This window comes from Thalassophryne amazonica, chromosome 19 (assembly GCF_902500255.1).
Source record: "Thalassophryne amazonica chromosome 19, fThaAma1.1, whole genome shotgun sequence".
NCBI lineage: Eukaryota > Metazoa > Chordata > Actinopteri > Batrachoidiformes > Batrachoididae > Thalassophryne > Thalassophryne amazonica.
This window is the reverse complement of record NC_047121.1, coordinates 34,672,366-34,732,365: the sequence shown is the minus strand read 5'-3', so window position 1 is coordinate 34,732,365 and position 60,000 is coordinate 34,672,366. Positions and strand designations below refer to the sequence as shown.

At 41.6% G+C, this 60,000-nt stretch overlaps 2 protein-coding genes across 4 annotated transcripts in view; both read left to right on the top strand.

Annotated features, from left to right (window-relative positions):
* Nucleotides 1-8,360, top strand: part of fuca2 (alpha-L-fucosidase 2) — a 19,743-nt gene extending 11,383 nt beyond the window's left edge. The window contains exons 5-7 of the mRNA XM_034195421.1: nt 3,447-3,637; nt 3,745-3,853; nt 6,179-8,360. Coding sequence (XP_034051312.1) covers nt 3,447-3,637; nt 3,745-3,853; nt 6,179-6,316 — 438 coding nt within the window. The 3' untranslated portion in view covers nt 6,317-8,360. The remainder of the gene's footprint in view (nt 1-3,446; nt 3,638-3,744; nt 3,854-6,178) is intronic.
* An 11,764-nt stretch (nt 8,361-20,124) lies between these two features.
* On the top strand, nt 20,125-59,681 carry hivep2b (HIVEP zinc finger 2b). Of its 3 annotated transcripts, XM_034159929.1 has the most exons (8): nt 20,125-20,136; nt 37,397-37,485; nt 42,913-46,832; nt 49,037-49,194; nt 50,998-51,173; nt 53,049-53,147; nt 53,240-54,003; nt 57,079-57,480. In XM_034159929.1, the coding sequence occupies exons 3-8, from the start codon at nt 42,987-42,989 to the stop codon at nt 57,478-57,480; spliced, it is 5,445 nt and encodes a 1,814-aa protein (XP_034015820.1). In that variant the 5' UTR covers nt 20,125-20,136; nt 37,397-37,485; nt 42,913-42,986. The 3 variants fall into 3 exon arrangements, with proteins under 3 accessions (XP_034015820.1, XP_034015822.1, XP_034015821.1); XM_034159931.1 differs by lacking the exon at nt 20,125-20,136 and having other exon boundaries at nt 37,168-37,485; nt 53,243-54,003; nt 57,079-59,681; XM_034159930.1 differs by lacking the exon at nt 20,125-20,136 and having other exon boundaries at nt 37,168-37,485; nt 57,079-59,681.
* Nucleotides 59,682-60,000: the final 319 nt, after the last annotated feature.

The following is a 60,000-nucleotide window of genomic DNA, read 5'->3' as shown; positions in this document are numbered from 1 at the left end:
AGAGGAATGGTCTATTTGAAGAGGTTCAGTCAGGTTTTAGAATTCATCATAGTACAGAAACAGCATTAGTGAAGGTTACAAATGATCTTCTTATGGCTTCGGACAGTGGACTTATCTCTGTGCTTGTTCTGTTGGACCTCAGTGCTGCTTTTGATACTGTTGACCATAAAATTTTATTACAGAGATTAGAGCATGTCATAGGTATTAAGGGCACTGCGCTGCGGTGGTTTGAATCATATTTGTCTAATAGATTACAGTTTGTTCATGTAAATGGGGAATCTTCTTCACAGACTAAAGTTAATTATGGAGTTCCACAAGGTTCTGTGCTAGGACCAATTTTATTCACTTTATACATGCTTCCCTTAGGCAGTATTATTAGACGGTATTGCTTAAATTTCATTGTTACGCAGATGATACCCAGCTTTATCTATCCATGAAACCAGAGGACACACACCAATTAGCTAAACTGCAGGATTGTCTTACAGACATAAAGACATGGATGACCTCTAATTTCCTGCTTTTAAACTCAGATAAAACTGAAGTTATTGTACTTGGCCCCACAAATCTTAGAAGCATGGTCTCTAACCAGATCTTTACTCTGGATGGCATTTCCCTGACCTCTAGTAATACTGTGAGAAATCTTGGAGTCATTTTTGATCAGGATATGTCATTCAAAGCGCATATTAAACAAATATGTAGGACTGCCTTTTTGCATTTACGCAATATCTCTAATATCAGAAAGGTCTTGTCTCAGAGTGATGCTGAAAAACTAATTCATGCATTTATTTCCTCTAGGCTGGACTATTGTAATTCATTATTATCAGGTTGTCCTAAAAGTTCCCTAAAAAGCCTTCAGTTAATTCAAAATGCTGCAGCTAGAGTACTGACGGGGACTAGCAGGAGAGAGCATATCTCACCCGTGTTGGCCTCTCTTCATTGGCTTCCTGTTAATTCTAGAATAGAATTTAAAATTCTTCTTCTTACTTATAAGGTTTTGAATAATCAGGTCCCATCTTATCTTAGGGACCTCGTAGTACCATATTACCCCATTAGAGCGCCTCGCTCTCAGACTGCAGGCTTACTTGTAGTTCCTAGGGTTTGTAAGAGTAGAATGGGAGGCAGAGCCTTCAGCTTTCAGGCTCCTCTCCTGTGGAACCAGCTCCCAATTCAGATCAGGGAGACAGATACCCTCTCTACTTTTAAGATTAGGCTTAAAACTTTCCTTTTCGCTAAGGCTTATAGTTAGGGCTGGATCAGGTGACCCTGGACTATCCCTTGGTTATGCTGCTTTAGACGTAGACTGTGGGGGGGTTCCCATGATGCAGTGTTTCTTTCTCTTTTTGCTCTGTATGCATCACTCCGCATTTAATCATTAGTGATCGATCTCTGCCCCCTTCCACAGCATGTCTTTTTCCTGGTTCTTTCCCTCAGCCCCAACCAGTCTCAGCAGAAGACTGCCCCTCCCTGAGCCTGGTTCTGCTGGAGGTTTCTTCCTGTTAAAAGGGAGTTTTTCCTTCCCACTGTAGCCAAGTGCTTGCTCACAGGGGGTCGTTTGACCGTTGGGGTTTTTCATAATTATTGTATGGCCTTGCCTTACAATATAAAGCGCCTTGGGGCAACTGTTTGTTGTGATTTGGCGCTATATAAAAAAAAGTTGATTGATTGATTGATCATGCTAATATTAAAATTGATGCGGTAATGGTTTATTAATACTACAACCCCTGGCAAAAATTATGGAATCACTGGCCTCGGAGGATGTTCATTCAGTTGTTTAATTTTGTAGAAAAAAAGCAGATCACAGACATGACACAAAACTAAAGTCATTTCAAATGGCAACTTTCTGGCTTTAAGAAACACTATAAGAAATCAGGAAAAAAAATTGTGGCAGTCAGTAACGGTTACTTTTTTAGACCAAGCAGAGGGAAAAAAATATGGACTCACTCAATTCTAAGGAAAAAATTATGGAATCACCCTGTAACTTTTCATCCCCAAAACTAACACCTGCATCAAATCAGATCTGCTCGTTAGTCTGCATCTAAAAAGGAGTGATCACACCTTGGAGAGCTGTTACACCAAGTGGACTGACATGAATCATGGCTCCAACACGAGAGATGTCAATTGAAACAAAGGAGAGGATTATCAAACTCTTAAAAGAGGGTAAATCATCATGCAATGTTGCAAAAGATGTTGGTTGTTCACAGTCAGCTGTGTCTAAACTCTGGACCAAATACAAACAACATGGGAAGGTTGTTAAAGGCAAACATACTGGTTGACCAAGAAAGATATCAAAGCGTCAAGACAGAAAACTTAAAGCAATATGTCTCAAAAATCAAAAATGCACAACAAAACAAATGAGGAACGAATGGGAGGAAACTGGAGTCAACGTCTGTGACCGAACTGTAAGAAACCGCCTAAAGGAAATGGGATTTACATACAGAAAAGCTAAACGAAAGCCATCATTAACACCTAAACAGAAAAAAACAAGGTTACAGTGGGCTAAGGAAAAGCAATCGTGGACTGTGGATGACTGGATGAAAGTCATATTCAGTGATGAATCTCGAATCTGCATTGGGCAAGGTGATGATGCTGGAACTTTTGTTTGGTGCCGTTCCAGTGAGATTTGTAAAGATGACTGCCTGAAGAGAACATGTAAATTTCCACAGTCATTAATGATATGGGGCTCCATGTCAGGTAAAGGCACTGGGGAGATGGCTGTCATTACATCATCAATAAATGCACAAGTTTACGTTGATATTTTGGACACTTTTCTTATCCCATCAATTGAAACGATGTTTGGGGATGATGAAATCATTTTTCAAGATGATAATGCATCTTGCCATAGAGCAAAAACTGTGAAAACATTCCTTGCAAAAAGACACATAGGGTCAATGTCATGGCCTGCAAATAGTCTGGATCTTAATCCAATTGAAAATCTTTGGTGGAAGTTGAAGAAAATGGTCCATGACAAGGCTCCAACCTGCAAAGCTGATCTGGCAACAGCAATCAGAGAAAGTTGGAGCCAGATTGATGAAGAGTACTGTTTGTCACTCATTCAGTCCATGCCTCAGAGACTGCAAGCTGTTATAAAAGCCAGTGGTGGTGCAACAAAATACTAGTGATGTGTTGGAGCGTTCTTTTGTTTTTCATGATTCCATAATTTTTTCCTCAGAATTGAGTGATTCCATATTTTTTTTCCTCTGCTTGGTCTAAAAAAGTAACCGTTACTGACTGCCACAATTTTTTTTCCTGATTTCTTATAGTGTTTCTTAAAACCAGAAAGTTGCCATTTGAAATGACTTTAGTTTTGTGTCATGTCTGTGATCTGCTTTTTTTCTACAAAATTAAACAACTGAATGAACATCCTCCGAGGCCAGTGATTCCATAATTTTTGCCAGGGGTTGTAATTATGTACTCATTGCACCTTTGACCCTGACTGGATGTTTCAGACGTTGGTGGAGACGGTGTCTTGTGGAGGAAACCTGCTCATGAATGTCGGCCCCACACGTGATGGAAAGATAGTCCCAATCTTTGAGGAGCGTTTGAGGCAGATGGGCCAGTGGCTGAAGGTCAATGGCGAGGCCATCTACAACACTACAGCATGGCGGGCTCAAAAGGACAGTGTCACTCCCAAAATCTGGTACCATCTCATTTGTTTGTGACTTCTATTAGTTTGCATTCATTTCCATCACCAAACTGCTGAGCCTTTCCCAAAACATGACTCTGTCTACTGTGTATCTTCTGTAGGTATACTGCTAGACCTCAAGAAAAGTCCATCTTTGCCATTTTACTTGAGTGGCCCAAAAATGGAACTGTGATTCTGCATGAACCAGTGGTCAGCCAAGAAAAGACTCAGGTAAACATCACTTAGGGCCTCTTCACACATAGTGTGAAGTTTGGACGGCGTTTGGACGAAAATGGCAAAACACCACAAAACGGTTCAAAATTAGTGCACCACGAACCATCACGCCGACGGGCAGGCGTGCACGAACCCGGTGCGAGAGTTCATGCACGCGCCGGTGTATTCCGGGCAGGAACACACAGTGCCAGCTGCGGCACATCGCGCCACTTATGTGGAGGAAATATAAAAAACCAGCCGGTACCTGTGGGGCCACATCGTGCCGCTCATATGAAAAAAAAAAAAAGCAAAAAAAAAAAACACGACCCACTGGATGCGAACTCGTGCTGTCCAAAAGCTCTGTTTGCCAGTCAGAGACTTTACCACTGAGCTACAGAGCTGCTTTGAAAGCTGCGGGAATCTGTCTCATATCGGGAAGGATATGGAAGTATTACAAAATCAAATCAATTTTATTTATATAGCGCCAAATCACAACAAACAGTTGCCCCAAGGCACTTTATATTGTAAGGCAAAAGCCATACAATAATTACAGAAAAACCCCAACGGTCAAACGACCCCCTATGAGCAAGCACTTGGCGACAGTGGGAAGGAAAAACTCCCTTTTAACAGGAAGGAACCTCCAGCAGAACCAGGCTCAGGGAGGGGCAGTCTTCTGCTGGGACTGGTTGGGGCTGAGGGGAGATAATCACGAAAAAGACATGCAGTGGAAGAGAGCAGAGCTCAATCACCAATGATTAAAAGCAGAGTGGTGCATACAGAGCAAAAAGAGGTGAATAAAAAGAAACACTGGGTGCGTCATGGGAAACCCCCCAGCAGTCTAAGTCTATAGCAGCATAATTAAGGGATGGTTCAGGGTCACCCGATCCAGCTAAAAAAATGTAAATCACACACCATATAAAAACACCGCATTTATCAAGCGAGCAATACAAATATGATCTGTCTGTTCCTCTGTAAATGACCCATGGTCACAGACATACAGTCATGAAATGACGTGAATGAGAAGCAGTTCGCTCTTCTCATTCATGTCCACATCTACTGGCGCGTCTCCAGTGGGCTGCGTGCGCGTGTCTTGTGGACGATGCGCCGCAGGACACCACGTCATGTGGAACAGAACTCATGTGGGTGACGTGACAGTCAGATCGCCTGCTGCATGTTCTGATCTGACGGTCTGTTTAAGCCTGGGAACAGCCTGTCCATGGTGGCTACGTGGTTAGTGTTGTTGCTTCACAGCAGGAAGATCATGAGGTTGCTTCTGGTCCTTTCTGTGTGGAGTTTGTATTTTCTCCTCGTGTCTGTGTGGGTTTCCTCCGGGCAGTCTGGTTTTCTCCCACTATCAAAAACATGCTTATTTAGGGTTTGCTCCTTCTCTGCCTGTGACCAAAGCAGCATCTCTACATCTGGAGATGTTCACCGGACTGTGGCTACCCCATATCTATGTACATCAAAGGCCCATCTTCTTCTTCTTTAGACAAGGAAGGGATGGAAGGCCTAGGCAGCTCTGTTGCCATCTTCCTGGTGAAAGTCACTGAGCTAGTCCAAAAAGCGTGAGATTGATAGACGGATCGGCGCTGCATCTGAGGTCCTGCGGACATGCTACTGTTCTGTTGTGGTGAAGAAATAGCAAAGCCAGATATATATATATATATATATATATATATATATATATATATATATATATATATATATATATATATGTATGTATGTATGTATGTATGTTGTGAGAAGGAATGGAAACATTACAAAGTGGTAAATGGTTTAGCATCCCAACTTTTTTTTTTAATGTGTTGCAGGTCTTAAATGCATATATATACTAACAAATGCAATGATGTTGACTGGGGGGGGGGGGGGGGGGGATGAAATATCTTGGTATTTAGTAAATGTAAGGATCACTGTGTTTAGTTGTTGTTGTTGGTTTATTTTTTATTTTTTTAAATTTGCATTTTCCGTACCGTCCCAACTTATTTTTGATTTGGGGTTGTAAAACACACAACTGGTTGAAATAAAGGTATTTGTTGCTGATAAGACATTACTTCTTCATAGTCTATCTACAGAACTTGCAAACAACCTGCATTATCACATTATACTTACAGATTTCAACTAGTTATTGAGCAACGGTCCACCTATCAGCAAGGAAAGCAATGATAGGCTAGACTTTAATGAAAGGCTCAATATGCTGGCGGGTTTGTGTAGCACCACTCGAATTTCCAATAATTATCTTTGCATCTTGGAAAAAATAATACATTTCTTTACTGGTTCTTCGTAGAACACTTACCTGTTTCCCCCTCTCATGTGAACTTTGTTCATTGTTTTTTTCTATAAAAGGTGTCGCTCCTCGGTTACGGGCCTGTGAAGTGGCAGTCTGTAAATCCTACCGGATTGCAGGTTGTTCTGTCATCGCTGTCCTTCAGCCAGATGCCGTGTCAGTGGGCCTGGACCCTGAAGCTGACCGGCGCCGCTTAATGGGGAATCCAGAATGGAGGAAGAGATGAAGCAGAAAGCTGTGTGAACAACCTGATCCATCTCCTGTTGGCACCTGAACGTCTGAGGAGGTGGTTCAAGTGGGTGTAACAAATGCTTAAATTATTTTATTATTAAAGGGATTTTTAACAACAACAAGAAAAGTGTAATCTTGCAGGGAATCAAATATTTGCACATCACAGTTTTGGTATTGAGTCGCTTTTTAATCATTTTGTGTCCGGTGGATTTTGGGGTTTGTAAATGTTGTAAACTTGCATTAAGTCTGATTGTACTTAGTTTATAATCAATGTATGCTGTTTTTAAAGTACACACAGCAGTTTTACATACTTTTTACTATTAAAATTGTCATTCTGGTTACAACCAAATGAAATACAGACAAATAACTAAGACTGTATGACAAAACAATATGTATCTTTCAGATGTTAAAAATGTTTTTTTGGTATAGGCTATGCTGGGCACAGTGTTTAGCCTAGGTGGAGTTTTGTAACTATTTTTAACAATATTGCTCTATACATGTTAGCCTGCTCGTCAAACACAGATGATGCTAATGTCTAAGAGGAACATTTTATATGCACAAATTTATCTCCTGAGGTCAAGAAAATGTGACAGTTGTATTAAAATGAGAGCAATAAGGTATATCTCTATATTTATTATTTTGTCTACCAAATGACAGTGGCATTTAGATTTATTTCCCCACCTCATCAGGTCTTTGTGATGCCATAAAACAACAATGTTGACAATAAAAGGGAAAAACTGAGGTATGGCTGGGCCACAAACAAAATGTTTTCAGTGTCACATTTGATATGGTGGATGTTATTGGATAGTACTGACTTTTATTTTATTGTTTAATTTCTGATCAGGAACTCTTGTGGCTGATGTCAGCCTTGTTGGTCACAATGTGTTTTCTTCAGTAATATGTGAATCCTCTATTGTTAATCAAGGCATTCCTCAGGTGTCAATCCTTGGCCTACTGTTGTTTTAGTCAGCCAGTGTCTTTCACTATGAGATTGATCATGTTTTGGTGACTGTATGATTCAGCATAGTGATGCAGTTAAAAACGTGAGTGTGATGTTTGATCACCTTCTTTATCAAAGAGGTGACAAGGATTGCCATTTTTTAATTTGCAAAAGCTTGCAAAGATTAGACGACTTTAGTTTACAACTGAGTTTGTAATGTGTTTTGGACTTGCACTTAAAATACCAGAAGTCTTCAAAAAATTGAGAATGCAGCTGCTCGAATGTTGGCTGGGCCTATGTAATAAATTTGACCAGATTACCGCGACGTTACGTCTCTTCACACAAGAACAGAATATAAGGTTCTGCTGTTTACATTTTAAATACTGAATGCTTGTGCGCCCTCTTATCCATGTTGGTGTAGTCATATATCAGGTGCCTTGTGACCTCAGGGTTCCACCCTGCTGTGTATTCCTAAATTTAAAAAGAAGGCAGCAGGTGGTGGAGCATTTGCATATTGTGCCCCAATTTTGTGAAACCACAGGCAGAAGACAGGCAATCAAGTTCTGTGTCCACTTCCACGCCCAGATCCAAAATATACTTATTTTTTACTTTTTCTAATCATTGAATGTGTGTGGTTCAAAATTTTTGTTTTAAAATTTTAATTGTTTATCTGTTGTGATTGTTTTATGTGTGTGAATTTGTAGTGATTTTTACTTTTTTGGCATCTACCATAGTGTAAAGTGCTTTGATGTCTATGAAAGCACAGCACTTGATGAACAGTTGCTGTTATTGATATTATCATTATTAGAACTCATTAAGGAATCTCAAAATCCACCAACTACTTTGAGATAATCTGCCCTTAACCAAATGGAATCATGAAAAAAGTGCAAACGGTTGATGTTCCGTTCGAACCAGAGGTTTAACTGGATATTAAATGTTCAATTCAGGATTTCTGAATGAATCGGTTTTTAGTATATTTGTTGTTTTGTGTATGGAGTCTTTTGTACTGATCGGGATTCTTTGTTAAATATCTGCAAAAATGTTTTAATAAAGTCAAGGAATTGAACAAATATTTAAAAATCTATTGTTTTCTATGTAAGTAAAATAGCAATTTTTGGACTATGAGGCCGATTTCAGAAAGCAGGTTCAACAAACTGAGTGCAAAAGCAAATTTTGGGGTACTAGTGCAGCAGATAACTGAAACAGTCCTTCAAATGGTGACACAAGTACCAAATTCGGCACAAATACTCAGACATTACTCTTTTGAAAAAAACCAACTGGCCACTTGACTTTTCAATAGTTGACCAGGTAGGGGTCAATCGAGGAATTACACATGGATCAAAAAAATAAATAAATAAATACACCAGTCATATTGAAAAAAATACCACATTATTTGCCTGATCATAAAGATTCCAAAAAGATATAGTTTGGACTGTCTATTACTGAATATTATGGAGGTATGTGGTAAAACATTAAGAATGGTGACAAAGGTCAATTTCAGTTTGAACAAGGGTCAAAAGTTAGAGTTATTCCAATTTTGGTAAAAAGTGATACAAATTATTGGTTGAACACATAGGGTTTAAAAAAAAGAATAGTTCTGATAGCGTTGAATTATTATGCCAACACTGTTTGTCCTTTACTTCTGCAAAGTACAGGTCAAACAGTGTTGGCGTCCATTGGATTCTCTGACATGTGGCATATGTTACCCTGTAACGTGATAACTAAGCGTGACACATGGTGCAAACTAATCCTTTTTAAAACCCTATTAACCAATAATTTACACCACTTATTACCAAAACTGAAGCAACTTTAAGTTTTGATTCCTGTACAAACTGAAATGAACTGTGTCACCATTCTTGCTGTTTTTACCCCATAACTCCATAACATTCAGTCATAGTCCAGACTATACCTTCTTGGAATTTTTATGTTCAGACAAATGTGGTATAGTTTTCAATATGATTGGAACATTTTTAAATTTTGACCCCTGTGTAATTCATCAATTGTAATACTAGGCTGCCTACTGAAAATTCAAGTGGCCAGTCTGTTTTTCAAAAGAGTGATGTCTAAGGAGTACTTGTACCAACTTTGGTGCATCACCAAGTCACACATTCAGTTGCATAACAATGAGTCATCTGAAGCGGTTTTCATTTACTATTTCACGATTGAAGTAAATGCATTTCATGCCGTGTTTTGTGTATTTTTAAATCGTGAATCTGACATTTTAAAACAACCCAAAGTGAATATATAAGGTAATAACCTCCATTTACATGTGTTTAAAATTCTTAGCAGGTTGTGGCCAAGTCATTAGTGTACTTGGTTTCAGTGTGGAAGGTTCCTGGTTCAAACCCGCCACATTTCTCCATATAATGTGGAGTTGTGTCCATCCTGTCTGCCAGTTCAACATAAAGCTCTACCTCCAATCTGCTGTGGCAACCCCTAGTGGAAAAACAAGGGAGCACCTGCAGGGACTTAGTTTATGTGTGTTTAAAATTAGAATCTTAATTTCCCCATAAAAGACTTTTCAATTTTGTGACTTGAGTTCATCCTTGATCTCAAAAATGTGGGTGTATTAGTAAGATGGATGTGTTGATACTTCGTGTTGTAAAGTGGTTGACCTATATTTTACTCACACATCAAGTCAAACTGCATTGTTCAGTCATGTTGCTGTTCATCATGTGAGCTTCAGCCACTTCCCGTCATATGATGTCCAAACAGCTGAACATGACAGTGTCATAAATATGCTCTGTTGTGAAATAATTGTCATGCAACCTTGCAAAAGCTGCACTGTCTGTACCAAAAGCTGCAGCGAGCCAGTGGTATGTGTCATGCCATTAAATGGAGTGTCCACACCAGCAATAATAAAACAGTCTGTTTTAAGGACAGGATGTTCTAACACCCACAGTTCAATCTGAACAAGCAGTTTTGAAGAGGTGGACAAATGTACAGACCCAGAATGTTGCAAATCACAAGTTTTTATTTCCAAAGTTAAAAAAAAAATGTTCATTCACAAGTCCATTAAAACAGAGAGTCTTGTAAAGTGCTCAACTAAGGGGCTGAATGTTATTTGAGGGAGAAGAAAATGGAGGAGGTAGGGTCTGCCTGCTGTGCAGCAGGTAACCACGGCCCAATGTCCCGGGGTTTTCCTCCTCCTGGGCGATGCCCGGAAGCTCCGTTCAGCACCTGACCTTGGGTGAACACAGCAAAACGGAGAATGAGATGCTGCTTATTCCTGCTCCTTATAAAAGGTGTGTTCTCAGGACTAATTGTGCTCACCTGTGTGGCTCCAGAAACACACCCGCTGCAAACCCCACGAACACTGCAAACAACTGCAAACACTCCTTTTGTATTGCACTAGATTTTTTTTTTAATTGTTTGCTTATTTATTTAATGATTTGTTTGTATGTTTGGGCAGCAAGGAAGCTTCTGGTTTGACCTCACTGTCATTGCATGCCTGATTTCCACAGACAGCATGAGATCCATTTTTAGCATTAGCCTTGTCTGGGTATCACTTGACATTTTGTTCTGATATATTGAAATGTTGCACCTGTCATATAACCAGGTATTATGATCCACGAGCCAACTGTTTCCAAATCGAGGTCAAGACCGGCAGGCAGCGTCTTGTACTTCAGTAACTAGCAGCATTCATAATAGGGGCTTTTAAAATAATTCAAGCAATAGTTGAACATGTTACCCAATACCAGGGTTTTCACCAAGACTTTTTCACAACATGGGGGGAACTTAGCGGGGCATAGCCGTGTGACGAACGTTACAGGTACAACTATTGTAGGAGGGTCCAGGGGCATCCCCCCAAGAAAACCCTTTGAAACACGCATTTTGAGGGCCACTTTGTGTTGCTAACTGGGACATTAAATAACGTGCGACATGTTCTTTATGGCCCCTTCACACAAAACACAACGTTGGGCAAAAGAAGCAGAAACGAAGAAAATCTGCAAACAAAAAACGAAATGGGGAACTGCGAAACATTACATCTGCTGTCAGGAGGGACACACGGTCTAACAGGCGTGCACGATACAGCGGCGACGGTTTTGTGCATGCCCAATTGCCCATGAGCATACGCGAAACAGTGCGAGCACCTGGAACACATGGCACCACATCGCGCCGCTGTTGTGGAGGAAAAAAAAAAACACACACCAAAAACAAAAAAACACCTCAATTTCTAATATTTGATCCCTCATCGAGCGGACAATACAAGTATGATCCTTCTGTTCCTCTGTATGTGACCCATGGTCACAGGCGTACAGTCATGAAAGCAGTGCACTCTTATGTCCACATCTGCTGGCCCAGTGTGTCCAGCTGGCCCAGCGTGTCCAGCACGTCATGTGGACCAGAGCTGACGTGACACAGCCAGCCGATGTGTGGCTGCTCCAGCCCGTTGCAAAGGCGATATATGTTTTTCAGTATTTCTACGTGAGGACAGCAAGCATACACACGCACCTTATGGTGGACAGTTGTAAGGTCATGTCCTTCATAACACAGTACATATTCTCCAGCTGTGACTTGTGTGTCCAGAGATCTCAACAGCAGCAGCTGTTTGCGGCAACGCCCACCTTTTTGATCAGCGCACAGAGCAAAGGGTCACTCTCTGTTTCTGTTTATTTTATCTATTTGTTATGTAATTATGTATGTTGTTATTTTTGTATTTATTTATATGCTTGTCTTGACTGTGTTCTGGTTTTTTAGTTTAACACGTCATGTGCATTGAGCCGTCATTTCCAGCTGTCAGTGAGTGCCTGGTCGGTGATCAGCTGAGAGGTGCCTTGCCGTGCTGTGTGCGCTCAGACATGGCTGGCCGGGCCCCATGTGCTCTTGTCTGTACATACTTATCAGCATGTCATGCAAGTGTGCCCCCACTCAACACACATGTGGCGTGCAGGGGGGAGGTGGGGAGCACGGCACACACGCAGACCACATGTGTTGAGGGGGCAGACATTGCTTGACATATGTGTTGCTTTGTTAGGGCACACTCGTGGGGCACTTACACAATTTTCACAGACAGCTTGAATGTGGTCATCTGCACTCTACTCTTGTGCTGGGAGCACAGATAGCCCCGCCTTTTCTAAGTGTCCAGCGAGAGGCATTGATGTTCTTGTGTGGCACCTGGAATTTGGCCGACACCTGCCTAGAGGGGGGTCGAACGGGTACTCTGTGTCTTTCAGCCACTGGGGTGTGCGAATGGTTGTGGTGACAGCTGTACAGAGCATTTGCGGTGGCTCCAATTTTTCACGAGTGGCATGCAATTCCTCCTTCTTGCGCCAGTCGGCATCACTTGTGTTATGTGTGAAGGGGCCTTTAAGAAAGAAAAATAAAACAAACAACAAAAAAAACAAAACAGAAAAGCCCCTCTATGCTGGTTAAATCACTGCATAGGGGATCCAAATCACAGCATAGAGGCCCCCTATGCTCAACTGTGAAAAACCCTGAATACTTATATTGTTCAAAAGTTGATCACATCATCTCTTCCATATCAAGTAAATAAGATGCTCGCATTCTTAGTTTTGGAATGATCATATCTGAGAGAAAGTGGATTTACTGGCTTGCTCACTCACATGACAGCATACAATCACAAAGAGGCATTGGCACACCTAGATCCACAGCAATCCCTCTGTCTGTGTTCTTGTCAAAGTAGTCTGTCTGGAGTTTTATAGTTGCAACTCAAGCTGAATTACCACTGACATGCAGTTCCTGTTTTAAGATGGAAATCTGATTAAATCTGACCAACCAGACAACAAGTGTAACAACACCATCGACTGAAGTCTGGACTAACTCACAAATTTGAATTTCCAGTTTCAGAGCAGGTGACACTCATGTATGAGTTAAATTAATCTTGAGTGAAGCGCACGCACGAGGAAATAAAAGCCTTAATAATAAAAACACAGAAAGCATGATTCACCATGGCAACAGGAGAAAAATCTCAATTCAGCTATGCAGAATATCAGTATATCTATCAATTTCAATTTATTTTCATTTCTATAGCACCAAATCACAACAAAGTTGCCTCAAGGCACTTAACACAAGTAAGGTCTAACCTTACCAACCCCAAGAGCAAGTACACAGGCGACAGTGGTAAGGAAAAACTCCCTCTGATGATGTGAGGAAGAAACCTCAAACAGACCAGACTCAAAGGGGTGACCCTCTGCTTGGGCTGTGCTTCAGACACAATTGACAAAACAATTTACAAAACGAATATACAGGAAATTTTGCTGGTGCACAGGACAGGAGGTTTGCAGAAACAGACACCACACCCATCTCTGGATGGAGCCGCACCTCAAACAGAGAAAAAAACAATCAGGCATCGGAAAGACAACAAATACAGTATAATTTGTTAGCAGTAAGCAACAAGAAAAACAGAAGAAATATTAAGGTGACTGCCGGCCACTAGCCCTAAGCTTCAGTAAAAGACCCAGAATTTAGATAAAGTTGAGGCCGCGGCCCGCTCCGTTTCCTAATAAAATGAATTTAAAAGGGTAAAAAGCGTAATAACATACTATGCCAAATATAAGTGCATCTTAGGTCTGGACTTGAAAGTCTCTACAGAATCTGACTGTTTTATTGATGCAGGGAGATCATTCCACAAAACAGGGGCACGATAACAGAGAGCTCTGTGACCCGCAGACTTTTTAATCACCCTAGGGACACACAGTAGTCCTGCACCCTGAGAACGCAGAGCCCAGGCTGGTACGGAGGGTTTAATTAGGTCAGCTAGGTAGGGAGGTGCCAGTAGGTGAACAATGTTTTGGTTAGTAGCAGAACCTTAAAATCTGATCTCACAGGGACATGAAGCCAGTGAAGAGATGCCAAAATGGGTGTAATGTGGTCAAACTTTCTGCTTCCTGTCAAACGTCTGGCAGCAGCATTTTGAACCAATTGGAGACCCCTAATGCTGGACTGCAGTAAACCAGAAAATAGAACATTGCAGTAATCCAATCTAGAAGAGACAAACACATGGATCAGGGTCTCAGCATCAGCCACAGACAGGATGGTATGAACCTTCGCAAAGTGTAGGTACACGGACCCACAACAGGGGGCGCAAATGAACGGACAATGGATGAGGTCAAATAACAACACTTTACTGTTGTGAATGTGCACAACAAATACAATCAGATTACAACAATAGACAAAAGCCAAATCACAAAAGGTGTCGTGTGGGCAGGCTCGAAGATAGGAGACGTCTGTCCAAAGCAGAACCGGAACCACACGATTTCCTCCGCCACCAGACCCCGGGAATACTGGAGCCGCCAAGTCCCGAACTCCCAGCTGGCCACTGCCTCCGCGTGTCGGACCTGGTACTGCTGGCGAGGAACAAAAGAACAATTAAATGTGGGTGCGTCTGCACCCAGGAATCCGTACGGCAGGAAAACTACCTCCACCACTCGTTGGAAAAGGAGTCAGCTAAACAACTCACAAAAGTCACAAAAGATCACTGTTAACCAGTCAGCTGAGCACGTTACCTTCCAGGTAGAACGATATCTTGGCAAAGAGGTGGAGGCGTCGTCCTGCTGATATTCCCCTGCTGATCAGATGATGGGTAACAGCTGTTGCAGGTGATGCGTGACAGCTGTCACCCTGGCTGCTCCTGTGAGGCGACTGCGCCCTCTCGTGCCTGAAGCCCGCACTTCAGGCAGGGCGCCCTCTGGTGGTGGGCCAGCAGTACCTCCTCTTCTGGCGGCCCACACAACATTTACATACAGAAAAGCTAAACGAAAGGCATCATTAACACCTAAACAGAAAAAAACAAGGTTACAGTGGGCTAAGGAAAAGCAATTGTGGACTGTGGATGACTGGATGAAAGTCATATTCGGTGATGAATCTCGAATCTGTATTGGGCAAGGTGATGATGCTGGAACTTTTGTTTGGTGCCGTTCCAATGAGATTTATAAAGATGACTGCCTGAAGAGAACATGTAAATTTCCACAGTCATTGATGATATGGGGCTGCATGTCAGGTAAAGGCACTGGGGAGATGGCTGTCATTACATCATCAATAAATGCACAAGTTTATGTTGATATTTTGGACAATTGAAAGGATGTTTGGGCATTTTTCAAGATGATAATGCATCTTGCCATAGAGCAAAAACTGCAAAAACATTCCTTGCAAAAAGACACATAGGGTCAATGTCAATGAGCAGATCTGATATGATGCAGGTGTTAATTTGGGGGATGAAAATTTACAGGGTGATTCCATAATTTTTTCCTCAGAATTGAGTGATTCCATATTTTTTTCCTCTGCTTGGTCTAAAAAAGTAACCGTTACTGACTGCCACAATCTTTTTTTCTTGATTTCTTATAGTGTTTCTTAAAGCCAGAAAGTTGCCATTTGAAATGACTTTAGTTTTGTGTAATGTCTGTGATCTGCTTTTTTTCTACAAAATTAAACAACTGAATGAACATCCTCTGAGGCCGGTGATTCCATAATTTTTGCCAGGGGTTGTAATACTGATTGGGAATACCTGATTATAAACAATACACACATAGAAAGAGTATACCAAAATTAATTTCTTGGAGTGATCATAGACAGCAAAATCAGATGGAAACCTCATGTAAGCCATGTCAGATCAAAACTGGCAAAATGCACTGCAGGACAATAAAGCCTTACCCATACTCTACTGTTCATTATTCTTCCATATCTGTCTTCCTGTGTGGAAGTATGGGGAAACTGCTACAAAAGCACCCTGCAGCCACAGAAAAGAGCAATATGTATTATAATAATAAATAAAGTGGAAATTTGTCAAATCTAATGCCTTGAAGTTTATGGATTTGGTCAAATTTAAAACATCACAAATCATGTACAAAGCCAGAAACAATTTACTGCCGAAAAATATACAGAACCTATTTATGGAAAGCGAAGGTGGCTATAATTTGAGAGGAGAATTGAACTTCAAAAAGAATATAAATCGAACTCATAAGAAAAGGATGTGCATATCAATCTGTGGGCTGGATTTGTGGAACAGTTTGGAGCTGAAACAGAGCACCAATATAAACCATTTTAAAAGAAAAAAAAAATCTATCTTATGTAGTTACAGTGTTCACTGAAGTATTCAAAATGGTAAAAGAAACTGAAGTGTACCAGTAGCGGTGATTCATTGTGATTGTTTTCATATTACTGTTTGTAGTCTGATAGAAATCTTTTGTTTTTAATATTGACACAGTATAAATGGGTTAGGGCATTTACAAGCTAGATGGCTTCAGCCTTGACCTTTTTCACTCAGCTGAATGTTTTTTTTCAGTATATTCAGTATTTTCCTTTTTTGTTTGATTTTATCTATTCATTCATTCTGTTATTGCACAAGTTTGCTGATTGAAATAAATAAAATAAATCAAACTTATAAAACGGATCTGTTTGACAGCATCAGTGAACTCTATGGTGGTGACTAATCAACATCAAAATCTTCTTTTTTTTTTAACCTACAAAAATGTCGTACTTATTTGAGTTGAGTGATCTTGGTGTAACACTATAGGTATTCAGTCAGACCGGATTTAATTTTTCCTGTTCCAAAAACAATATGACAATCTCAGTGGCATAAACTGGCATTTGACCAGGTTGACTGCACATATTAAAAATAACAACACAATATATGCAACGCTAAACACCTTTTAATAGGCCTACATGCAGCGGTTTCAAGGGAACACTTTCAAAACAGGTACTGGATGGAAACCATTAGTACTAAATGTTGTAAAATTCATTCTAATTTGGTGCATAAGTAAAATGAAACATAATAAATACCATAAATACTGTCGTGGTCCTTCTTTTTGGTCATCTCAGGATGTCTTCTTTAGATAACACAAACTAATTGCAAGTGGTTTGCAAGGAAAGGACACAACACTTTGGAACAATTCAGCCTTAAGCAAGATAAAATGCACAGAGTTTTTAAGTTTATTTAAGCCTTCGACACAGAGCTTATACAAACTGAGTCCTCTAGAGAGACTGAATATGCGACGACCGCGCTCATCTATATATTGGAGACCCGCAGGCATCGCTCCTCCTTTGACTTTATTTTATTCCCAAGACATGGTTTTCTATTGGAAGCGTCCTCTAGTGAACCCTAAGCAGGTGTTAGGTCATTATTTCAATGTGACAAACGCTCCCATTAAAACTTGAAGGATTTACAACTGATTTTAAAAAAAAAAAACACCTTCTGCCACAGGTGCAGCTGGCCTGAGGCCCACTGCACCTGGCCTGCGGGCTCATCACTGCTGGGATATCAGCCAACTTGGAAAGTACCTAAGAGGCCTTGGAAAGTACCTGACAGACCAAATGACTAATAGAGCCCTTTTTTGGGTTGAACACCTGCTAGTTCAACCAAAGGATATATAGTTCAGATCAGGACACTTGATAGTTCATCATAGTTCAAATAAGGACCTAAAAATTCTTCTACAATACCAAATAAAATCAAATCTAATACAGCAAAATGGAATTTGAAATCAATATCATTTTAACCCTTTTAGGGTTAATCAATCAAATAGGAGTATTTCTATGGAAAACAAATTTTTCAATAGGTCATTTTGAATTGATTTAGAATTTTCAAATGACCAGTCGACAAGATCTGTAAGTAATATCATGAGAATCACCATGACTAATTTGGTGCTTGTTTCAGCAAATGCATGATATTAGATTATCTGGTCCACTAGAAAGTTTTAAATTTACAGAGATATAAAGCTAATTGTCAAATGTGAACAACTGAAACCAGAAGTCTGACTTATTTCTTTGAAGTTACGAGAATGTGACAAACAGACAAGAACATGATTATTTGGATGAGTGGAGTAAATGACCAGCTCCATACCATTTGGGAACATGCAGGAAGGAAGATAATTACAGCATGACATAGCCAGTGAGAGATAATTGTTCTTTTTTGTTAAATTGGTGCATCACACTATATGATAATGTCTTAGTAAGCACAACTTTCAATGAACATTGACACACAGGGCAGCACACCATATGAAGATGTGCTTTAAAGAAAACAATGATGTCTCCAAAGGGAGAGAATTTAACATTTTTTGAATATGATTTTGTCAATTACAAGTACAGAGGTTGATCAGTTTGCTAATTCAGGTATTTCCTCACAAAAGATTTACTACCACTGTCATAGAAGACGTAACCAAGCGTATGGCAGAGTTGGGTGTATCATTTTGTGGCTTTTCTTAAATATTTATAATTGGCTCTGCCATTTTCAGGAGCAGTGTGGCCTTGGTGGCCACCAGACCTAAGCTTTGGAAATGAAAGAAATGGAGAAACAAGTTCAACTTCAACTTCAACCACACCTGCTCCTAATTTCAACCATGAAATTGATGATGAGATTATTCCCTGCATCAAACATGTTCAGCAGGTGGTAGATGGGTATATGGGATCTTACATAAGTAAAACAATTTTGCTTTTTGATTTTTTTGTGGTGCCTCAAAGTTCAACAATTTTTTTTTTTTTATCGTTTTCATTTTTTTAAAATGTTTTTTTATTTTTTGGAGCTGTACAAGATGGTAGCATTTGTGTACTCACTGTTATTCTAATTGTATTATTCATTTCTACCTTTCTGTTTAGACCACACACAAATACCATACAGTCGTGTATACCCCCTGCATATTGATGACCTGCTGTATAGAATAAAGCTGATAAAAGGATTCTCTGGCCAGAATCTATCTATAGTGTTCCCATCCTAAAACGAATGACTATTCCATACTTTACAGGTTTGGACTCATCTGTCTGTCTCTTCATTCATTTACCGTATTTTACAGGATACATGTGACCAGGACTTTTGTCTTTTATTTTTTGGAAGACCTTAAATGATGTTTATCAATTCTGCCTGTTGTGGCAAGAATCTTTTCCCACCATTTATCCTGAAAAGGCAGCGCCCTCTAGTGAATCCATTTTGTATTTTGTACAGTAAATCCACAAAGTTCTCCCTAGTGTCACTGAACATACAGTGCAGTATAGACCAGGGGAATCAATGCAGTAATAATTTATTCATACTAAGCATTTACTCATTGCATCTTTAATCCTGACTGTGGATGCTTCAGACGCTGGTGGGGACGGCGTCTTGCGGAGGGAAGCTGCTCATGAACGTCAGCCCCACATGTGATGGAAAGATAGTCATAGTCCCAATCTTTGAGGAGCGTCTGAGGCAGATGGGCCAGTGGCTGAAGATCAACGTTGGCGAGGCCATCTACAGCACTACAGCATGGCGGGCTCAGAATGACAGCGTCACTCCCAACATATGGTACCAGAGGTGGGACAAAGTGACCATCAAGTCACTCTTAAGTCATGAATCAGCAAGTCCCAAGTCAAGTCTCAAGTCATAATGACCACCAACTGTTTGCAAGCTGATTGGTTCCGGATCAACTCCAAATTTTAATGGGTTCTTCCTTGGCCTAATTTTTATCTGTGGTGAAAATTTTGTCCAAGTCCGTGCAGTAGTTTTGATGCAATCCTGCTAACAGACAGACAAATAAATAAACACCAGTGATTTTATTACATCCTTGGCTGTTGTAAAAATCAAGAAAACAACATTATAAATGCAGTTTTAATGAAAGCAGTCAGGGAGAAATTTTCAGTTTATCAGAAATGTTGATAGGTTTGTGTAGTAGGACAATGAGAATTTCTAATAAAAACCTTGTCTTGAAGGAAAAAAAAATTCTTGATTGGTTGATGACAAAACACAGCTACCTCCCTCATGTGAACCTTGTTCGTCCTTTTGTTCTATTCTATAAAAGGTTCTGCTCCTTGGTTAGGGGCCTGTGAAGTGGCAGCCTGTAAATCCTACCAGATTGCAGGTTGTTATGCCACCGCTGCCCTTCACCCAGATGCCATGCCAGTGGGCCTGGACTCTGAAGCTGACAGGTGCCGCTTAATCACAAATCCAGATCACACCAAGAGATGAAGCAGAAGGTGGTTTGAAAAGATTTGAGCTACCTGTCTCACAAGAGCCTGAACTTCTGAGGAGGTGGCTGAAGTGGTTCTGACGAGCACCTTTAAAGAGGTGCTTTTCTTTTTTAACTAATTCTGCAGGAAATCAAACATTTTCACAGGACCACTGTTTTTGGGTTTGGCTGTTTTTATAATCACTTATATTGTGTGTGTGTGTGTGTGTGTGTGTGTGTGTGTGTGTGTGTGTGTGTGTGTGTGTGTGTGTGTGTGTGTGTGTGTGTGTGTGTGTGTGTGTGTATACAGCAGTGTTCAGAATAATAGTAGTGCTATGTGACTAAAAAGATTAATCCAGGTTTTGAGTATATTTCTTATTGTTACATGGGAAACAAGGTACCAGTAGATTCAGTAGATTCTCACAAATTCAACAAGACCAAGCATTCATAATATGCACACTCTTAAGGCTATGAAATTGGGCTATTAATAAAAATTAAAAAAAAGTAGAAAAGGGGGTGTTCACAATAATAGTAGCATCTGCTGTTGATGCAACAAACTCAAAACTATTATGTTCAAACTGCTTTTTTAGCAATCCTGTGAATCACTAAACTAGTATTTAGTTGTATAACCACAGTTTTTCATGATTTCTTCACATCTGCAAGGCATTAATTTTGTTGGTTTGGAACCAAGATTTTGCTCGTTTACTAGTGTGATAGGGGTCATTGTCTTGTTGAAACACCCATTTCAAGGGCATGTCCTCTTCAGCATAAGGCAACATGACCTCTTCAAGTATTTTGACATATCCAAACTGATCCATGATACCTGGTATGCGATATATAGGCCCAACACCATTGTAGGAGAAACATGCCCATATCATGATGCTTGCACCACCATGCTTCACTGTCTTCACTGTGAACTGTGGCTTGAATTCAGAGTTTGGGGGTCGTCTCACAAACTGTCTGCAGCCCTTGGACCCAAAAAGAACAATTTTACTCTCATCAGTCCACAAAATATTCCTCCATTTCTCTTTAGGCCAGTTGATGTGTTCTTTGGCAAATTGTAACCTCTTCTGCACGTCTTTTATTTAACAGAGGGACTCTACGGGGGATTCTTGCAAATAAATTAGCTTCACACAGGCGTCTTCTAACTGTCACAGCACTTACAGGTAACTCCAGACTGTCTTTGATCATCCTGGAGCTGATCGATGGGTGAGCCTTTGCCATTCTGGTTATTCTTCTATCCATTTTGATGGTTGTTTTCCGTTTTCTTCCACGCGTCTCTGGTTTTTGGTCAGATTGGTGTGCAGCACAACAAAATCATGTTTTAAAAAACTTTTGCTCATTTTTAAAAAAAAGAAAAACAACATGGATATTATATTTAAAAAAACATGCCAGGGACCACACAAGCAAACTAACAAACAAAAAAATAACTATATACAATCAGATCAAAAATAAAATAAAATCCACTCTGAATATGAAATTTAATTAAATTAAAACAAATAGAACAAAAACAAAAGTAACATTTGTGATAATAAAATTTTTACAAACATTCATGGTTTTTATGCTCACTGACTCATTGTCAACCGCTTATTACAATTAAGGGCCGGGGGGGCTGGAGTCTATCCCAGCAGTCATAGGGTGTGAGGTGGGGTACACCCTGGACAGGACACCAGCTGGTCACAGGGCCACATACTGACAGACAAACACATTCGCACCTGCACATCTACGGACAATTTAAAGTTCTCAGTCCACCTAACCTGCATGTCTTTGGATATGGGAGGAAGTCGGAGCCCCCAGAGAGAACCCACACAAAGTCCACACAGAAAGGCCACAGGTGGGAATCGATCCCATGACTTTCCTGCTGTGAGGCAACAACGCTAACCACTAAGGCACCGTGCTGCCCATGGTTTTTACATGTATGTTCACACATGGACACCATGATTTTTACGCCTTTTTGGAACAGTGGTTCAGGTATAAAAATCAGAATTTAAAACCAGATTTGTTATTGCAATATTTGCATTTGTGGATGTGAAATTTGCAACAAATAAACATTCTAATAATAAAAATGGACTCTGTAAGAACTCCTATAATTAAGAAACATTTCACATTTTCAAAACATAAATCAAATTCTACATTGAGAGATTAATATCTATATACTGAGACATATGAACCAAAAATAATTTAATAAATTCACAACTACAAAAAAAAAAAAAAAAAAAACCCAACAAAAACAACTTTGGTTATGAAACACACACACACACACACACACACACACACACACACACACACACACACACACACACACACACACACGTTTTCATGACATTTCAGGATGTATGACAGAAATGTGAAAAATGGAAACACCTTTCCAGTGGTCCAAGAGGCCTGGGAACCAAACCCATTCTGTTTGGCTAAGGCTGTATTTTAGACAAACCTGATTTTTATGCTATATATGAGGACACTGTCAGGTTTATGTGACTAATGAGTACAAGAACACAGTGAAAGTGTGTGAAAAGTGTGTTAAGTTCCAAAACTGTCCACTAGGTGGTGAAATTAAAACTAGGCAAAAATGATAAACACACACACACACACACACACACACACACACACACACACACACACACACACACATTTGTGAGTCTGTACTCCGCCTCTTACTCCTCCGTGCGCCCCCTGCTGGACACACGCTTGATCACACCGCTGTTGTGCGGGACGCTGAGGACGCACGGCTGGTCTCTGCGCCCATGAGGTGCACAAACTCCCGAAGCATGTGGTCGGGGAGGCTCTCCCTGTGGGTGTGCCGCTGCCTGGTAAGTCAAAAAGCTTCCGCTCTGGTTCCGTCTGCGCAGTTTAAAGGCCTCCGTGCGCGCTTTGCTTCCTTCGTCCGGCCGCAATAATCGGAGCCGTGCGTGTCACCTGAGATGGTGACCGTGTGAGTGTCAGTGTTGTGTCTGCGCTGCCGCACGCCTTAAAGGTGGGACGTCCCTGTTCTGCTAATGTTCCATGACGCGCAGATTGGGGGGTTTGTAAGGGGGTCTGAGGTCCGTGCGCCTCCCCCCGCAGCAGGCTGTCCCTAATCTACAGCTGACCCCAAACAAACATGGCAGAAAAAGGTTTGGTGACAACATACAAGTTAAAAAAATAAATTAAACAAATATTTGCTGCATTTATTCTGCTGAAGGAGCTCAACAAGTGCAGCATTTTAAACAAAGGAACCCTGTGTGGTTTCAAATGTCCAAACTCAGTGTCTGGTTTCAGCATGGATTTCTCTGTTTTCTATACACTGTACAGTGAATATCTTTAACAGGGTCATATTACACACATTTTCGGCGGGTTAATATGAAGAGTTCAGGTGCAAAACCCAGTAAGTATTTCTTTTTTAATGGAGAAAAATGCAGTTTATTTAAAGGAAACCATATTTGGAAATGCACAGACTTTCTAAAAATTTATGGTTTTGGAGATACTGGGTTTTGCATTTGAACCCTTTATATATAGGTCAACAGATATTAAAGGCTGTTGTATAAATAGAACAATGATGGCGCCTCCTATTAAAGGAAAAGTTCACTTTTTTTTTGCAACATTAGTCCTATTAAAACTTTTATTGCAAACAAGCCACTCAGTATTCTATGATGGTGTTTTAGGGCCACAGTGAATTTTCTTTTTTTTTTTTTTTTTTAAGACTTTGAGAATAAAGTCATAATATTACAAGAATAAAGTCGTAATTTTATAATTTTATAAGAAAAAACATAATATTACAAAAATAAAGTCAAAATATGAGAATACGTTGTAATATTACGAGATTAAAGTGATAATTTTATGAGAAAAAACTCACAATATTACGAGAATAAAGTTGTATTTATACGAGATGTGATAACCCTGCAGACTGCCAGTTCCAGCCATCTCTTCCTTCACGAAAGAGGCGATTTTGGGAGCTACTAATTGGCAGAACTACAGGCGATGTCCTTGTGGTTCCTCCACTGGAATAGACTCATTGTGCCATGCATCATGCTCTCCACACCGGAAGCAACTAGGGGATTAAAGACCTTGCTTTAGGGCTCTTAACGATTTTCAGGTCTGGCTGGGTTTTGAACGGAGGATCCTCTGGTCTGAAGCCTCTTCCATGCGGCCCTCCCAGGGGACTGTCAGCTCCAAGAGGAGGACTTGCTTAGAAGTAGATGTAAGCAGCATGTCTAGTCTCAAAGAGGTCCATGTTGCATACTCTGGGAACTTGAGCTGCCGACCCAAGTTGCAGTTGCCAATCTGATGCTGACGAGGGCAGACTGGCTGCTGATGTTGGCTGTGACCGTGGCTTCTTCTCCGGCTTTCACAAAGGGTATTGTCCTCTGGCTGTGGGTGTGTTTGGTGTTGGCAACTGCAGCGGAGATGGTCTCAGCCACTGTCTTCAGAACCTGTGCCAATGGTGGCAGCCTTCACCAAGAGCTGCTGGGCAGCTGCAGGATGTGCTCCAGCGAACCCCTTCCTGGACAAAGAGGACAAATTTGAGAGTCACTCTTTCCCCAAACATGCAGGTTTGCTGGGCTGGGTAGCACATCATAGACAGCTTGGACCATGAACTTCATGCGCTGTGGCTCTGCCTTCCAGATGTCATTCCAGGTCAGCTTCCTCTCCAGCGCTCCTTCCCATACTTCCACATTTATACACTAAACATCATTCACCAACAAAAAGTGCAACCCTAGATTGTCATTGATATATCAGATTTAAATCTGATATACGAGGTCTGTTAGAAAAGTATCCAACCTTTTTATTTATATGGATTTGAATCACATGTGATTGCATTAGCCAAGCTTGAACCTTCGTGCGCATGCTTGAGTTCTTTCACGCCTGTCGGTTGCGTCATTCGCCTGTGAGCAGGCTTTGTGTGAGCAGTGGTCCACCCCTCTTGTCGGATTTTTATTGCGAATAAAATGTATGAACGATTTAGAGCTTTGCTGCATCAATTTTTTCCAGAAACTCTGAGAGACCTCCAGGTGGACACCATTCGGAAAATTCAGATGGCTTTCAGGGATGATTTTATGGGGATTACACAGATTAAGGAGTGCTCCAGCTGGTTTAAAGACCGCCCACAGCATCTGAGAGCGCGGCGCGCTCCGAGCGCCGATCGACAGGCTGAAACCCCGCTGAAACAACCAGATCATTTCCACTGTGAAGGCTTTGTTGATCCGGGACATTGTCTGACTTCCACAGAAATGGCAGAAGACGTGGACATCACCACTTTTTCGGCACATTCCACTGTTACAGGAGTTTTTTTCATGGAAAGAGAAGCGGAGGGATGCGCCACGGAGCTGCTCATGGCGCGGACAAAAGCACCTCCATGTTGGTCTCACAGGACGGCTTTGAGATGGCTTCCAGACGGCTTTCGGTGGCTTTTCAGTCGTGTGACTATCCGAGAAATTGTGAATGAGCTGGACATGCCAGAACATGTCCTGTGAGGCTTCATCATGGCGTTGCTTTGCGCCATGCGGCTCCGTCCCGACGCGCAAATTTCTCCGCTCCTCTTTCCATGACAAAAACTTCTGTAACAGTGGAATGTGCCGTTCATTTCCAAAGTGAAGGCTGTGTTGATCCGGGACGTCGTCTGACTTCCACAGAAATTGCAGAAGACGTGGACATCAGCACTTTTTCGGCACATTGAGACAGACGTGCGGAGAAATTTGCGCGTCGGGACGAAGCCGCATGGCGCAATGCAACGCCGTGATGAAGCCTCACAGGACATGTTCTGGCATGTCCAGGCTCATCCACAATTTCTCGGTTAGTCACACGACTGAAAACCCACCGACAGCCGTCTGAAAGCCATCTCAAAGCCGTCCTGTGAGACCAACACAGAGGTGGTTTTGTCCCGCGCCATGAACGGCACGGTGGCGCATGCGTCCGCTTTTCTTTCCATGAAAAAAACTCCTTTAACAGTGGAATGTGCCAAAAAAGTGCTGATGTCCATGCCTTTTTCCTTTTTTTTGTGGAAGTCAGACGACGTCCCGGATCAACAAAGCCTTCACGTTGGAAATGATCTGGTTGATTCAGCCTGTCGATCGGCGCTGGGAGTGTGGCGCGCTCTCAGACGCTGTGGGCCAGCCTTAAAGCGGCAGTAAGACTCCTTAATCTGTGTAATCCCCACAAAATCGTCCCTGAAAGTCATATTAATTTTCCGAACGGTGTCCACCTGGCTGTCTCTCACAGTTTCTGGAAAAAAATTGATGCAGCAAAGCTCCAAATCGTTCAGACATTTATTCACAATAAAAAAACGATGAGAGGGGTGGACCAGTGCTCACACAAAGCCTGCTCACAGGTGAATGACGCAACCGACAGGCGTGAAAAAACTCATGCATGCGCATGAAGGTTCAAGCTTGGCTGATGCAATCACACATGATTCAAATCCATATGGTTTTTGCAAAAAATAAAAAGGTCCGATACTTTTTGGACAGACTTTATATATATATATATATATATATATATATATATATATATATATATATACATTTGTGTGTGTGTTTGTGTGTACAAATGGTGCATCTAGAAAGTATTCACAGTGCTTCATTTTTTCCACATTTTATGTTACAGCCTTATTCCAAAATGGATTAAATTCATTTTTCCCCTCCAAATTCTACTTACAACACCCCATAATGGCAACATCAAAAATGTTTTTTTTTTTTTTTTTTTTTGCAGATTTATTAAAAATAAAAAAACTAAGAAATCACATTTACATAGGTATTCATACCCTTTGCTCCATACTTTGTTGATGCATCTTTGGAGCAATTACAGCCTCAGGTTTTCTTGAATATGATGCCACAAGCTTGGTGCACCTATCTTTGGGCAGTTTTGTCCATTCCTCTTTGCAGCACTCCATCAGGCAAGAGAAAATGCACTTATATTTTGGTGTGTATCACTGGTCCTTTGGCGTCAAGAGGTTCCAAACAGTCCAACATGAACTTTAAATAGGAGTCCAATCCAGTCCAAAATTGTTCTCAGTCAACTTGCAAAAAACAGTCAGATAGTTCGAAAACAATCCTGACGAGGTAGTCCGTAGCTGATGCCGTGCACTGGCTTTTTCATGTACAGACTGCCATTTGCTATCCTCAATCCAGTGAAATCGCGACAAAAATTTGTCGAGCTCTTCATGCGACAGCTCTTGTACTTCAGCTAGCGACATCCCAGCAAATGCTGCAAATGCCTCCAGATGGCTCACAGCAGGGGTGGCCAAGTTCGGTCCCTGAGAGCTACCTTCCTGACACTCTTAGTTGTCTCCCTGCTCCAACACACCCGAATCTAATGAAAGGCTCATTAAAAGTCTGCTAACGAGTCTTTCATTGGATTCAGGTGTGTTTGGGCAGGGAGACAACTAAGAGTGTCAGGAAGGTGGCTCTCGAGGACCGAACTTGGCCACCCCTGGCTTACAGCGTACTGGATTAGTTTTTTGTGTTAGAAGAATGACCACCTTCAATAAGTGCGTTCAAATTGTTGTCTGTCACCAAAACAAAGCCCGCCATGTTTGTTTTTAAGCTAAGCGCCATCGCCACTACAGTGAGTGCGCGGTGGTCGCAGCATGCAATAGCACAAAATGTTTAGGAACAAAATGGAAAATGGTACGAATGATCCATATCACGTGACATACAAACCACCAATCAGACGACAAAGATCTATTTAGGCATTTCTGCATAAATGTAAGGCCCTTCGGCTGCTCCCTTGTTTGCACTCGGGGTCACCACAGCAAATCCAAGGTGGATCTGCATGTTGAATTGCCACAGGTTTTATGCCGGATGACCTTCCTGACGCAACTCCACATTACATGGAGAAATGTGCTAAAGCAGTTGATTGACAGAAAATGAATGACATTATATGGTACTTTGAAGATTTGAATTTTAGACAGTTGTTTGAACAAAAGATACATTTGAAAATACATTTGGTAGGGGTGGGGGTGAGGGGGTATTCTGCTATTTTATTACGTTTTACAGACAGGGTCAGTAATCAAAACATATTGGCGTTGATGGTTGTGTGCCGTCTTTTTCACATAGTGGTGCGCTGTGTGGCGATGCTTCTCAGCTCATTCTGCAGTCTTACTGCTGCAATCTGTGGTAGTAATTATATATGTAGACAGGAACTGAGAAACTGTTACAGACCTCGTTGCTATGGAAACACACAATCATGTCAGATTATTTTCAGGTACCGCTGTGGTAATGACATGTCATCTTACAGAGATGGGAGGGGGAAAGCAAATGAATTTCCATTTGCTGAATTGGTTACTGCTGCGTTCCCTGGCAGAGCGTTTGGGTGCTGTACGGTGTTTTTTTGGAAACACAGTCAGCTGTTTTGTGTCCGGCGGTGCCATTGATATCCTTGCCTCATTCCTTCCATTCATAAACAGGAACTTGTGCTTTAATATGGTTAGAGGGCTGTGAGTAGTGTGACATTCAATCACATGCAAATTTGTGGCAGATTTGAGCCGGTCAGCGGAGCCGCGGTGTAGCTTTAGATAGTGGAAATGCCACGCGGTGTGGAACATCCTGGGGGACAGACCATTATATTTATAGAGACAGGCGACTTGACCTTCAGTGCACATTGAGTATCAGCCATTTTAGTGCCGCACTTTGAGATACTGAATACAACATAATGGATCTCAGCTGCAGTGCAGTTAGTTAGCCTCAACTTTATCTTCAGCTTGTTACAGGCCGTATCTAATAATAGCCCTCTGCAATTCCATACTGTGGAAGCAGTCTGTCAATGCACACAGGCTCTGCATTCACTGCGTTTTGGCACGCAGAGAGGTGCACTTTTCTCAAGGAAATGCACTGTGAAATTACACTTCAGCTGCACAGGAATTAAAGGTTGTTCGGAAGATCTTGAACTCAGATGTTGAGTTCAGCTGGAGCTGGATATGTTTAGGCCTTTGTTAAGCTGTGAAGGCTTTATTTTAAGCGAAAGCTGTTTCTTAAACATCTCTTAACCATAGTAACCACAGCTGGTGCAAGCCCAAAAACCAAGGACTCCTATTCATAGAAGCATCCAGTTGTTGTCACCCAATGGCACAGAGGAAAAGTGAAAAGGATGGTCAACCCGGGTCAAGTATTTATAGTTGTTTGTGAATTGTATTGTGTTGAAAGTTCATAGTTGGACAATCAGTGGTCATAAATCCATTTAAAATCAGCATTGTGGTTCTTATTGGGTAAAATCCAATTTGTGCTGTTTTTAGAAACAAAAAACACATCAGAAATATGATCAGCGGTAACATACTCATTTGGATGTGGGCAGGTGAGAAAGTTGATAACAGAGCTGTCAAACTGAAGGTTCAAGGGCTGAATGTGGCTCACAAATAAACTGACAAACTTACACATGGACAAAGATTGAAGCATGCTCCATTTTTTCCCTATACCTCCCTTCCTGCCCCCCAATCACACACCCCATCCCGGCCACCGCTCACGCCACCCCTTTCCCCTCCGGGGGCTACACGGTTTTTAGCTGCGGCAGGTCCCCGTTCCCTCCAAGCTAGCGGCGGCGCGACTCCAGTTGCAGCAGCCTTCACCCAATTTGCCTCAATTCGGATGACGGACTGCTTCAAGTTTAGTGCACGTAAACAATGTCAAATGTACGAGGTCTGTTAGAAAAGTATCCGACCTTTTTATTTTTTTAAAAAATCTGATGGATTTGAATCACGTGTGCTTGCATGAGCCAACCTTGAACCTTCGTGCGCATGTGTGAGTTTTTTCACACCTGTCGATTGCGTCATTTGTTTGTAAGCAGCCTTTGTGTGAGGATGGGTGGAGTCCCTCATCGTTTTTTCTTTGCAAGGAAAATGGCGGAACAACTGGAGCAGCGCGACTGCATCAAATTTTGCCAGAAACTGGGCGACAGCCAGGTGGAAACCATTCGGATTATTCAGACGGCTTTCGGTGATGATCCTCTGGGCATCACATAGATTAAGGAGCGGTACAACCGGTTTAAAGACGGCCGCACAACGGTGGAGAGCGAGCCACTCTCCGGTTGGCCATCAATATGCTGAAATGACCGGATTATTTCCAAAGTGAACGCTCTGGTGATGTGGGACCGTCGTGTGACTATCCGAGAAATTGCGGAAGAGGTGGACATCAGCACTTTTTTGGCACATTCCACTGTGACAGAAGATTTGGCCATGAAAAGAGTTGCAGCGAAATTCATTTGGCACAAAGCTGATGGCGCAGCAAAAGCGCCACCGTGTTGAAGCCTCACACGACATGTTGTGACATGCCCAGCTCTTCCACAATTTCTCGGATAGTCACACGACGGTCCCACATCACCACAGTGTTCACTTTAGAAATGATCCGGTCATTTCAGCATGTTGATGGCCGACCGGAGCGTGGCTCACTCTCCACTGTTTAAACTGGTTGTACGGCTCCTTAATCTGTGTGATGCCCATAGGATCGTCACCGAAAGCCGTCTGAATAATCCGAATGGTTTCCACCTGGCTGTTGCCCAGTTTCTGGCAAAATTTGATGCAGTTGCGCTGCTCCAGTCGTTCGCCATTTCCTTGCAAAGAAAAAAGACAAGACACTCCACCCATCCTCACACAAAGGCTGCTTACAAGCAAATGACGCAATCGACAGGCGTGAAAAAAACTCACGCATGCGCACGAAAGTTCAAGGTTTGCTCATGCAAGCACACGTGATTCAAATCCATCAGGTTTTTGAAAAAAATAAAAAGGTTGGATACTTTTCTAACAGACCTCGTATATTGTCTTTAATTTTGATCTGTGGCATTATTACGGTAAACAAGTAATAATTGTGGATTAATTGCTGTATCCTGAGGTAATTGGAGTGTAAATGTAATTGCCCTTTTTTGGGATCAATAAAGTTGTCTGAAGTCTGAAACATCACATTATTAGCTCACTGTGAAATAAACCAGGCACCTACAATGACCATGTCTGTCTTTGGTGAGATCTTCAAAATGCAAAAGACAAATTCAATAAAGCTTTGTCGATAAACTCGGTGAATCATCCTCTTGCAGCCCAGGTCATGTCAAAGCCTTCCTTTTAAAGTGAAGGTCAAATCAGAGGTCATTGTTTAAACTTCATTATTGACTATAGGGTGTCTCAAAAATGTACCAAAAGTACTCTGAAATATGAATACAAGGAAATGGTTTTACTGGGAGATAATGGTGTTTTTCTCATTTCAGAAACCCTAAAGTTTGTAAGACATTAAAGTCCAGGAAAAATGCTGCAGTTGACACTAATTCAAAGGACAAAAATCATTGAGTTCTGTGCAGCGCATCCTAAGGGCTGACTTGCATCTCTTTCCATACAAAACTCAGTCTCAGAGTGAACTAACTCCCCAGCAAATGGCAAGGAGACTTGAATTTGCTAGGTGGTTTTCCGGAAAACTGGAGACGGATAGGATTTGTTTCTGAGGAAACTTCAGACGAGGAGGTTACATTGATCATTTGGTGTAAAAGATAAAGAGTTAAAACATCAAAAAGGAAAGACTGAACTAAAAACTGTGCATTGGGGAGAAAATTTACATGCTTCAGCCACATGGTCATGCAGAAAATGTCTGATAATATTGATTGTTTTTTCTGTGCTGTCAAAATACTTTTGGGTACATTTTTTGAGACCCTAGTGTAGCTCAGAAACAACATGAATTATTTCAGCACAGTTTTCTGCATTGACATCTTCTCTCCCGAGGCTTAGAAATGTACCAGATCTTTGACATGAATGATGTCATCATGTCATGAAGTTTTGTTTGATCAACAGAAATTTAGTTCCATTGTGTGGAAGAAACCTGATGTTGGTGCCATTAACAACCACCAATATACAAATAATGAATGTTTATGAGTTCAGTGGTACGAATATTTCAAATTAAATATTCGTTCCGTTGAAAGAATGTAAAAACATTCATTGTTTGGTTTATATAATGGTTAAAATAGATCCTTGTCATTTGATATAATATTAATTTATAAACGAAAGTACGTTTTGGTGTGCGTTACTGGTGCTTTGATGTCAACATTCCAACACGAACATTAAATAGGAGTCCAAAATTGTTCTCAGTCAACCTGGAAAAACAGTTAGATACTTCAAAAAGAATTCTGATGATGTAGTCCGTGATACGTCAAAAAAAAAAAAAAAAAGACAGTGTATTTAGCACACGAAACACATGCACGCCAAATATGTTGTGGGGGGGGCGCAAGACATGAGTGATACACACGCACGGCACCTGTTGAGGGGGGAGCCCACACTCTGGCATGCAACATGTGTTGCTTGGCAACTCCACAATCGTGTGAAGGGGCCTTAAAGCAGGGAACACAATGTAATTTTAAGTGGCTGACAATGTGTGAACAGGTTTAACCAGGAGTGGGTCACCGGTGGTGGTCTGACTTGGTGGTCCGAACAACACTTTGCCAGCTCCACCAATGAGGACTGGAGGTTCTCTTTGGGGGTGGTCTGCAAGCCCAGCATGACCCATGGGAGCCTGTCCACCCATCTGCTGTCTGTTAATCCAACTCATAGAGTGGCTTTCATGGAATGATGGAAGCACTCACACAGTCCATTAGCCTGGAGCTCATACGCCGCGGTCGAGTGGAGCTTCACACCCAGGCTGTCTGTGATTGCGTTCCATAGCTCGGTTGTGAACTGTGAGTCCCTGTCTGAAGAGAGGTCCAATGGAGTGCTGAATCGGGCGATCTTTGTGCCGATGAATGCCCTGGCCATGTCGGTTGTTGTTGCGGACATCAGTAGTACGGCCCTGTCCACCATGGTGAGAAGGTGTGTGAAACCCAAGGAGGGGGGATGGGGCCCACAAGGTCCACATTAATGCCATCAAACCTCCCTTCCAGTACTAAGAAGTGAGTCAGGAGGGCTTTAATGTGTCTGTGGACCTTGGAGCACTGGCAGTCACCACAATAGTCTGCCCAGGCTCTAACATCTTTTTTGAGCCCCTGCCAGATGAACTTTGCTGCCACCAGCCTTTGTGATGGTTTTCTCCCTGTGTGGGAAAGGCCGTGCCCAGCGTCAAACGCGCCATTTCCATGCGGTGTGGATGACAGGCCATGGCTGTCCTGTGGAGATGTCACAGGGCAACCTGGTGCCGCCCTCACCAAAGGTGATTCTTTCAGCTATAATCCCGTGGCTGTAGACCTGAATGATTGCACTTCTGGGTCCGCGACCTGATCGGCAACCATGAGGGTGTCGTTCAGGTCGAGATGGATGGAGGCTGTGAAGGCTCGGGAGAGGCAATCTGCAAGTTCATCTTGCCAACGACGTGCTGTATATCTGTAGTAAACTCTGAGATGTGGACGAGTTGTCATTGCTGGTTGGGGGACCAGGGTTCTGACACTTTGGCCATCGCAAAAGTCAATGGTTTGTGGTCGACAAAAGCTGTAAACTGGCATTCATCCAGTAGTGTGCACAAATGAAGGACGGCGAGATGCAGGGTGAGCAGCTCCCACTCAAATGTGCTGTATTTATGCTTGTTGGGGTGTAACTGCCGACTGAAGAAAGTGAGCGGCTACCGTGCCCCATTTATCCACTGCTCATGTACTGCACCCACAATGTAGTCTGACGCTGATAGATATGGAGGCATCCGGTGATGGGCAACCATTGTCACAGCAGGCAAGGCTGCCTTGGTGTCCAAAAATGACGTGTAGCTCACTGCTGACCAGTCCACCATATGTTTGGGAGCTTTCCCCTTTAGGGCCTTGTACAGGGGGTGCATGGCCACATCACCTTCCATTGCGAAGAACTCCTGCAGGGCTCACACCATGGTCAGTCGTGGGAGATTTAGAACCACCTCCACCTCAGATGGGAGGGGCACAGCTCAGTATTTTGTGACTGTGTTCCAGAAAGTCAATGGTGGTCAACCCAAACTGGCACTTAGCGGGGTGGCTGATCAGTCCATGCAGGCTGAGGCATTCAAACAGTATTTGCAGGTGGGAGAAGTTTGGGAGGAGCTGGCCACTAGGATGTCGTTCAGGTAGACTAACAGGAACGGAATTTTTGAGGCCAAACGGCATTCTCAGGAACTCAAACAGCCCAAAGGGGGTGCAAGTGTGATTTGGTTTGAAATGTCCCAAGTGTTGGGATCATCATTGGTTTTCTTGAGAATTGCCATGGTCCTGTTTCAAAAGTCAAGATTGCTTTCTCGGTCTGGAGTGGGTTGTTGCCCCAAGTGAGGGAGTTCAAATAGTTTAAGAGCTTTTTCACAAGAGAAGCAAAAAGAGAATGATAGCCCACCAATGGATTGGGCTAGGAGCAATAGTAACGCAGACCTTGCTGCAAACTGTTCTGACAACTTCTTAGATCTAGACATCAGTGGTCTGCCTGTATTCGCTGAAAGTACTGAACTTGTTGAAAGATCCTCTTACTTTGGCAGTGTGGCAGTGATATTAATGCCACTAGATGCCTGTGAGGTTGACAGATGGCCGGGAAGGGCTTGTGGAGTCATGTCATCACTGAATAGAGGTGTTTAGTGATGCTTGCTGCTTCCAGTCTTACTGGCTATAAGACTTGGACTCTAAAAAGTGACTCCAAATGAGTACTAGATGTCTTTGGTACTGTGTCTGGTGAGAGAATCCTTGGGTACTAGCGCAATTACATTGTTCACATGCCTTAGTTGAGGTGTACTACTTGCACTGTGAGTGAATGTCAGTTCACATGAGAACCTTGTAATACACCTTCCTGAGCATGATCCAGCATGCAGGTGTCTCCAGTGGAAAAGGCCATATGTCACTTGACTGTGGCACAAAGGTATCTGCTTTCAGAAGACAGAGATTGACCATAGATCTGTCTCATTGTGCTGCCAGTCTGAACATAGGAAAATTCCAGAAAACATTAAATCCATTGTAACAAAGAGGAAGCTGTGTTAGAAGGTGAAATTCTAAATTTTCCAATAACTTTAAGGTCCAGCACTCACCTGTGGTCAGATTTTGGCTTATGACTGAAAGTGTGACTTTGGTATTATCCTGTAAGTGGGTGAAATGAATTTTCTTTGGACAGAATTGAGATTAGATCTACTGCTCCTTCATGTTGAACGTTTGCAGTTGAGGTTGTTTGGATCATCTGAACAGGATGCCTTCTAAACACCTTTCTTTGGAGGCTTTTGGACAGCTAAGAGGAGATACCAAAAACACACTGGAGAGGTGATCTCATCTGAGCTGAGAATGGCTTGGGATCCTTGCGGACTGGAGGATGTGGTTTGGGTGACTGATACCTGACACACCTTACCTGTGCCACTGCAGTCCCAGATAACTGGTGAAAAATGGATGGATGGCTTATCTCAGTTTACATATGACACTTGTTCCTTTCAAAGCATTTGTAGTTTCATGTAACTGTAAGACGAGAGTGTTACAGCCACTAAAATGCATTAAATGCCTGAATCAGCACAGGTACAAAGCTGCATGATTTTTAAGTTCAAAGCATAGAAACTGCAAGGAGCAACTCCAATGAATTTACTTTCCTCCTTTGTTGTACTCGTTCCATGTGCTAATCATACTGAGATGACCTCAATGAAAATCTGTCCAAAGCATCTTTCTGTTCATAAAACACAATAAGATTAATTCATTTTCTGTCACTTATCTGGGTCCGGGTCGCGGTGACAGTAGACCAAGCAGCTCATCCCAAACATCCCTATAATCAACCAAGTTCTCTCACTCTTCCAAGGGGAATCAGAGGTGTTCCCAAGCCATCTGGGAAATATAATCCATCTAGCATGTCCTGGGTCTTCCCTGGGACCTGTTTCCAGCCTATGGGTTATTTATTTATTTACTTATAATAGTTTGGGAGGCCCTGTGACTTATATTTTAAAGGTGACTTATATGTCAAAAATTATGTTCTCACTCCAGTGGACACAAGAGACATAACATTAAAGATATTTCACCTATATTCTTTAGGCTAGTGTGTGACGGATTAGTGTTTCCACATTGTCACAAATTTTTCTTGAATTCTTGTGAAATATATATGTTTAAAAAAATAAATACAACTTATACTTATATGGTGTGACATATATATATATATATATATATATATATATATATATATATATATATATATATATATATATATATATACACTCTTTGTGATGCATTTTTTCCATCTTTTACGTCATTGCAATTTATAATCTGGAAAATATGCAAAACACTACACTGGATACCTAAATTGATGTAATAATAATGATAATGATGATAATAATAATAATAATAATAATGATAATGATGGGGTGTTCTTAAAAGAAAACTAAGTGTTAATGCTCGCTATCTTAATTGTTAATACAATACAGACAAACATGACGATAGGCACCACCAACAAAAATGCTGCTAAGGCTTACAACACAGTTTGATTTTTATTTTATTTTTTTTTATATTTTATTTTATTTTATTAAATTTGTAGAGGAAGTATTTAGGGAGACGACACCATGCCATACAGAAGTCATACATCTGGTTGACAGGAAGAGATTTGCAGCTGCACATAATCTGCAGTATTGTCCTACTTTTGCCGTGTTAATGACACCCTCATCATGACTCTCCATTCACAAAGCAAATCCTGTCGTGACGAGAAGAACTGGCTCCGAACAGGCAGTGGGTGTTTTTTTCTTTTCTTTTTTTTTTGCAGCATCCTCACCGCCACATGCTGTCTTTTCATTGAATCCTTCGCAATATACACTCTGAATGGGCTGACGCTGTAGGAAATGTATATTCAGAGCTGTGCCGTGTCATTAGTCACTTTTTCTAAGCCCCTGTCACTTTGCTTCTCCCCTCTGCTGTGCACACAGTGTCATTCACACGTTTTGTCCACCTCGCTTATACTAATAATAGAAAATATGTCAGGGAGTGTACCTGAAGGAATTCACACAATTTCAGGAAATCTGGCAACAAAAAAAAGGAAGAAAAATAAATCACCTGCTGTGCACAGGAATGGACCGTGACCATGCACTGTCGTGATGTTTAGATCTTTGTATGGAATCCAACTCCCCACTTTGTGTCTATTGAGGCAGCTGCTGTGTGCTTCGAAACACACACACACGCACACACACATACACAGAGAGAGAGAGAGAGAGAGAGAGAGAGAGAAAGTGTCCTTAAACGTTGGCTGTTGTGTAATCCCTCCCAGGGCCCCTTTGCTATTTTTGTGCCTGGGTCTGCACGTCATGGTTGGGTATTTTCTCTGGTGACTAGCTCGAATCAATAGATCTTCTAATGTACACCCAGTCAGCCAGCACCTTCACCACTGATGGGACTTCTCCCTGATCATTTCTTTCATTGTCCTTACTCAGACATGAGGAGAATGGAGAAACGGACTATGCAGCATGCCAGACGTCACATGTGACTGTCAGAATGGGACAGGGGACTATTCAAATATCAGGTTAGTACAACGATTTGATATGTGAATGTCAGCTGCTGTACAAGCTCAGGCTTTTCTTTGCTCGTTCCGAGTACAGTCAGGGCTGCTGAATGATTCTGCCTGCTCTGATCGGCTGTTACGCTATCAGACACCCCGCTCTCACATCCAGAATCTCTGAAGCAGCTCATCTCCTTATGATATTTCTGGGTTTGTTGTCAGCGTGACGCTTCATGCCTCTTCCCTTTAATGGCTAAGTTAGCTTCTAATGATGTAATGCAGCAGCACAACCATGCTCTCCAGAAGCCAGTGTTTGTCTGCCCATTGTCCCCCTCGTGTGTGGGAAGCAGCGAGAGATGCTGTCAGCGATCGCCTGCCGTTCCAATAAGGCGTGAAGTCATTCCTCCATTCTTGCGGACATACTGTACCATAGTGTGCCCACAGTCATCTTGAAACACACCTACTGCTACCCACCTGCCTGCTGCTGCTGTACGTCATTGCTGCTGTGTCTTATATATGTGTGTTTGCAGCGAAACTGCAGCTCTGTTGGTCAAGAAAAAAAAAGCCGATCTGTTGAGGAGACTCATCAGTAAAACTCAGGACTGTATTGACTCTCTAGCACGCTTAGTTCAAAGGTATGCATTGTTCCTGAGGGTCTTATCTCGTCGGCACGCCACGCAATTATTCCCCGACCCCCCTCTTGCAGCTCAGAGAGAATGGAAAATAAGCAATGAGGTCAGCCCGACCTTGAAAGGGAGCTCCCAAGCAGGCCTGTGAATTTTGTTACCCCCAGGCACTCCCCCACTTAGTTTACCTCGGTAGACCTCCTCTTTGGAACATGGACCATTCCAACCTGAGGCAGCTCCTCCCTCTCAATCCTTCATATCCCTTTTTGTTAGATATGTGTGTTTTCTAATGTGTCCAGTTGTATAAAAGAAGCAAATCTAGTTGGAAGAGGTGTTGGGCATCCTACAAAAAAACACCAAAAAATGGAGATTAACATCCTCACAGCTGCTTTCAAGTATCTCTCAGCATCTCGAGAGTCACCTTGGATTCATATCCTGTGTGGTGTTCAAACAAAGAAAGAAAGGGAGTAAGAGAGATATATCATCTGAGGATGTCCTAATTAAGGGGAACTCAGAGGGTTTGAACCAGATAATCTTGCATAACCTCGTTAGGGAGGACACAGCGTTCGATACTGAGGAGATAGAAATGATGTGCCCTCAAGAGATCCATTCCCAGCAGTACGCAACTAAAGTGTGGTGGTAAAATCAACTGGTTTTAACTTGAGGGTGATGTTAAGGCATTTACATTACACTGCAAAGATGCAAGTGCATTTTTCTTATTGCTTGTCAAACTATCCACTCTACACTTTAATATAAGGCACAATCATTTAAGGTGTAAAATTTTAGTAAGGTGTGATGACTTGTTTTTAACTGACGCCATCAAATATGACCATCAGGTATTGCGAAAGCTTTGCGTCTGTCCAGCTGTCTGTCTGTCTATGCTCTCAGCATAAGTCCAGTCCTATTACTGCCAGAGGCTTCAAATTTACAGGGAACATTCTTGGGACACTGACCCTTGGACAAGTGCAAAGATGGGTAACCTTGACCTATTATAAGAGGTATTTTAAGAGGTTAAAACATCACATACTGTTTCAAACTATTCAGTTTTGTTTTTGAGTGGCGGGGATGAGAGCCAATCAGAGTAGAGCGGCACCGTGATGTCAGTGGCTGGTCTTTCAAAAAATGCTTTGTTTTGTGTGTTTATTAGGGCTGCAGCTATTGAATATTTTTAGGCTCAAAATTCTGTTTGTTAAGTTGCGATTCAGCAACAACCGTTTGATTTAACCGAACGACGTTCTATGCATTTTGACCCATCTGCTGGATGGCAGTGTGAATAACACCTAGTTTTACCACATGGTTGTTTCTGAATCACAATTTAACAAACAGAATTTTCAGTTTTGCAAATGTCTTTTTTTAACAAATGAAAAAAGAAATACACGTTTATTTGTAAAAACGAACACACGTTAACTTGTGTCTTGGTTGTTACATATAATGAATCAACTAATCAGTAATCGGAGGCTCAGTTTACCTATAATGCATTTTGGTATCTGTGTCTTAATGTTCAAAACTGCAGAATTAGTGCATTATTTTCAAACGAAAAGATATGTATTATATTTTCACTTTGTACAAATGGCAGACTTGACATTAATGTAGTTAAACTATCCAGATTAACTAGGTTTATAAATCAAAACCATAAGTCAAACCTGCTTTCCTTTCGAGGACTTCTGCCTCACGGCTGGACCGCTGTATGTTGTAAATGACAAATGACTCTTCCTTACATTAGTGGGCAGGGTGTGCAAACACTGAAGAGTTGGCTCGTTGGTTATGTTGGGTTTGTGATCATCTTTGATTCTAATCAGAAGCATTGGCAGTGCTTAAACTCAAACCCGGCTTGTCAGTAGCAGTGTACTGGAGACAGTACTGAAAGTTAGCGGTTAGCTGTAGCTTCCACTAAATTTTTTAGTGGTTTGTCGGTTTACCGTCATAAAAGTTAACTTTTCAGTTAGCTGATTAGATCAAGGACAAAATATGCTTTTTTTGACTCACCAAAAGATTTTTTAAGATGCTGTGTTGTTTGTAAAAGATGTAAAAGGCCCTATTCGATTAATCTTTACTTGTTCCTGCTGCATGTTTTTGCATGAAAACCTGTGACAAGTTTTTAAAAGTTTATTTAATTAATAAGTATTAATGAATAGGTATCAGTAGGTAGGTATCATACTGGACATGAGGAAGTGGTATTGTGCCATCCCTAATTGGGAGTTAGTTAACAGAACATTTGGCTATATTAAGAGGCCTGCCTGTAGAATCAGTGCATTATTGCTTTAGGAGCAGGGGGTGGGAATCAAAAGAATTAAGTCACCTAAAACAAAATTTTGGATCTCTACAAGGTAGCTTCTTCCTTAGAAGCAATTTTAAAAAGATTTGTGGTACCATTAGTAGCTGTACATGAATATATTGTGAAAAACTATAGAAAGCTTCAGACCTTAAAGCCATCATTGAGGTGGGAGGTACAAATTATCACTCAAGAATGAATGAACCTTTGCTGCAAATGTCCAACAGAAACCGAGGATCACAACTAAAGAATTGGAGACATGACAGCATACCATCCTTTCAGAACAGGGGTATTCAACTCCAGTCCTTGAGGGCCGGCGTCCTGCAACATTTAGATGTGTCCCTGGTCCAACACACCTTAATCAAATGGGTGAATTACCTCCTCAGTCTGCAGTCAAGTTCTCCAGAGTGCTGCTAAGGACCTTATTAACTAACTCAGGTGTGTTGAAGCAGAGACACATCTAAAAGTTGCAGGACACCAGCCCCCGAGGACTGGAGTTGAATACCCCTGTTTTAGAAAGTAGTAGTAACTCTGAAAGGTGAGAGGTAGGAGAAGTGGCCTTGTGACCAGAGGATTGTTGGTTCCATTTCCTGTCAGGAAAAGAAACTCATGAAGGTGTAGTCGAGAGTAGTGTCCTTAAACCCAAGTCGCTCCCGGTGTGGAGTTGAACACGTTGCGTTACAGCACTCTGGTATTGGTGTGTGAATGTCAGACATTTTAAATAAAAGTGCCATAATTCAGATAGAAATGCGCTACAGAAATACTGTCATGTGACAAACCAGCTTCTTGCTTTTTAATTGAACTTTTATGTAACCAGGATAGTCCCATTAAGATCGAGACCTCTTTTGCAAGAGAGACCAGGACAATTATAAAGTTTCCAATCCACCTAACCTGCATGTCTTTAAATGTGGGAGGAAACTGGAGCACCTGGAGGAAACCCACACAAACACTGGGAGAATATGCAAACTCCACACAGCCCATCCAGTAGATGCCGGTGTTCTATGCATTTTGAGTCTACTGGAAGGGAGTGTAAATAGCATCCAACTGCTATACGGTCACCATTTGGTGCATTGTATCACACTTAAACAGAATTTTCAGTTTTGCAAATGCCTTTTTTTTTTTTTACAAATAAAAAAAATACATATTTACAAATGCAGATTTATTTGTAAAAACCAACACACGTTACAGTAACTTGTGTGTTTTTTTTGGGGGGTTTTTACCGGCAACCAACCAGTAATGAGGAGGCTCATTTTCCCATAATGCCTTTTGGCATCTGTGAGTTTTAATGCTCAAACTTTCAGAATTAGTGCATTACTTTAAAACTAAAAGATATTTGTGATATTTTCACTTAGTAAAAATGACAGAGTTAACATTAATATCAATAAACCATCTGGAATTAGTTTGGTTTTAAAATCAAACCATAAGTCAAACCTGCTTTTCTGTTTATGCCTTTTGCCCGCATCAGGGACACTGTATGCTGTGAATGTAAATTACTTTTTTTTTCTTTATAGCAGCCAGGCAGCCAGGTTCCTTTTGCTGGGGTCAGGTTGAGCTCAGCTCCTCACAGCTGCCTGACTGCTGCACACAACAGACAGGAACTAACATGGGTGATTCTAGGGTTTACAATTTTTTTTGAGCGTTCAGCTTTACTTACAATGCCAGCAAAAAACGTTAGTGGACTGAAAGTTAGCGAAACTAAATTTAGCGGAAGCTAATTGGTCCGCTGATGGTTTTTAAGTAAGCTGAAAAGCTAATTCGCTAACAAAAAAGTTAGCTTTGCTAATTAGCGGATTTGTGGAACTGTGCCCACCACTGGCCCATTTTATTACTGAGTGATCACCGGAAACTGTCTTTGTGTTGTCAGGTACCATGTAATACTTCTACAAAGAAGAATATATATATATATATATATATATATAGCGTCTTTAATACAGTAGAAGAAAACATATTTTGAGGGGAATGTTTGAACATTTCAAGTGAAAATTTCAGTTGATCCACCTAAATTTTCTCACAGAGCTATATACTAATAGCAAACCACTTATGAACAGATACTTAAAATGGTAAAAGTTCCAACACAATTGTATTTCACTTTAAGAAAAAAGAGAGAGAATTTATTTTAAAATGGATTCTGCTGTGATTCTTATCACATTCATTCTTATCTAAAGTACACACACATCAGTCATGCACACGTCCACCTGTACAAGACACACGTGTGCATAAACTCTACTTACACACATCTGTACAAGAACAAGATCCACAGTAAATTTAGTGCATCTGCCAGAGGTGATAAGAGGTATTTATATTGCTTTAGAGTCTGCTGAAGAGATTTTTTTTAAATTCCTGGTGTGATGGAGCTCATTATAAAATTTATACTCCAGTTTTACTGGGAGGACTTTTGGGAAACATCCTTGAATAGTACTCACTCTCTAGGAATGGATGTGTAGACAGATTTAACTGTGGAATATTTTGTCTGTCTTTTAGCTCTCACAGTTGTTGTGTGTTTTCTTTATATTTTATTTGTCTTTTAAGTCTGTTTCTGTGTTTTTCTTTCAGATGACCCTTCCCTGCAATCATTTCACACATATATTAATATTACTACAGTTACATAACAGCTATTGTCCTTGAAAATGGATCCCACAGAAAGTGACATTGGATTCATGGAGTCACTTGAAACTACCGCAGTGGTGAAAAGCTCCATGGAGGGTCAAGACAGAAATGTTAAACCGAAAAAATGCACATCAGAAGGAGGTGCCGTGCAGATTAAGAGAAGAACATCAGTGGAATTGGAACGTATGGGGTCACACCAACAACTTCAACAAATGACTGACTCAGGGGAATCACCGCAATCAGAAGATCGCCACTCGCAACTTCGATCTACAAGCCATCTTGACTACGAGGTGTCTTTACATCCACCTCAGGGCACGAAGCAGCTTCCTGCTGGCAAACAGAAAGCTGGAGGTCAGATGCCTTTTGCATCTTACGGGAAGTCCCCCAGTTCACCTGACGTCCAGCAACAGTGTTCTCATTCCGGGCTGGACCCGCTGCCGGAGACCATGTCCAAGGTGGAACACAAACCACAAAAGCTTGGGAAGTATGTTTGTGATTATTGTGGAAGGGCGTGTGCCAAACCCAGTGTGCTTAAAAAACACATTCGCTCTCACACTGGGGAGCGGCCCTATCCGTGTGTCCCCTGCGGATTCTCCTTTAAAACCAAGAGTAACTTATACAAACACAGAAAATCCCACGCACACTTGGTCAAAGCTGGGACGGTGCCATTCTCAGAACTTGGATCCTACAGTGCCAATACAGACCAGGGGTCTTTTGAAGGAGAAGGAGAGTTATTCTCCGATGCAGAGCAAAGCACGGACACTGACGAGGACACGCTTAATGACCCACTGCTGCTGCTGGACTCTCCAGTGGAGGGATCAGATAACACTGCTGTAAAAGTACTGAATCTCATTGCCCAGAAAAAGGGAGCCACGTCAATGTCAGCTCAGGACGGTTCATCCCAGCTCCAAGAAATCAATGCACCCCCTGCTGGTACCGAGGCCAGCCGTGCAATCCAATCTTGCACAATCAAACAGAGGCTTGCACTCCGGCTGTCGGAAAAAAGAAGCAGTGATTCTGACAACAATCTGTCTCTCCCCAGTCAGTCCAGCAAGGGCAGCACCGACTCTGGATACTTCTCGCGCTCTGAAAGTGCCGAGCACCAAGCTGGTCCTCCAAATACAAATGCAAAATCCTATCAAGAAATTATGTTTGGAAAGTGTTACAGGCCAAGCCCTAAACAGATGACTGCTTTCTGTGAGGCCGACGATCTTGCAGGAAAGCGCTCAGTGAAAAGCGTGTCCCGTGTTTTCACTCAAGAAAAAGATGCAGCTGAATCCATTAAAATAAACACAAAGTCATTCATGAGGGAGGAGGTTAAAGAACCACAGTTGGACAGTGGAAATGATGTGGGGCCTCTAATCAGAAGCAACTCAATGCCGACATCATCGGTAGTTTGTTTGACGATGCCTCAAGCCCTCAGAGGAAGCCACTCCTTTGATGAGCGGACAAGCACCGGCAGCATGAGGCGACTCAGGAGGCAAGCTGCTTTCGAACTATCTGCACACGAGAGTCATGCCGATACTGACAGCCATGGAAAGACAAGTGATAGTGGCATTTCACCCTCATCAGTTGACATGGATAATTATCCCTCTATGGCCTCTAATATGAGCCATCAGAGACATGCCATAGAACTGGCAACACGCAAGCGTCGGAAAGAGAAGAGGGAAGAGGAGGATTTACCCAGTCCATATGGAGCCCATTGTGAAAAATATGAAGAAATGTTTGATTCAAGCAAGGAGTATGATTCCAAACAAGTCAGCCAAGGTGCTGTGGGCATTGTGACGTTAGGAAAAGGGCATTGTGTAAATGTGTCAGCACAGATGGGCATATGTGACATGGAGATATCAGTGAGCCCTGAGATTTCCAGTCGAAAAACTTTAGGCAATGTGATTTCTGTTATTCAACACACAAATTCAATCAACAGATCTCACAACGAACAGTACGAATCCTACAAATATCATGCCCAAAGACAGGAAAGCATTCCCTCATTTCAACCGATGGAGGCATACGAGATGGAAAGAAGCGACAGTAGACTACAGCAGTCATTTCAGCTCGGCCCAAAGCTTGTGCGACAGCCAAACATACAAGTCCCAGAAATTAGAGTCACAGTGGAACCTGACAGTCCAGAAAAAGCTCCAGAGGTGCAGGCGAAGGAGCCTGAAAAACATGTGGAGGAGTTTCAGTGGCCGCAAAGGAGTGAAACGTTAGCACAGTTCCCACCTGAAAAGCTCCCTCCAAAGAAGAAAAGGCTACGTTTAGCTGACATTGAGCACTCCTCTGGTGAATCAAGTTTTGAGTCTGCCTGTACCAGCCTTTCCCGTAGTCCGAGCCAAGACAGCAACCTGTCTTATAGTTCCACGTTCTCCTTTGACAGAGAGGAGAGTATGAAGTCAACTTCCCCAGCCAGACAGGATGAATTTGGCAAACCGCTAGAGCTATTAGCAGTGCCAGGAAGTGGGCACTCCCTCTCTGTGCTCAACCAACGTCAACAACATGAAATGAGACGCTCCTCGTCCGAGCAGGCGCCTTGTAACTTGCGCAAGGAGTTCCCAGAGGTACGCAGCATATCATTTGACTATGGCAGTCTTACTTCAACGTCCAAAGTTAGACACGTGGACATTAGCAGTGGCCACTTGGCTATGAAGGAGAGAAGGAGGGGAAACTTGGTGCGACAGGAGCCATTGAATATGGACACTGAAGTAGCACAAGTTCCATCGCAAGTGTTTTCACAGTACCTCAGCAGTACCTCCCCTTCTTTCCCAGCAGTTGCTCTGCTGCCACACACTTTGCCAATATTTTCCACTGGGAATACATTTCCCCAGCTGTCTCATCCAAGCCTGTTAGTTCCTGTTAGAATCCAGACTCACGTGCCATCCTACGGCAGTATCACGTACACATCGGTATCACAGATTTTTGACAATCACTATGATAATGTTTTTCCCTCTATGCCCACCGCTCCAAATCAACCTTCACATCTCCCTGGAAATCTTGATTCTCATAACATATTCAGTCTCACAAAAACACCTCCAACACAAACGTTCAATGTTGAAGCTCTTGATTTGTCATCAGCTAAGCTGAAGACAGGTATTCCTCTGTCACTGACCTCCAGAACTATCTCAACTACAAATGCATCCAGTGGTGGCGCAAACAAACGGATGCTGTCCCCTGCCAGCAGCCTGGACCTTTTTATGGAGGTTAAGCAGCAAAAACGTGTCAAAGAGGAAAAGATGTTTGGTCAGATTGTAGAGGAGTTAAGTGCCGTAGAGCTGGGAAAATGTAATTTGAGCAAAGAGAAGGGTCAGATGCAGAGTGTATCCACACTTCATGCTCAGGATGGCTCATGTAGGAATAAATTCATCACACTTCAACAAGATGTGACGGATGCCACGGACCATGGCGTTGAGTCCGCTATGGAAAGTAGCTCTCTAGAAACCGAGTCCACGTCACAGTACAAGATATCGCTCAGTGAAGGGAAAGAGGCTGGCGTGGAGACAAGAGTGCAGATGGATATGGTAGTACAGCTGGTTACCAGTCAAGACATCCTGATCTCAGGGGCCGAGCACTCGAGACTGTTATCTCAATTTCCAAGTCTTCGCACGACGACAGGTGTGAGCTGGTGTTATCTCAACTACACCAAGCCAAGCTGCTCTCACACCAATGCTTCTTTCTCCTCTGTTTACGCCACCTGGTGTGTGAGTTCCCACAACCCAAATCCTCTTGAGCTGAGCACCGGTGCTGCACTGGCTCTGCTGCAGTCTAAACAGAGAGGCGACAAGGTCATATACACTGTGGCTGCCATGTGTCAGCCTGGTACGGGGAAACTGGTTTCATCCCTCATCCTGTGGCGGCAGACGCTGGAGCAGGTGAGACAGCAATTCTATATTGCATTGGTTATAAAGAATATTCACACCTTTAACCCATTAAGATCAGATGCTGTATGTACGTGCTGTATGTATGTGCTTCTCCCTTTAAGACCGGGTGCACTGTGAGCTGTCATCACCTTTAAGATGCATGACCAATGAAAGCCATTGAGATTCGCTGAAATATGGTGGGGGTACATTATGGGAAATGTAGTTTCCTTGGGTTTTTCGCACTGTTAGGACACAGAAAACTCACACAGTGGTTGACAACCCAAGCACGTTAAGCGACATTGAAGCAGCGATTCATGACACATTTGGTGACATGTCTTGAAAATGACATTTTTTGGAATCTGCCCACATTGCATCTGGCAGAAAAGAGAGAAGCAAATTTACTGAATGATGCTGATGATTCATCCATCCATCCATCCATCCATCCATCCATCCATCCATCCATCCATCCATCCATCCATCCATCCTTCCATCCTTTCTTTCTTTCTTTCTTTCTTTCTTTCTTTCTTTCTTTCTTTCTTCTTTCTTTCTTTCTTTCTTTCTTTCTTTCTTTCTTTCTTTCTTTCTTTCTTTCTTTCTTTCTAATCTAGAGGTATTTGGCAATGCTGATATCTTTCCAGGTGAACAGTCCAAGTCTTTAGGATCCTGGTGCTTCCGGTCTTAATGTATTGTAGTAGCACTTGGACGCTACCTAGTGACCTGAAGCCCCTTTCACACCGGGCCTGTGTAGAGTTGCATTGTGGTACGTATGTCGTATGCAGGAATAGCTGCGTAAGTTGTGCGCAGGGGGTAGCTTGGCAGGAATGGCTGTGTAAGTTGCACGCAGATGCTGTTTTTACAGACTGCCTGGACACGTAACTGTTTTTGATTTTTTGAGAGAACTTGAGGTGAAGGCGGTGCTGCAGCTGGTGATTATGCATGCGGTCCGTCAGTGAGGAGTTATGATGGACATGGACATGTCCTCTCGCTGGCGATCCATCCATGAGGCATTATGGTGGATATGTCCTCTCGCTGGCAATCCGCCCGTGAGGAGTTATAGTGGATGTGGAAGCTTGGTCCACCTCTTCTTCTTCTGTGGTTTTGAAGCTTCACTGCCAGCAAAGCTCAGCGGGATGAATAAAATCTAGCAATGCAGGTATATACTGATTAAAAAAAAACCTAAAAGGATTTTTCACCAGACTGGTGTAGGTTTGTGTATAATTGTGGAGGCATGGTGTACAGTAGCGCAGTGTTGCATAGACTTACATACAGTAGCGGAGTGTTGTGTAGACTTGCGTAGAGAACTGCATCTGGTGCTCTATGCCGAAAGCCAGCAAAAAAATTTAACATGTTTAATTTTTTGTGTCCATTTCGCGGACCTCTTTGCATCCCTTTGCGTCCCTGAGCGTAATGCCACATAGGGACGCTGCATTACGCAACTCTACGTTGGACCGGTGTGAAAGGGGCTTAAGATGACATCATCTTTGGTACTTATTCTCTCCAGAGAATCCTTGTGTACCACTGGAATGACTTTGTGTCAAACAAATGGTTATTTCCGAGAACTCATATGTGGAGTATTACTTGCACTGTGAGGGAACATCAGTTATTACATCTTGGCAGTGTGGTGTGTTTCTCTGTGAATGATCCAGATCACAGGCGCCTCAGTGTTGAGGACCCCAGCGGTTGGAGACAGATAGAAAGAGTTTGTCATTTTGAAGAGTACAGTGTAAATGTGGGTTCCTTCCTCCTTACTTGTTTAATCTAAAAATAAATTATCGGAATTCTGAAAGTTGGTTCCTGTTCAGAACTATAAAATATCACTTTATGGATTTATTACTCTGCCTTTTTAGTGATTCCCCTAGAAACGAATGGAAATATGGACAAGTGGCATGGATACTAAGCACAACTCTTTTAAGTGGATTTATTTAGGAATTACAAAGACAGGTAACCCTGTGTCGCATCTTATGTTCTGATTCATGCTGCTGAATTAGATCAATCATAACAGCGGAGGAATGTGCAGCATAGGTTTGAGGAAACAAGCAAAAATCGACAAAAGTGTCCAGTACAAGGTTATTCCCCAACAGCAGTGTGCAGCAAGTTTGCAAACCACTCTGTGTAAGGCCACGCGTGGCAGACAGCATCGGAAGCATTGTGTTACACTGTCGATATGGCGCATGCTTAATATGGATGTTAACAAAACGTTTGTTCATCTGATTCAGCTGCAGAGGAAACCGGAGAGCAAAGAGGTGGACATCACCTACGGGAAGAAGGTGAAAGACATCAGCTGCAGAGTGAAAATTGCCAAAGAAGAGTGGAAAGAGAGGGAGGCTTCCACGACGCAAACAGTGCCAACACGTATTAAGATCTTTGAGGGAGGGTCAGTACAGTTATTAATTATCACAAAAAATAGTAATCTTATGATGATACTCTTTTGTTACCCGAGGCCATCAGATATGGCCATCGGGTATTGTGAAGGCTTTTCATCCTTCCATCCATCTGTCTGTCCATCCGGCTGTCTATCCAGTCCTATTACTGCCAGGGTCTTCAAATTTACAGGGAACATTCTTGGCACACAGACCTTGGACAAGTTCAAAATGGTTAACCATGACCTATTTTAAGAGGTATTTTAAGAGGTTAAAAAGTCACATTCTGTTGAGTTTTGTTTTTGAGTGGCGGACGTGACAGACAATCAGAGTAGAGCTGCACCATTATGTCAGTGGCTGTTCTCTCCAAAATTGCTTATATACGAGGGCTGTCAATAAAGTATAGGTCCTTTTTATTTTTTTCAAAAACTATATTGGAAGCCTTAAGGACAAGTTGGAACATGTCCAGCTGTTAAACAATTTCTCATATACTCACTCCACTGAAAGCCATCAAAAGCCACCTGGATTTTAAAAATGGTTATCAACACGGAGGTGTTTTTCCTGTGCCGCCGCACCGCGCCGGCTGCATCCCGACGCGCGGACCCGTCCGCACGTCTTTCATTAAAAAAATCTCCTTTAACAATGGAATATCCGGATAAAATGCTGAAACCGACTTCTTCTGAAACTTCTCTGTTCTCTCACGACGTCCTGGATCAATAGAGCCTGAAATGTGGAGGTTTTCAGCTTGAAACAGCCTGACGATGGCGCTTGAGAGCGCTGCGCGACGTCTCGCAACGTGGGAAGTCCTTAAAGCGACAGTATCACCTCAAAATCTCTCATCAGCCGTTAAAATTTTCACAGAAAACCAGCTTAATTTTTCGAACCGTGTCCACTTCGATGTGCCTCACAGGTTTAGAAAAATTTTGATCAAACAAAGCGCCAGTCTCTCAGCAACTTCTCAGACAAAGGAATTCCGACGAGAGGCTGGACGACTCCTCCCACAAGGAGTGCTCACAGGCGAATGACGTCACCGACAGGCGTGGAAAAACTCATGCATGCGCACGAGGGTTCAAGCATGTCTGACGTAAAAACATATGAATGAAATCCATATAGTTTTTGAAAAAAATAAAAAGGCCCTATACTTTATTGACAGACCTTGTATTATGTAAAAGCTAAGGAGAAATAAACACTTCTAAAACTGAAAACGCTGTTTTTGGAACCTAATAACACCTGTGAACTTATTTACAAGACATTTCATGGACATTGGCATGGTGACATCACAGGCTGGTAGCTAGCTGCAACACTCTGTTTTGTTTGTGTGTAAATATAACCTCTTGTCATATATTATGTAAAAGCTGGCGAGAAATAAACACGTCTAAAACTGAAAACACTGTTCTTGTAACCTGTTAACACCTCTGGAGTCATTTACAACACATTTTGCAGATATTAGCATGCACGCTAACGTCTTCTAACTCAAAGCTAACTTTCTATTGAGTTAAATTTGTTTCATTAATACCTGCAAATGCATAGACAGTGATTTACAAATATTCCTTGATTTGCACAACGTCCGCTCTTAAAATGTAAATATTATTTATGATTGATTGATTGATAGAGGGGCTTTATTGAACATGTACAAAATGTACGTAAGACCATAGGATCTTAATAATTAATTAAACAACTGCAAATTATAAAGAACACAATGCTCATACGGCCAAGGGTATTTTAGAATTACGTTACATTTTTTCTCTTTTAAGGACTGTGTATTTTATGTGCTGTGTTCCTTTCACTGGATGTAAAATTTGGTATCTATATTTCAGGTACAAGTCCAATGAAGACTACGTGTATGTCAGAGGTCGTGGTCGGGGCAAGTACATTTGTGAGGAGTGTGGCATTCGCTGTAAGAAGCCAAGCATGCTGAAAAAACACATCCGGACCCACACAGATGTGAGACCGTACATCTGCCGGGTGTGCAACTTCGCTTTTAAAACTAAAGGTGAGAATATATCAGGCCACAAAATGAAAGGTGCAGAATTTATAGACTGTTAAACATTACTACGGGTTGCTTTTAAACTTCTTTTAATTGTTTTTAAAGCCCTCAATGGCCTGGCCCCAGTGTTTATTTTGGAGCTTCTTTTTCCTTGCACCCCAACCAGAGCCTTAAGGTCTTCTGACCAAGTGTTGCTGGAGGTGCCTAAAACCAGATTAAAGATGAGAGGTGACAGAGCCTTTGCCGCGGCTGCCCCCAGGCTCTGGAATAGTCTCCCCTTTAATATTAGATCATCCCTATCCCTAGAGACTTTTAAAGCCTCTTTACAAACCTAATTCTTTTCTCTGGCGTTTCCTAAATGAGCGATTACATTTCTGTTTCACCTTAGTATTTCCTCTGTTTTTTTCTCTTGCTTAATGCTGGCAAATTATACCACCAGCATGGACTCCCAAAATTTCCTGTATATTTGTCTAGTGTGTTGGTAGCATGGCCCAAGCAGAAGGTTCCCCCTTTGGGTCTGGTCTGCTTGAGGTTTCTTCCTCAATATCATCAGAGGGAGTTTTTCCTTACCACTGTTGCCTGTGTGCTTGCTCTTGGTAAGGTTATACTTTACTCATGTGTTTCGCCTGAGACAGCTTTGTTGTGATTTGACACTATGTAAATAAATTAAATTAAATCTAATTAAATTATTTCCTACTACTCCTTATTTTACTTGGTCTGTTGTTATTTTTAATTCATTTAGTTACTATTGGGGGTAACTTGGTGCCCATTTTTTAAATTATGTACAGCACTTTGGTCGACTGCTGTCATTTTAAACTGCGCTGAGTTGAGTTGAGTTGAGCACTGCACAGTTAAAACTGGAGCATTAAAATCAAATATTCCAGGTGATCTGAACTTTTAAAGCTAATTAACTATCTGAAGGTGTTATGTTAACCTCATCCATGGGTTGAGGGAGAAATAAAAAAAAAAAAGGTTTTCATGAGGCGCATCGGGAGGTTTTTGTAGTAGTACAATAATGGTACTGTTGTCTTATAACTAGTTGGTTATCAGTGGTGGGCACAGCTAACCAAAAGTTAGCTTCGATAACCGCTAATCTGCTAACTGAAAGGTTAACTTTTATAACAATAAACCGATAAAAAAAAATAGCAGAAGCTACAGCTAACCACTATCTTTTAGTATGGACTCCGGTCCACTATCAGCTGCGGACAAGTCGGTTTTGAGTTTAAGCACCACCGACGCTTCTGAGTAGAATCAAAGGCATCACAAACCCAACACAAACAATGAGTCAGAGCTTCTGTCTTTATGTGCCCTGTCCACTGCTGTAAGGAGGAGTCATTTTCATTCAACATACACTGCCCCAGACATGTAACAAAAGGCATAAACAGCAATGCAGGTTTGACTCATGGCTTGATTTAAAAATCAACCTAATTCCGTACAGTTTATAGATATTAACATTAACTCTATCATTTTTACAAAGTGAAACTATCACAAATATCTATTAGTTTTAAATTAATGCACTAATTCTGAAGGTTTGAGCATTAAAACTCACAGATTCCAAAAGGCATTATGAGAAAATGAGCCTCCTCATCACTGGTTGGCTTTTTATTTATTTGTAAAAACCAACACACAAGTTACTGTAATGTGTATGTTGGTTTTTTACAAGTAAATCTGTATTTGTAAATATGTCATGTTTTTTCATTTGTATAAAAATGGCAATTTGAAAACTGAAAATTCTGTTTGTCAAGTGTGATTTAGCACATATCACAGATGTGTTGCAATTGTTATTCGCACTCCCATCCGGTAGATGGCATTGTTCTATACATTGTTCTATACATTTTGACTTAAAAGAGTATGCCTGATTTATTGTTTTTTGTTTTCCAGGAAATTTGACTAAGCATATGAAGTCCAAGGCACATATGAAGAAATGTCTTGAACTGGGAGTGTCGGTGACGATGGATGAGACGGAGATACAGGAACACTGTAAGAAAACGATGCTGATGTTCGACTTGCACCTGTATGAAAAACAGCACAATAAATCCCACTAAACTGACATGTGCATCTGTCTTATAAAGTAGACGACATCCAGCAAGAATCAAAGACGGAGGTGGTGGTCACAATCAAACACCAGTTTTCAGACGCCGAGGACTCTGATGGCATGGACGAAGACGTTGATGAAATCGATGATGATGAGGATGAAGACGATGAATACGAGGGCGACTCCACTCCAAAGCTCCGTTCAAGAAGCACGAGTCCGCAGCCATGCAGAGTCACTTCTCTGTCAGTCACAGCCACCGCTCTGGCAGGCGTCGACAGCTGCCATCAGGGCTCCATCAGGCAGAGCGGCGCAGACCAGATGAGATCTGTCCTTATGTCCGAACAAAGAGAGAAATCCATGGATGAGGACTCGCTGTCAGTGCTGTCTCCGGAGCAGGCCAGCCTCCTCTTTGACCCTTACTCTTCTTCTTTGCTCTCCCCCGGCTGGGAGTCTCCAATCAGGGAGCCTTCACCTTCTCGTCTGCGTTACCCGTCCCCGAGGCGAGAGCTCTCCCCTCGAGGTCGCTCCTCGCCCAGATGGGAGAGCTCCCCGCTGAGACCGAGCTCGCCCAGCTTCTCCCCCATCCAGCACCTCTCCCCTGTCTCAATCGAGCGACCCTTGTCTCCCGGAGCAGATCTGGCTGGAAAACGAGAGTCTTCAGTTCGAGGCAGGCAAAGGGTCGTACTGAGGGCCGTTTCACCACGCAGGGGCTCACACCAGCACAAAGGGACGGGCGACAAATCCAGACATCAAGCTAAGCTTGATATGGCCCAACAGCAAGGAGCCTTTGAAATGGAACCGGTGGGTTACACAGTCCACACGGCACCCGGCCTCACTTCTGTTAGCAGAGGTTGATGAAATATGGCAGTAAAATTTTCGTGACAGGGTTTTTTAAACTCACTATTACTACCCCTGCTCCTCCCCCCAACCCTAACCATAACCATCCCTGAGCCCCCTGCTTCACTTTTAATTTTGTGCAGCCATCACAGAATGAATTAGAATTAATTTGTGCTGCCGTGACGAAAATGAGGCGCTTTTTGTCACAATATCACAAACCAATAGATTAATGTATATTGTGTGCTGCTGAATCACGACTTGTCGTGAGACCAGGTTGAATATGCACTGTAAAAAACGATTTGTTGTTTCCACTTAACTCAGTCAAGTCATCTTTTTGCTTTGATTGACTTACAGTATGTTAATATAACATGGCAGGTTTTTAACTGACACTTGACGCTTTATATTAACATCACTCAGTCAAAGCACAAAGATGATTCAGCTGAGTTCCTCAGAGTAAAAAACAAAATCTTTTTTTTTTTTTTTTGTTTTACAGTGCATTAGAAAGTTTTAGAAAAGGAATAAGTGGTTTGTTTATTTTTTTCTTAGCAGATGGTAAATGAACTGCATATATATTTAGTGCTTTCATGGTCAAAGCGCTCTACAGTGATGCCTCACATTCAACCATTCACACACCGATTTCAGTGGCACTCACTACATACCAGAAGCAACTTGGGGATTAAGGACCTTGTCCAAGGGCCCTGAGGAATTTTTCTTTCTGACCAGGATTCAAACCTAAGGTCCTCTATTCAAAAGCCTTTAACCACTTGACCATCAACTTTTTGACATCAGATTTCTCAACGTTATGAGATATTTTTATATTACCCAAATTGCATGGGTGGGGGTGGGGGGAGGGTGGATCTGCCACTATGCTTTTATTTATTTGGATGGTTTTATACATTTTTTTTCTATAGATTCAATTAAACACTGGACATTATGATATATTTTAGTTGCATGTTAAATCCTCAAATTAATGGAAATGAATGAAGTATCAAAAAAAATACTGTTAAAAAAGGAAAAGTCAAGAAAACTGAAGGCAAGCCTTTACTCAGGCTTTTTGAGTTTTCTCAATTTACCAACATTAGTTGAATAATTTTCAGAAAACACCTTAATTCAAATTTATACATTTTGGCAAGGTACGACTTCCTCAAAAGAGTCACGCAAGAAAAATATCAAGAGTTGACAAAACAAAAATTGCAGGCAAGCACTTACACAGACCTTTTGCATTTACTCAAATTATATAAGTCAAGAAGTTAGTTCAATGTGATATATTAGCTTTGAGCAACTTAAAATTAAATCAACTTACAAGCTCAGGTTTAACAAACAGAATATCATAAGTTTGCTGACAGAAAAAACTTGTCATGACTGTACATTGCTAGAATCCATTTGTATGAATTATTTTCATTATTAGTTACTCTGACAGAGACAGTTTATTAATATTAATTTGGGGTTTAGTATCTTGTTCAAGGCTATCTTGATGTACAGGAGCTCAACCAAACTTTACTTAGTGTGATGAGACATTTTGAAAGAAATGTGTAATAGAGTAAATACTATTTTCATGTTTTTCAACACATAATTTGAAGTTTAATGCAAGTGCACAAGTCTGTGCAGCTGGTTGACTTTAATTTTTAAGTTTTCGCAATGTTTTTCCACAGCGACAGCACTTCAGTGGCTTCTCTCGTAGTTTATTATGTCCGTATTTCAGGGTGATTCATTTTCTCACCTTGAAAACAAGTCATTCCAAGTTTTACTATCACTACTGCAATACATTTAGATGTATGCCTTTAAAACAACCTGGACCAAGATTTTTGAAATGAAAGAAACTGATAATCTCATTTCAAGCATGCAACTTCGGGACTACATATTTCAGTTGTACGGAGAGAGAAGGAAGGGTTCATTTATACAAAATCTTTTCTGCAGGATTTTGTGTATTTCTAACCTTATTATTTGAGATTTAGGACATAATAGAGGTGGGCGATACCGGGAATTTTGGTATTGATCCGATACCAAGTAAATACAGGCCCAGTATCGCCGACATCGATACTTTTTCATATTTAAGCTTCATAGAGCCAAAAGATCCAAAAGACCTAGGATATAATTTTGCCAAACATTGTACGTGACAACAAAATACTTTATTATCATAATCAACATTTTTGTTTAAAAAAATATCACTAACACAACTTAAAACAAAATCTCCTGAGGTAGAGGGCTGAAAAACCACAATACAAGGGTGCGCTGCTCCGTGTTGTGTGACACAGCGCAGTGCTGCTCTTACAGACAGAGAGTAGACCTTGTGTGTGCGGGAGAGAAAAAAAGCTTGAATATTGATCTTTTTACACGAGGATCGTTCAATATCAATACCAGCATTGGTATCAATATTATTGATATTAGGATCGATCCGCCCACCTCTAGGACATAAGTGATGTTAAACAGTCAGAAAGCTATGGTTTATCTTAAGTCAGTCTATTTCTGTGTGGAGACTCTCTCTCTCTCTCTCTCACAGACCTCATTCACTGTGTACCTAGCTTGACCACCTCCCTTGCTCTGGTTTTTCATTTTTTTTATTTACTTGTTTATTTTTAAGGCTAAATTCATACAAAATCCTGTCCATGGGCTTGTGTTGAGGTATGACTCTGTCACTGAACGTTTAGAACATAACTGTCAAACCTTCAGAAAGTGATGATTTGCTTTCCTGACTTATTCCATTTCTGTGGAGAAACTCTCTCTCTCGTTCTCGCAGACCTAGCTCGACCACCTCCCTTGTTCTCTTTTTCATGGAAAATCCTTTCCACTCTGGGTTGCGTGAATGTATAACCATGTCTTTGTGGATTTAGAACATATCTACTGTCAAACAATCAGAAACTAATGGTTTCCTTCTCGGATTTAGTTCATTTTTTCTGTGCGGAAATTGTCTGTTTCTCTCACTGACAACCACACCGGCAACTAATACACCAGCAGTTTGGCATTTAATTTAATTATGATGGCTTCCACACTCATTATTTTACCTGATGAGCTGAAACTCTTCTTTATCACTTATTTCAGGATCAAAGAAACAGTTTAACTTCTGGTGTGCCTGGGGCTGCCAGTCCTCATCACCAGAACATCCTCAGTCATCTCCCACTTCACTCCCAGCAGCAGCCCACCACTTTGCTCCCTGTGGTTCCTGTTGGAGGACTACAGATGTCGCCTTCTTCAGGCAGCAATGTCACTTCCTCCTCGGTGCCGAGCCCACAAAGCAGCGAGAGCCAGCGGTGCAGCAGCCGGGAGGGGTCAGTCCACGGGCTGGAGGGAGGAGGGGAGGACGTCAGAAGCCAGCAGCCATTCTCTTCTCAGGAGAAGGGTGGAGATCCTAGAGATCCTAGCATCAGTGGACAGGAGGAGAACGTCCAAACGTGCATGAAAGCCATCGCCTCACTGAAGATTACTACAGAGGACCCTCACTAGACCATGCGTGTGCGTGCGTGTGTTTTTGTCCCCTTTAAGAAGTCCAGGAAGACATGGTGCCCCACAACACCTGCAACCTCGACCCCCTCACCCCGTTAAAGCTTGTCCGTATCCCTTTAGAGGCAGTTGTAAGACACCATGTGGTCTTACACACAGTGCAGACAGCTCACGTTAAAGATGAGTGAAGAAGAAACTCTTGCTCTTCTCCTCAAACTCTTTGAGTTTAGACAAGCAGCAGGATGCTTGCAAGGTGGAGAATCACAAATGGGTGCAGGTGCAATATTAAAAGATATTATGCTAATATGCCTTTGTTAGACATAGTAGTTTGCGTACAATTGCACATAAATTATATTTATGATTCTGTACAAAAGTTCTTAACATATACTCCTTAGATGCATACAAACTGTATTTACTGTATGTGTACTTTGAAAATAGACAGTGGTTTAATGTAACAATATCAAGGTGTGATGCAGTAGTGCAGTAAATAAAGACTATTTATAAGGGGAAAAGTACATGTGTTATGAAACAGTCTGACCAAATTTTAAGTAGACGCTTCTTGTGCAGTTTGGTGCTTCTGATCAAGCGACAAGCATCCGTGCCTTTATTTTGCTTTTCATCATTTCTTTGTCAGGAGGTTGCCGTCGGATATGGCGCAGACGCGCTCTTTTTTATCCAGATGCGTCGCCCGTTGTCGTGGCTGAAAGTAAAGCCTTTGTTTTTTTTTTCCTTCTTCTGTCAATTTTGCTGACAGACGGATGCAGCTCGAGTTATGTGAAACAATCTTAAAATGTTTGTGTTTTTCCTTAATGTTGTGGTTTTTAATCTTGGTAAAATTAAAAAATAAAAAAATGCATGGGATTTGCTATTGCACAAACATAGAGGACGTTAATATGTAACGAATACTGTAAGATGTATTTATATATTAGAACGTAAGCACTTATTGATACTGGTAAATATTTGACTACTATTTATATGGCATATCTGTACTTATGCAGCAACGATGCAGTTATGCAGTGAAGCCGCGCCGGAATTGCTTTTGATCTCATGTCTTGCTTTGATGAAATGGTCAGCACCCCCCCGTCCCCGCCCCCCACCCCAAACATCCTCGGCCCTGTTATGCAGATGACCATAAGGATTTAATGACTTGTGACGATGCACTTTCACCCTTTTCATCTTCGATGTTTAACTGACTCCATCAATGTGGAAGGAGCGAAACATTTTACGTGTTTGTGTAATTTGAAACATTCCAGTTATTTTCTTGCCTTTCCCATTGTGTGAAACGTCTTGCACACAAATTTAAGGGGCTATGAGGAGTCAGTTTTTTTTCGCAGTTAAGTGTTACTGGATAAACCGATATCACTTACTAAATGTACTACTAATGTAATAATATTAACAGCGTCAGTTAGTTGACTGTGCTTCAGCTCAATATGTAAGTAATCATTCACCAAATGCATTACTTCTCTGTATATATACATGTATTTTTATGATTTAAACTATTTTTGCAGTGTTGAATTCTAACAAAAGAAAACTTTTTATGTGAATTGTTTCTATCTTTTTAAGAGGTTAAAAAGTCTGCAGTTGGCATATTGAAGGTTTATGGAAGGTGAAAATAGCACACTGTTGAACGCTAACATGGTGTGTCTCATCTTTTTTCTTTCTTTTTTCTTTTTTTAAAGAAAAGTGTATTCACACCAGTTTGAGAAATGATTTGCAGTCAGAAAACACTTTGTTCACTCATGTTTACATAAAAGAATTTAAAGGTGCACTGCTTTAAATTTGTGTTTCCCTTTCTAAAGGTGTATGTAGCTATGATTTTCACAGTTATGTAATTTTATTTGTCGTGGTAACGTTGAAGAATGCTCATAAAATGTGAAGGGAAGTGAAGTCTTTTTAATTGCTTTTGCATTTGTATTCAGATTGTGTTGAGATTTTATTGTGTATTCATATTTACTGAACTGGATTGTGCCTCTCATGTCTATGAAATTCCCTGTAATACACACAGAGGACAAATCATTTACCTCTCAGCTGAGATTTGGAGGTGAAACCTCAGTAGCCAATCCGATGTTTAGATATTTGCATCCAAAACTGGTTTAGTCTGGAAGGAGTGCCTCTTTTATGCTATGGGGAATTTATTGTTTGGTGCTCTACTTTTTCAGATCAAATTCAAAAATTGTTTAAAAAGAATATACTTCTAACCCAAACATGTGTGTTGTACCTTATTTTGTGTGTGTGTGTGTTTTTAAAAAGGTTATTCTTTATTATCCAAAGTGACTTACATGCAGTTTTGCGTGCATAGTTCTTGATTATTGTAATGGCTTGTGTGTGTCTGTCTGTGTACAAAATAACACAGAATCATTTGAGTGGATTTTCACCAAACTTTGTAGGAAGATTCCTTGCGTGAGTGTCTCCAGTTGATTTTGAAGCAGATTGGGCAAAACTCAAAGTCATCAATAATATTGTCTGATAAACACATTTTCCAGTATACTCGTATCGTTGCGATAAATAGGGCTAGAGAGAGAA

What these genes read in the sequence shown, in the direction of transcription:
- hivep2b (XM_034159930.1), top strand. Translation starts at nt 42,987, where the DNA reads ATGGATCCCACAGAAAGTGACATTGGATTCATGGAGTCACTTGAAACT. An exon ending in GACGGAGATACAGGAACACT is followed by an intron (nt 53,148 to 53,239) that starts GTAAGAAAACGA and finishes TGTCTTATAAAG; the next exon opens with TAGACGACATCCAGCAAGAA. An exon ending in GAGCCTTTGAAATGGAACCG is followed by an intron (nt 54,004 to 57,078) that starts GTGGGTTACACA and finishes CACTTATTTCAG; the next exon opens with GATCAAAGAAACAGTTTAAC.